The 72,089-nt window shown below is 42.7% G+C and overlaps 3 long non-coding RNA genes and 1 pseudogene across 3 annotated transcripts; 2 read left to right on the top strand and 2 right to left on the bottom strand.

Annotated features, from left to right (window-relative positions):
* Positions 1-25,134: 25,134 nt before the first annotated feature.
* Positions 25,135-25,224, bottom strand: LOC129656741 (uncharacterized; annotated as a pseudogene).
* A 4,493-nt stretch (positions 25,225-29,717) lies between these two features.
* On the top strand, positions 29,718-32,435 carry LOC129656321 (uncharacterized). Its single transcript, XR_008716325.1, has 3 exons — positions 29,718-29,893; positions 30,255-30,492; positions 30,590-32,435. It is a non-coding gene; the product is annotated as an uncharacterized LOC129656321 (long non-coding RNA).
* Positions 32,436-42,770: 10,335 nt separating this feature from the next.
* Positions 42,771-58,738, top strand: LOC129656320 (uncharacterized). The gene is made up of 4 exons (XR_008716324.1): positions 42,771-42,905; positions 52,635-52,671; positions 57,550-57,647; positions 58,560-58,738. It is a non-coding gene; the product is annotated as an uncharacterized LOC129656320 (long non-coding RNA).
* A 3,836-nt stretch (positions 58,739-62,574) lies between these two features.
* LOC129656319 (uncharacterized) lies at positions 62,575-66,917 on the bottom strand. The gene is made up of 4 exons (XR_008716323.1): positions 66,733-66,917; positions 65,639-65,780; positions 64,988-65,156; positions 62,575-62,652 (listed from the first exon to the last, which is right to left on the bottom strand). It is a non-coding gene; the product is annotated as an uncharacterized LOC129656319 (long non-coding RNA).
* Between the last annotated feature and the right edge of the window lie 5,172 nt (positions 66,918-72,089).

The raw sequence follows: 72,089 nt of genomic DNA, 5'->3' as shown, positions 1-72,089 counted from the left end.
TTGACCCATCAATCTGGCATAGTGTCAAAGCATTTGCGTCTCTGAGGACAAACTTGATATTGAAGAATTCTATTTGTTACTTACCACCATCTAACTGCTATGAACTGAAGGCTTGAATCTCCCCAAAATTTGTATGTTGAAGCCTAATCCCCATTGTGATGGTATTCAAAAGTGGGCCTTTGGGAAGTGATTAGGTCATGAGGGTGGAGCCCTCATGAATGGGAGAGATACCCGAGAGAGATGATCCCTCTCCACCACATGAGAATAAATGAGAAGACAGGCAGCCTGAACACCAGGAAGTGAGTCCCCACCAGACACTGAATCTGCTGATGCCTTCATCTTGGACTTCTAACCTCCAGAACTGAGAGAAATAAATGCATATTATTTAAGCCACCCAGGCTATGGTTATAGCAGCCTGAACTGACTTAGACACGGATCTTGGGCTATTTAATTTGCTGAAGTCTCGGGATTCTCATGTTAAAGTGGAGATGATGACGGATTCTCTCTCCGAAGGTTGCTGTGTTATTAAATGAGTAATGCTCTGTTATTAATGTCACCTCAAACAAAGGAAGCACTCAACAAGGGGTAGACCTCTGACTATTATTACGTGACTATTGAAGATTAGTGTCACACGTGCCACTGGGAAGAAAGAATAGAAAGCCATCAACACAGCCCAATGCCCTCATTTTATTGATGAGAAAACTCCAGCCCGAGTTGGAGAACAGTCTATCTAAGTCCCCACAATGAATGGGTGGTTGAGCCAGAACAAGAGTATATACTAGCTCAAGACATGCTTTTGATGTTCAGTCCAGGGCTCATCCCTCCCATCGAGTTGTGTCTGATCGCCTTCATCCATATTCTCCCCACCGAGAGCCCTGCATTGTATCTGACACATAACAGAGGTCTACTGCCCTTACCAAATACCTGTACATTAGAGGTAGGGAGACAGATTTTATGACTCACAAAGACCCTTCCAGGAAACGCATTTCCAAGAATTCAGCATCCACATCTGACCACCTCTTGTCCACTCTCTTCAGCCAGGTTCTCTTTTCAACTATCATTAATTGCTTTGGGCAGGAGTAAAACTGCTGACACAACAGCAGACAAGAACTGGTTCTCTGTGCTAGTTAAATGATTTCAATTGGGTGATTCTATTACTAAGCGATGAGACTCTCAAAATGATCACCCCTCTGTAGATATCTTTCTAGTTGGGCTTTCAGGCACATGGCAAATGTGCCTTAAAAGATGTCTGCAACTGCCCTAACCTCTCAGCTACATATACGTGTGCTCACACACACATGTACACACACACACATCCTACAGGTTTCCTGCATGTTTCTGTTTCCTTTCAAGATGATTCTCACTGCCTGATAGACAACCCTTCTAGCCTGATGCACCACCATCAGTCCTCCTTGATGCTTAGTTACATGAGTCTCTGCCAAACTGATTATAATGGACACCTCCAGGCACCACTTTAGATCTTCCTGGCCTTGCTTGTCTCTGATTCCAGCCCCTGCTCCTGCAATCAGCTGGTACAGGCTTTGGCCAGCTTTATGCAGGTATATGATGGCAGATCAGACCACACCATGCACCTCTCACCTGCCTCCCTTGAGCTTCTCTAGGAACGTTGGCCTGGGATACCGGGGGGAACATGCTCAGCACCAGTTACACGCACAAGCTTGAGATGCAGGGAAGTTAATACCCCTTGAGGCAAACTTTTGACCAATGGGTGTCAGAAATCATAAATAAATGTCTCCCTCCCACCCCTCAGAACACTGTCTGGCCACATTTCAGAGGGCTTTATGTATGGTTTTCTGGGATAAGCAGCCAGTTGCTCATGGCAGTAGCCAAGATAATGCCTCCTCTCCTACCCTGCTCCTCACCCTTAGACTTCATTGTCCTTCACTTCTGCTCTCTGGAATCATATTCCCCATCAAGTACTTGTACATAAGTCTTTGTCTTGGGTTCTGCCTTCAAGGGTTCCAGGCTAAGGTGGTTGTCTCCCACAGTGGCCTGGAAGATGGACCCTCAGGTCGGGATGTTAGGGCTGGATCACTCATCAGTCACATGGCAATAAGGACCCTCATGCTGGTGGTCAGTGGACTACTCATATGGAATATCACTTAGCCATAAAAAGGAACAGAACACTGCCGTTTGCAGAGACATGGATAGACCTAGAGACTGTCCTACAGAGTGCAGGAAGTCAGGAAGAGCAAAACAGATGTCATATACTAATGCATATATGTGGAATCTAGAAGAATGGTACAGATGAACCTATTCGCAAAGCAGAGATAAAGACAGACACAGAGAACAAACCTATGGAAACCAGTGGGAGGGTGGGACGAATTGGGAGGTCGAGACCGACATATAAACACTATGTATAAAGTGGATAACTAGTGAGAACCTGATGCATAGCCCAGGGATCTCTACCCACTGCTCTGTGATGGCCTGAATGGAAAGGAAATCTAAAAGAGAAGGGATACATGTATACATAGAACTGATTCACTTTTCTGTATAGTAGAAACTAATACAACATTGTAAAGCAACTCTAATAAAAATTTTAAAAGAAAAATAATAGACTAAACATATAGAAGCAAGAAAGGAATAATACAAATAGGAAAATTAATCAAGAAAGAAATCAATAGAGATGATTAATGATCAAAACTTCATTTCTTTGAAGAGATAAAGCACAAATATCTGATAATGTTGATCAACCAAATAAGAGACTATAAATTAAATTTTAACCTGCCCAAAGGGAATTAACTATAACAATAGAAATAATAGAGATTTTTAAATAACAAAAACAATAAATTATACAACAATAGCAAAAATTCTAAGTGAAAAAAATATTTTCAGGAAAAAATTGGACTGAAAAGAAATAGAATGCCTGGATAATGCACTAACCATGAAAGAGATTTTTAATTATTCACCAGGACTCCAGTCTAAGTAAAAGTTATGGTCAGGTTCTTAATTTTAATTAAACAAATACACTCTAGCTATTATGCTCTGAAAATGGTTTATTGCTGTTGTTCAGTCGCTCAGTTGTGTCCAACTCTTTGCGACAGGCTCCTCTGTCCATGGGATTTCCCAGGCAATAATACTGGACTGGGGTGCCACCTCCTTCTCCAAAATGGTTTATTAAGAAGTCACAAAATTGTTGGAAAGACTGAAGTAACAGACTGTGGCTGAGCTTTTGAAAGTGATCTCTAAAACTCAGCAGAACTGAGCAACCAGAAGAACTGCGGCCACTACTATGATCAGGAATTTGCTTCGAGCACTGTTGGCTTTAGTCTAACACCACCACTGCCAAAATCTATACCATAAAAACAAACGTGCAAAATTACAATTCTAAGATGAAATAAGGACTGGGGGTGCAATGTACAAAATGAGAACCATAATTAACATGGCTGTATGTTATATATGAAAATTGTTAACAGAATAAATCTGAAGACTTCTCATCACAAGGAAAAGAATTTTTTCAATTTCTTTAATTTTGTATCTATGTGATATGATGGGTGTTCACTAAACTTATGTGGTAATCATTTCATGATGTATTTAAGCTGAATCATTATGCTGTAAAACTTAAACTTGCACAAATTGTACGTCAATTACACCTCCAGTAAAGCTGAAAGGAAGGAAGAAAATACTGATATACATAAATCCATATACCAAGTTCTAACTCTGGAAAAACCAGACAGGGTCACTGACTTCTCTGGGATAGAGAATGATGAAAGAGAACTTTTTTCCTCTTCTGTGACCTTGTTTCTTTGATTTGGGGAGAGAAACAAAGGAATCCTGGAGTTGGGAGATCCAATACCACTAGAAGATTCAAAGAGTGACCAGCTCACTCTAACAGAGAGAAAGAATTTAGATAAAGGCAACTCTTTTTAGGAAGGAGGAAGCAACTTTTCTTTTGGAGGTTCCATGAGAGGTGGAGATAGTTACAAACAATAATACACATCAGCCGGTTTGATCCACAAGCAATCATCTCTATGGTGCAATTTTAGGGACCAGAAGTTTCCCTTTTCTACTGGTGTCTGAAGGGCTTCCCTTGTGGCTCAGATGGTAAAGAATTCACCTGTAATGCAGGAGATGTGGCTTTGATCCCCGGGTCGGGAAGATCCGCTGGAGAAGGGAGTGGCAACCCCCTCCGGTACTCTTGCCTGAGAAATTCCATGGACAGAGGGGCCTGGCAGGCTATGGTCCTTGGGGTCACAGAGTCAGACACGACTTGGCAACTGAGCATGCACACACACACTGGTGCCTGAAATGCCCCATATAGTAGTTCTCTTGCTTAGATTAAGCACTGCCCCTTTTGAAATGCACACCTCTCTAAAGCAGACATCGCCAACTCAAATGCCTGATGGGTTCAGGCAAGTAACTCAAGAGTGCTGGGTTGACCTGGAGCCTGCATGCCCCAGCTACAGGAAGCAACAGCTTGACAGCCCCAGCTGATGCTGCCCTAGAGGAATATGGATCCAGTTGCCTGCTCTTCTGACTTTTCAAAAGAAATTGAAAATCCAGACATTTCCACGGAACTCCAAATGTTTGAAGTTAGCAGCTAATTAAAAATGCTGGAAACATTATGAAAGCAAAGAAGAAGCATCCGTGGGCCCAGGGTAAATCTCTCTGTTTTGAAGGATTTGATCTCAGATATTTCCAAACTCTCCTTCCAATCACCCCTGTCAAGTTCTACATGGTTTATTCAAAAGTATTGATAGAGTACTTTCTACAAGTCAGAAACAAAAGTCAAACACCAGGTCTCTGCCTTCTATAGTAGTCAGAGTAGCACACAGATAAGTAAAGAAACAACTGTAAAACAGTGTGATTAGAGCTGTGCTATAAAAAGGACAAGGACTGTGGCAGAACCTGTCACCAGTGCAAGAAACCTAAGAGACGCAGGTTCGATTCCTGGGTTGGGAAAATGCCCTGGAGAAGGAAATGGCAACCTACTCCAGTATTCTTGCCTGGAAAATCCCTTGGACAGAGAAGCCTGGTGGGCTACAGTCCATGGGGTTGCAGAGTCGGACACGACTGAAGTGACTTAGCACACAAAGAGGAGAGGTACCCGAGCCAGTCTGGGGAAATCCGGGAAGGTTTCCTGAGGTAGTTAATAGGAACTGAGATTTGATTAATGGAATACGTTTGACTTGGGCCAGCAAAGCTGATCATCCTTCACCATGCTGCCAAATGCAACTCTCTAAAATATAAACATGGTCATGTCACCCTCATATGTTATTCTCCTTAAGATGTCCCATTCCTATAGAAGCCTCCAAATTTCATGATCAACACCCCATAAATAAAAAGTTATTTAGGAAGCAGTTCCACTATAAATATATTTATTCATTTATTTACAAGTTAGGTACTTGTAGTATGTTAATGTATTATGGAAATTTTGCACAAGAAGAAAATTTTCAAGGATGAAATATGTGAAGTGGAAAACTATAAAATATATTTTACATGTAAAAATCTTGGACCACAAAATAGAACAATTAGAGCAATGTAACTGTTCATTGTAAATGCTTTGTTGCTTTTTAAAATCTTTGTTTAGCACTTTTTAATATACTCATTCAAGTTGAAAATATGTTTTTTGTACGTGGTTTTAGTGACTTGACAAACTGAAGGACAAGCACCCTATTGACGTGGCAGTCAAAACGGAAGAAGTGTATTATTGGCTGCACTTTCTACATATCCGCTTCATTTTCCAGTCTCACCTACCAAGTATACAGAGGCTGTCTTAGGCATTTGGATGGCAGATTTCCATATTCCACATAGAAATCAGTTGCTTCTGCAAACAAATCAGAAGGTGTGGCATTTTTACATGTTGAACAAGTGTGTTCATAACCCTCTAGAATTCTTTATCTGGAAGATTTTTTTAGCATTTTAGAAAATTCTAAGTTTTTATAAAATGCAGATATGACAGTTTTTTGTGAGTGCCACACTGTCAAAATTTTAGGCAATAAGGTCACATAGTGGTGGAAACGTGTCCAACATCCACTTTTACACGTTCTTTCTTTTGTGGAAACCTTCTTCAAAAAACGGTTCTTTTCTCACTCGTTGTTAAAAATGTCGCTTTTGTCTCAAAAGGGCGGATTACAGATGTTTACTTTTTGAACATGTCTAATAGCAACTGCTACCTGTCATCACTGAAAAGGTCAGCAAATTTGGAAAACTTGTTTCTTCATAAAAGAAAATAATATCTCTCATCGTTAAATTCAGTGAACCAGCAGGAGACCCTCTGGGTGGCACAAGATTGCGCTCTTTCTCCTTACAGAATACTGAAAGATTCTACCACTTAAGATATTACACTCTGCCAGCCCACGTCAACTGCTCTATGGTTCATCAAGCTGAAAGTGATAAGGGGGCTGCCTTCGCAGCCTTCAGCATGGAGAAACTCCCACTCCTTCCTCAGGAGACCTCATGCACCCCAGGAGCCAAACAATTATTTGATGAGTGGATAAGGGAGAAAAATGATGTCACTCCATTTATAAAACTCTAGTGAAGCTTAGTTTCTTAGTCAGTTTCAAAATGAGACATAAAACAAAGCACAGCATGGTTCTGCTAGTTTCTTCACACTCTCCAGGGAACATCTGGTGCTTTGGAGACGACTAGCCTACAAGTATGTGGTCCTAACTGTTAGTGACCTTCCTTACTTCCCTACTCAATGCTCCCTCCATGATAATAATAACTAACATAATGAATGCTGGCTGTGGGCCAGGCACTAATCCATATCCTTGATGTGAATTAATTCATTCCCTCTCCACCGCCATTCTATGGGATAAATCCTATCAATGTTGAGGCATAAAGGGTTGAACAAGAACCCCAGGTTCCAAAGTTAGTAAGTAGCTGAGACAGGATCCAAATCCAAGCAGTTAAGGTTAGGGTGCAGAGTTTATTCACCACTGGTTTGTGGTAGCTCCTGTAATATAGAGATATGCAGAACTGTACACATCTGCCGTGATCTATGATTCTTCCAGGATTTTGCACATACTATTTGTTTTGCCTGGACCAGTCTTGCAAAGTTTAATGCTAATGGCAGAATCTCCAACAGCCTTCTCTGATCCTGCAGAGAGCAGTAGTTACTGCCTGTCTTCACTTGTGATGGCTACCTTACAACGATGGTCCTTCCTCTGGGAACTCCTCCAGTATAAAGGGAACAAACCCTGAGTCAAACTAGATCAATCAGATTGCTTCTCCTGGGATTTGAAATTTTAATGGAGTGATGTGCGGATTGGAGGAGGGAAGAGTCATTGGAAGAGAATACAGATGTTGCAGCTCTCTAAAAAGGAGTTCTTTTTTTTTTTGACATGGACTATTTTAAGTCTTTATTGACTGTGTTATAAAAATTGCTTCTGCTTTATGTTTGGGCTTTTTGGTTACAAGGCATGTGGGATCTAAGCTCCCAACCAGGGATTGATCCTGCACCCCCTGCATTGGAAGGCAAAGTCTTAACCACTGGACCACCAGGGAAGTCCCTGAAGAGGAGTTCTTAAACTCCCTTTGTTGAGTTCCCCAGAGCCATTCTGCCCTATGAGCTTGATGATCAAGTTCCTCCTTGATTTCCAAAAGATACCCCAGTATCTTTCACTGACTCCATCCAGCATCTGTTTCATTTCTTTCAATGAATAAAGCCACCTTCGTGAATCCACTGTGCTCTCATAGTGTCTTCCCACACCTCCATCAGTGCATGCATTTACCCACACTTCGGTCTTGTTTATGTGCAGGTCTGACTGTCCTGGGCAGCCTGCCGTTGTCTTGGGGGTACCGGCAGCTCTCATGTCTCTGGACTTCTGGTGGCCAGATGCATGTGACCCAAAGCAATGTCAGCAAACACTTGCCCAGTGAATATGCAGACGAGTGAGTTTCCCCAGGATGAGGCGGGCACCTTCAGGTGCTGCCCTGGTTGTGATCCATTCTCTGTCTGCTGGTATTCACAGCCAGAGTCTTGAAAATACTATCTCCGGAAAGAAAATCCAGGTTGGAATCATTAAAAGTATTAAAAAATGACCTTTACTGGCTAAAAGCATAATCCATTAATAATGTACCTTGTACTAGAGAGATAATGGGAGTCTCCCACTGGGGAATTCAAGAGGGACAGGAATTTAGGATCGATACTCCTTCTTTACAATTGCTTTATTCCCTGAGCTGCAAACAGCAGGGTACACATTGTCCTCCCATGGCTGAGGCTGGGAGGAGGCGCTCCAGAATGAGAGGACTCAAGTCAGCAAGGAAGCCCCGTCTGGGCATTTGACTCACCGTTTTCTTTAGGACAGTCCTGCAGGGACTTGGGCTCGCCCCACTTTGCTCTGACCAGGAGTCAGGAATTGTCTGCCTCTGCCCATGGGCAGTGCAGCCAGTTACTGACAGCAGCAAAGGTTGTGAGTGGAAGTGGGCATGGAGTGACTCTAGAATTTGGGGTTGTGTCTCTTTGAACGAAGCTCAGCTGGAACCCATGCCTCAGACACAGCTGAGTCCCCAACACACCCAAGGACGGAAGGAGGCTGCGTCATTCTGATTCATGGAGTCACTGAGTCCCCAAGTTGGAAAGACCTTAAAGGTCATCTTATGCTTGAGCACCTTTCGTGACAGGAGATTTACTGCTTCCTGAGGCAGCCCACTCCATCTTGGAGAGCTCTGACAGTTGGAACGCACTTCCTTACCCTGGGCCCAAAGTGAGCTCTTCTTTCCATCGGGGGGCCCACTCTAATCAGAGTGGCTCAGGGGTAGTGTTGGGGGGCAGTTTGCACCAGGTGCAGTCAGTGGAGGGAACAGTAAAACAAAACAAAAAACAGTAAAAACAACAAAATCCAGTAATAAACAGTAAAAAATAATAATAATAAAATTGACTAAAAGTTGGTCTGCATTTTATTATCACCATTCACTAGCAAGTCTAAACAATGTAAGTGGTAAAATACGCCCCTTTGACAAAGTCTTCATGGGTCAGGTTCTAAACAATTGTTATGCTACAGTTGAGCTTTAATAATAATGATATATATGCAAAAAGCTTCCATTTAGCACATTTTTATTACACATACTTTAATAAACATTGTGTTCTACATGGCACTAATTGGGAGAAGCTCTGATTATACAAATGGCCCCCAATGCAAACGAGTTTGGCTCCATGTGTTCATTTCAGGAGTAAATTCTTAGGATTTGAACTCATCCCAGCTTTCTTCAAGCACATTTCCTGTCTCCAAGCCCTGAGGCACCTCATATCCCTGTATTTAAATGGTAAATTTTTAGAAATAAGCACAGAAATGGAAAAGAAAAAAAATAACATTACTTCAATTCTGACATTCTATATGACTACTTGAAGTTTTATTTGCATTTAAAATTTAAAACAGTGAAAAAGAGTGAAAATTGCAAGGTGCAATAATTTTTGTTTGGTGAGTATAATTTTTACATCACCTGTACTGCGTTTGAATAACATCTTTAAAATTGAGATTCATCTTTTTCTTTTAATTGTTAATTGTCTTTGAACTAAATAATTAATCAGGAAGATAAAACCATAATGTTATTATTTGTTACTGCAACATGCTGTAGATATCTGTTTTCCCTTTCTCAAATGCTATGCCAACATCATAAAAAATATTCATCTATTACTTTTCTCCTTTTTTATTCTATTATATTTGTTGTAAATATTTCTTACTGGTATGGTTATATATATGAAGTTTATATTGAGCCAAGGCAGAAAATTAGGTACGTGTTACAGCAAAGCCCATCGTCAAGGAGGTTCAGCATGGAGAGAAGTACCTCCTTCATTCCAGAAGCTGTACTGATGCTACTTCTCAACACAATAGTTTCATGGGCAGCCTCAGCAGACAGAATGGTCCCAGGAGGATGCTTACCTGAGACATGGGATCCAGCCTGTGAGATCTAGAATCCATCAGGTCTGCAAGGGGGGGAGAGAGCCAACGCCGAAATGAAAGAAGGGTTCTTCTGTGCTATCCCAGTGAAGGGACCAAAACCCCAAGCCCCAGGAAGAGGGCCATACACAAATCTTCAACTGCAGACAAGTTCAGTATCAAAGAGCATGGACGCAGAGGAGCAGAACCTGGGGAAAGTCAGAGGTGACCAGAGACCAGAAGCAGACCCCTGCCTCTACAGCAAATCTATATGAGTTAAAGGAGGTCTGGGAAAAGTTGGGAAACCCTGGAAGAACAGACCAACCCCACTGAGTCTGGAACAGAACAACAGTTTGGCTTCCACCCTGGGGTCAGAGGACTAGGCTGATGGACTCCAGGTGCTCATGCCAGCCTCCTCCACCCAGTCCCTTTGGGAAGGCTCAGAGAGATGCAGTCAGATGCCCCACGGGTCCTTAAGCCCTTGACTCCATTATAACCTCATTTCTAAACCAAAATAGCTGAAAGCATCTTCTCAGGGCCACTTAGGCTAGAGGACAGAGAACTTTGGGCAGTCTGCTAGGTGGATCCTTCTCCCATTTTCCTTGAAGTGAGGTAGGTAGAGTCTGGAGCCGGTGGATCCATTCCAAGCAGCTGGATAGACTCAGGTCTGAATCAGCTTGTTCTCTCATCCTGGCCTTGGGTTGACTTCCAATCCTACCTTTGTCTTTTGACTCTAAATCTTTTTTATCTTAAGCATGAGCATTTGACTTCAGTGCAAGACCTGACATGAACTTTTGTTCAAAGCCACTTCTTTAAGCCTAGCCATGAATCCAGGCTGTGGAGGCATTTAAGGTCCCAAATAAGTCATGTTCATGCAGTCAGTGGGGGCACTGAGAAACAGCTGCATTCACCAGCTTCAGACAATGCCAAAATGTGGGCAGATGCTATCTTTTCAGCAGACCTTCATCCCGTGGCCAGGAACAGAGAACAAGTTCTATCCTCCAGGGAAAGAAAGAGAGCAGATAGAGAGCCAGATAGAGAGCCAGATAGGGCCCCTGAACCCACTCTGGAACTCAGAGGCTGATTGGAGCCCAGCCTTCAACAGGCTTAGGGCACTAGCCAAGTCTCCAGATGGAAGCCAGGGATGAGGAGGGGCAGTTCATGGGTAGGCAGTAACTTGGTGGTTCAGAGATAACCAACCCCACTACCTCCATACCCAAGGTCTAGGGCCATGAGACTAGGTTACACTCACGCTAGTAGAGACTAGGCTTTTAATGTGCAGACTTGGGCAGGGTCTTGGGGAACTGAGGCTGGGGGTGAGCACTCCTGGGGATTCTAAACAAGCAAGGAGAGGAAGAAATTGAGAGGTGCATGAACGCTCCCAAGCACCACTCCGTTCAGGACACCGACATCCCCTCTACGGAGTCTGGCATAACACACCAGCCGAACTTGGACTTCCCAGCCCTGACATTTGCACCTTTCTGGCAACATCCCTGCCATTTCCTTTGATTAAATGTGGAGAAATGAGAGCACGATGATAAACACTGATTAACTGTAGCTCCAGCAGGGGAGATATGTTTCTCTTTCCTATCTCACTGTTCCTCCGTCCCTTCCTCTCTTCTCTCTCTCTCTCTGTAAGAAGCACTGCTCTTCATCCTAACCTATGGAACAGTGGGTTAATTGGCTTATAGAGCTACTGAATATGGAACAGAGCCTTAATGGAGATTTAATCAAAGGAGACAGTTGTGTCGAGTGAGGTGTAAAAGCCATTGAAGATGAATGGAGACAGATACAATTTTCCCCCCAGAGTTATTCAGAGCAATTTTAATAAAGTGCAAGTTTAACTATGGAATAGATTGTGTGACTAAGTGTCATTTTGCTGTAGGGCACGGCAGGGCAGGTGAGAGAAGGACTTAGAAAGTCCCTTAAAGAAGGTGGCGCTTCCCTCCGCCTCAGACAATAGGCATTAGTCCACAGTTCAATGCTCCCCTCTGAGCCTACCTGTTGTGCAATGGCCCGTCTATGGGCCTCATTTCAATGATGTGTTCTGCATCCACTGTGGCTCGTGGCCTGTGACCCGGTGTTTAGAGCAGAAGATCTAGGTCATGGCTATGTTTTGAAGCCCATGTGTGAAAAAGTGTTAGTCACTCTCAGTCATCTCCGACTCTTTCCAATCCCATGTGCGGTAGCCCGCTAGTTCCTCTGTCCATGCGATTCTCCAGGCAAGGATATTGGAGTAGGTGGCCATTTACTTCTCCAGGGAGTCTTCCCGACCCAAGAATTGAACCCAGGTCTTCTGCCTTGTAGGTGAATTCTTTACCATCTGCCAGGGAAGCCCAAGGATCCAACAATTTATTAGACACCTGTAACTGGGTCTCTGCACCTTCCTCTGCATCCTCCTCTGCATCCTTCAGTTCCCAGCTTAACTGTCACTGTTTAGGAAGGCTTCCCTGGGCCCCTCAGATGCTCTTTCCTACATTTCTCTAATGACTTATATACCATGAAACCCCATATTGGGGTTGGGGGGAATTTCTATCTACCATCCCCCTAGACTGGGAGCTTCCTGAATAAATGTATATGTATCTGAAGTCCGTTGCTGGGATTATGTTAGACAAGCTATTGTGTAAATTGCTTCTTTACTCAGCAATATGGTGTGGACATCTTTCTCTATCAATTCATGTTGCTTTATAACAAGCTCTTTAATGGTTGCCATGCATTCCTTTGTATAGATGTCACATAAATTATTTAACAAATCCCATATCTTTTTCTGCTATCAGTAACATCATTGAAAGGAGCATTCTCTTACATGTATGTGTTTGAAAATTTGCCCAATGAACTCCCTGATAAATTCCTAGAAAGAATATTGTTGAGGTCAAAGTTCCAATACATATTTTCAAGCCGCCCTCCAAAAACGGTAGAGTTGCGTTAATATTCCCTTCCACAAATGTTGTCTAAAAGTATCTGTTTCCCTACACCCTTTCTGAGCACTGTCAATCATATTCATTTTTGCCAATCTGATGAGTAAAACTTGATGTCCTTGTTAAATCTGACAATTTAATAGTCCAAGAAAGGCCCTATCTGAGGAGATGAGATGACTATCCATCTTGGCGGGGCCATGAGGAGTTCTAAAAGCCCGCAGGGGTGTGAGGGTTGGGGGGGAGCTGAGACTTTTCTTGGAGAAACCACCCAAGACAAGACAGTTGGTTCCCTTAAGGAAGAGGCTATCAGCCCTAAGCCAGCAGACATAGATGTCGTCTGGCTCATGTAATATCACCCAAGGGGTCTGGGTTGATTTCCTAGGTGGCAACATTTTCTGACATATGACCAGAATCTAAGTTATTGATCTGAAAGGGCCATCTGAGTAAGCATGGAGGCTCACAGAAGTATTGCACAGCCATAAGGGCTTGAACAGCCAGATCCAAGGTAAAATCAGGAGCCAGGGAGCTGGACAGGGGACAGTTAGATTCAAGGTGCAGGCTAGCGAAGCTGTAGTCTGATGCTATGCTGGTTACCCAGAGAGCTAAATACCCCATGCAATGGGCACACAGTTGTAAGGGCAGCATGATTTAAAGCCCTACTGACTACTGAGTAAAAGTCACCTGAATGCCTTCTAGGCTGAGTCCTCACTGACTCAAAAGCTAAGGAAGTGGGGGAGGAGAAGCAGGTCTGGACTCTACTCTTGGGAACTGGATTTACTAAGCGAAGAGCAAGTAACTCTAACTTCCCCCAAAATATGCAGATCACTCCTCCTAGTCAAGTCCTTCTCTAGTCCAGAGGTGGGAATTCAGGGTGGGTACAACAGTGCTCTCTGCACAAATCAAAGATAAGGAATCCAGATTCTGAAGGGAATGAAGTTGAGCTAACGTTATTCCCACATAGACTGTCATGAAGTCCAGGCTGTGTTCCCCAGATTATCAACGATCAGAGGAAACCTCAGTGAAAACCAACAAGGGTACCAGAGTGGAGCAGTATTTGGCCTGCCGCAACCAGGTCAGCCCCAGGGGCTCAAACCAAGCTTGTTGATGCTTCATGTTGAATCCAGAAGGTGATTCCAAAACCACATCCATGAATCAAATCAAATTAAGTCCAAGCATTTCTTACATATAAGAAGTGAATGTGGGGTTTGGGAATTGAAATCAAAAGGTCAGGAGCTGAGTAAACAAAGATGCAGAACAAAAAGCAAGAAATAATTGGTGAGCTGCCAACAGTGGGTTAAGAACGTTTGCTTTCAACAAGACCAGGGTGACCAGGGCACCCTGTTAAAGGTCCCATGGGGCGTGAGGGTGTGGGCGGGCCTAAGTCAAAGACTCAGGCTCAGTGAGAAGTTTCTGTTGTTGTTGTTCAGTCGCTAAGTCTTGTATGACTCTTTGTGATCTTCTGAACTACAGCACACCAGGTTCCTGTGTCCTCCATTATCTCCCAGAATTTGCTCAAATTCATGTTCATTGAGTCGATGGTGCCATTTAACCATCTCATTCTCTCCTGCCCCCTTCTCCTTTGGATTTCAATCTTTCCCAGCATCAGAGTCTTTTCCAATGAGTAGGCTCATCGCATCAGCTGGCCAAAGTATTGGAGCTTCAGCATCAGTCCTTCCAATGAATATTGGAAGGGTTGATTTCCTTTAGGACTAACTGGTCAGAAGTTTGCTGTCATGCGTATCATCAGTTGCTGGGGCTACAAGTGGATGGTCAACTCTTGGTATAACAGAAGGGGATGAAGAGCTTCCCTGGCTGAAGTACCTCCTGCAGCGTGACCAGCTCTCCCCTTTTGTTGCAGATGTCAAAGCCAACTTGGGCCTGCTGGGATGGCAACGTTGTCACCTGTCCTGGGAAAGAGGAGTGAGATACTTCCCAGAAAATTTTTCATCTTACTACCTTTATGTGCAGACATGAACAAAATAACCACAATCTTTCCCAGAAAAGAGTGGAATCTCAAAGACCTGCCTTCCAAAAGGCAGCTGATCTACATGGAAAGCAAAGGCTGGGGCTTCTGAATGGAAGAGAAACAAAGAGTCACCCTCCATCCCAGGAAATCTACCTCACTTCCCACCTGGATTCACACTCCACTTGAAATGACTAGAGGCTGAATCCCACAGATTCTGCATCTTACTCTTGCCCAACCCCCTCCCCCACAACTTCTTTATTTTATATCAAAATTGATAATGAATCCAGATCATTCCCCAAATTTTCTTTCAGTACAATAAACTAGACATGGCTTAGCATCCATAGACACATAGCTTTCAACCCCACCACTGCCCTGGCCAATCATTGGCTACCAACTAAGCTGACAGACAGATTGTACAATGGTTAAGAGCATGGATATTTTCAGCTGAGCTGCCTGGGTTCAAATCCTAGCTCTGCCACATATGTGGCTACAGACAAGCCACCTGTCTAGCTTCCTTTCCTGTGTTTCCATTTGCTTAAATTCTATCATCTTTTAAACAGTACCTTACATGCAGTAAATGTCACACAACTGTTAGCATTAGCTATTATATAGTTCCCTAACATCCTCCGGCCAAGGACTAAGACCCAGATTGGGTAACTAGGAAAAAGCAGAAGACTTTTGGGTATATCTAAGTTATCTATTTTGATGAAAAAATAATTTATTCACTTTTCGGTACTGATAATGGTAGTGCCTGTGATCTGCTGAATGCCTACCATCTGCCAAGGGCTGTGTAATCCCATTTAACCCCCATAACAACCATTCGAAATCCATGTTATTATCCCCACTTGACAGATGTAGAAACTGAGGCTCCGAGAGGTTAACCAGCTGGCCTGAGGTCACATAGCAGTAAGGCAGGGAATTCAGGTTTCAATTCATGTCTGGCTGACTCTGAATTGGCACCTACTTTTTTCTTTCAGGTAATAGTTCAATATAATACGAGGAGGGTACAAGCAAAAAGCTAACTCAGTCTGAGATTGTTTCAACATTGTAGTAGCTTCTATTCTTTATTTTTTTTAAGATTTTTTGATGTAGACCATTTATAAAGTCTTTATTGAATTTGTTACAATGCTGCATCTGTTCTATGTTTTGGTTTCTTGGCCCCAAGGCATGTGGTATCTAAGCTCCCCCACCAGGAATTGAACCCACTCCCTCTGTTTTGGAAGGAAAGTCATAACCACTGGACCACCAGGAAGTCTCTATTCTTTGTTTATGATTGTCTGTTTCCTCTCTGTCCTTGTCGAGCTTCCCGGTAGGCAGGCCTACTTCTTTGACTTTAGACTGAGTCATGTGACTTTCTTTGCCCACTAATGTTCCAGCAGATCTGACTTATCCCACATTGGAGCAGAACCTTTCCATGGGCTTGCAGGTTCACCTCTTCCTCCCTTGAGCTTCTGCCCTGGGCCATGAGAGCATCATGCTGCGGGTGGGGGCTACCCCTTCAGGCAAGGTCCCAGAGTAAGAGAAGACCCATGGAACTGAGAGTTTCACAGGTGGTGCAGTGGTAAGTAAAGAACTGGCCTGCCAATGCAGGAGACACAAGAAATGTGGGTTCAGTCCCTGGGTCGAGAAGATCCCCTGGAGTAGGAAATGGCCACCAACTCCAATATTCTTGCCTGGAAAATTCCATGGACAGAAGAGCCTGGTGGGCTACAGTCCATGGGGTCACAAAGAGTTGGACACGACTGAGCACCTGTGCACACACATGCAGCTGAGTCAAGCCCAGTGGAGCCCCAAAGCATCCAGCATAGCTTCTGGTGACCAGCAGCACTCATATAATGTGAGCGGGGAGTGAATGCTTGCTCGTATAAGCCACTGAAATTTGGCAAGAGGGAGTGAAGGCTGTTGCCACAGCAAGAACTGGCTAATTCAGACAGTCCCCAGGCAGGAAGATAGACCAAGCAAGCTCCATTCTGATGGAATAGGCAAAGGAGAGGAAATTCCAAGCTCCCTGCTTTGCAAAATATTAATCCACTTGGTTATAAAGAGGGCTTTATACCAGCCAGTTGCATTTTTGCCCGTAACTGGCGATTTAAATATGTTCTCCAAATTAAGATGAAAATAAGGAAGCCACAGAGGACTCAGGGACATAAGGGAGGAAGGAGAAAGTGACCGAGGTCTTTTGAATTTCCCGTGGGAAAAGACAGTGGCGGCTCCAACAGACGCAGAGAACAAGCCCTGGAGGAAGGTGGGCCCGCAGAAAGGGCTTTCCTGCGGGAGGCTGAAGGAGGAGCCAGAAGAGCCTGCACAGCCCTGTGGCTTCCACAGTGTCCTAGAAGCTTATGGGGGAAGCAGGACTGTCCATGTGACATGTACGGAGTGAAGCTCCTGGTTACCCAGCAAGACTGGGAACAAGCATTGATCTCCTAAATTCTGGCTGGGATCTCTTTCAGCAAAACAAAGTGTTGATCACAACTTGGTCCTTAGCTGGGGGCTAGCCCAAGTCAGGTTTATGGAGATTTCTGTGCACAGTTGGGTGCTGGGGGTAATGTTTTGTTTTCTGTTTTTTGTTTTTGTTTTGTTTTGTTTTGCTGTATTGTACCTGAATGTGTTGAGTAGACTGGAGGGTGGGGTTGTGGTGTTAGTGAAGGTGACCACTGCCCAGTCCCACTCTCAAGCCTGCCCTTGAGCTCTTGATAACCCTTCATGTTCCTGCCCTCGGCCTTTCTAGGGACAGCTGATTGGGGCCTTTGAGGATGCAGGGGGGTTCCAGGGTCTCTGTGAGGAGGAGACAAGGGAGATCTTGAAGCCACTCCATCAAGCCTCTCTTGTTGGTCCTAGGCCAGCCGAGAGCCAGGAAAAGGCTGCAACAAGGCTGAGGGGTTCCCATGGCAACAGCAGGCAGCTCTGCTCTTTAGGCTTCGAGTTGGTGGAGGAGGAGGTGGAGAAGGAGTAGGAGATGAAAGAGGTGATGAAAGAATAGGAAGGGGGCAGGGAGAGATCATGGGGGGACAAGGAGGGGAGAGGGGACAGAAGAGAAGAGAAAGGACAAGTCAGAGGAGGTTACGAAGGGGAGGAGGGGAGGAAAAGGAATAGGGGAGGAAGAAGAGGAGGCATCCGGAGAGGAAGAGAAGGAAGGAAGGGGTGGGAGGATGAGGAGGCAGAATGAATGAAAGAAAGACCAAGACTGCTGCCACAGCATTCCCTGCTTCATGCCCTGGAGCCACGGCTGCCCGCCACCTCAGACACCAGGAACACCCCCCTCCACTCCGCCAACACACACACACACACACACACCCTGCTCATCTCATAGGACATGGTGTCAATGGACAGAACACAGCTACAAAGGCCTGGACTTGAGCCCAGTTCTTCCCTCTGAAAGTTGTGAGGTGGGACAGTGAGAGGTTTCCAGAACAAGTTTCAGCATCTCAAAGGCCCTGCCTTTGGCCACTTGAGGGCAAATTATTTACTAATTTCTCTAAATTTCAGTCTTCACGTCTTAAAAAATAATTGGAAATAATGGCTGCCTTGCAAAGTTGTGAAAACTAAGTAACAGCCTCAAGATGGTGCCTGGCACGTGGTAGGCATTTAATAAATAAGTTTTTATTATTTTTGTGGGTGACTCAGTCATCATTCAACATCTCTGAACCTTCATTTCCTCATCCATAAACTAGAGATCATACCCACCTCAGAGGGCTTTTTTTAATGTATTTTAATGTACTGTAAAGACAGGGATCAAGACCATCCCCATGGAAAAGAAATGCAAAACAGCAAAATGGCTGTCTGGGGAGGCCTTACAAATAGCTGTAAAAAGAAGAGAAGCAAAAAGCAAAGGAGAAAAGGAAAGATATAAGCATCTGAATGCAGAGTTCCAAAGAATAGCAAGAAGAGATAAGAAAGCCTTCCTCAATGATCAATGCAAAGAAATAGAGGAAAACAACAGAATGGGAAAGACTAGAGAACTCTTCAAGAAAATTAGAGATACCAAGGGAACATTTCATGCAAAATGGGCTCAATAAAGGACAGAAATGGTTTGGACCTAACAGAAGCAGAAGATATTAAGAAGAGGTAGCAAGAATCACAGAAGAACTCTACAAAAAAGACCTTCATGACCCAGATAATCATGATGGTGTGATCACTCACCTAGAGCCAGACATCCTGGAATGTGAAGTCAAGTGGGCCTTTGAAAGCATCACTATGAACAAAGCTAGTGGAGGTAATGGAATTCCAGTTAGGCTATTCCAAATCCTGAAAAATGATGCTGTGAAAGTGCTGCACTCAATATGTCGGCAAATTTGGAAAACTCAGCAGTGGCCACAGGACTGGAAAAGGTCAGTTTTCATTCTAATCCCAAAGAAAGGCAATGCCAAAGAATGTTCAAACTACTGCACAATTGCACTCATCTCACACGCTAGTAAAATAATGCTCAAAATTCTCCAAGCCAGGCTTCAGCAATATGTGAACCATGAACTTCCAGATGTTCAAGCTGGCTTTAGAAAAGGCAGAGGAACCAGAGATCAAATTGCCAACATCCGCTGGATCATGGAAAAAGCAAGAGAGTTCCAGACAAACATCTATTTCTGCTTTATTGACTATGCCAAAGCCTTTGACTGTGTGGATCACAATAAAGTGTGGAAAATTCTGAAAGAGATGGGAATACCAGACCCCCTGGCCTGCCTCTTGAGAAATCTATATGCAGGTCAGGAAGCAACAGTTAGAACTGGACAAGGAACAACAGACTGGTTCCAAATAGGAAAAGGAGTACGTCAAGGCTGTATATTGTCACCCTGCTTATTTAACTTATATGTAGAGTACATCATGAGAAACGCTGGACTGGAAGAAATACAAGCTGGAATCAAGATTGCCGGGAGAAATATCAATAACCCCAGATATGCAGATGACACCACCCTTATGGCAGAAAGTGAAGAGGAACTAAAAAGGCTCTTGATGAAAGTGAAAGTGGAGAGTGAAAAAGTTGGCTTAAAGCTCAACATTCAGAAAATGAAGATCACTTCATGCCAAATAGATGGAGAAACAGTGGAAACAGTGTCAGACTTTACTTTTTGGGGCTCCAAAATGACTGCAGATGGTGACTGTAGCCATGAAATTAAAAGACGCTTACTCCTTGGAAGGAAAGTTATGACCAACCTAGATAGCATATTCAAAAGCAGAGACATTACTTTGCCAACAAAGGTCTATCTAGTCAAGGCTATGGTTTTTCCATTGGTCATGTATGGATGCAAGAGTTGGACTGTGAAGAAAGCTGAGCGCCGAAGAATTGATGCTTTTGAACTGTGGTGTTGGAGAAGACTCTTGAGAGTCCTTTGGACTGCATGGAGATCCAACCAGTCCATTCTAAAGGAGATCAGTCCTGGGTGTTCATTGGAAGGACTGATGTGAAAGCTGAAACTCCAGTACTTTGGCCACCTCATGCAAAGAGTTGACTCATTGAAAAAGACTCTGATGCTGGGAGGGATTGGGGGCAGGAGGAGAAGTGGATGACAGAGGATGAGATGGCTGGATGGCATCACCGACTCAATGGACGTGAGTTTGGGTGGACTCCGGGAGTTGGTGATGGACAGGGAGGCCTGGCATGCTGGGATTCATGGGGTCACAAAGAGTCGGACACGACTGAGTGACTGAACTGAACTGAACTGTAAAGGCTCAATGAATGCTGGTTATTAAAATTATCTTCTTAATAACAAGAGTAAGCATTATATAATCCCCAGTCCTTTTTTCATAGCACCATCTCCATTTTCACTTCATCTAACACTTGAAATATCTGTGTTCAGTAGACAGGGCAGTATCATGTCCCTTATTGTACCTGCTGTTTCTCTGTAAGCCCTGTGCAAAGTGCCTTACAGCTATCACCTCATCGAATTCTAAAAACAGCCCTTCAACGTATCATCCTCATTTTACAGTTGAGAAAACCAAGGCACCAAAGGGTAAAGGAATTTACCTGCCACTTGCTAGTCATTGTCAGAACTTGGACTTAAATGCAGAATGGCAGGTGGAAGTAACACAACTAATTTGAAACAACCTATTTAACCCAGCGTGTTTGCCCCAAACCAACTTCTAAATTGTGCTGTGACTGTACAGAACAGAGTAGAGGTAAGAAATGTTAGATCTGAGACTTAAGGCATCTCATCCACATGAGAAAATTCCTAGGACATACCTGGCAGGACCCGGTCACTGGGAGGCTCCGTGGGACCTCCAACTGCTTGCTCCAGAGCCTGGAGTAGAGTGAGATTCTCCAAAGAGCAGGCACTGAAGTTACCAAACAAGGCCAGACCAGAGGTCTCCTGGCCCTCATAGGGCCTCACCCAGGACCACAGAAGGAAGAAGCGGGGATTCTTCCCCTCATTTGATTTTTAAGAGGGGGCAGATGAAGGGTATTTCACTTCCATTCTGATAAAATTTAAAATATCTTTGTGTTTGTTTCAAGAGATGTGTGTGTGTGTGTGTGTGTGTGTGTGTGTGTGTGTGTTTGTAAGAGAGAGGAGAGAGGAGAGGAGGAGAGGAGAAAGAGAAAGGAAAGGAGAGCAGGATAAACAGAAGTAGAGACACAAATAAACCACAGAAAGAAACAGAAAGACAGATGTCAAAAGACATGACAAGAGAGAAAAGCGATGCCGGAGGAAGAGGAGCAGAAAAGGGGTGGTGGGCAGATAAACAGACTGTGACAGAAAAGCACCCAAAAGAAATAAGCAGGGAGCAGACAAACAGGTAAAAAGGCAGACACTAAAGGAAAGAGAGCAAGTCAGAGAAGAAATCTGCCTTTCCTTCTTGTCAAAAGAGAAGCACGTGTGCTCCATAACATACACGTGACATGCAGTTATGAAAATACACTGCTTTTCAAAAGCTCGGAGGAAAGAAACCTCTCTCTCCCCCTCCCTCCTTTCCTCCTTCCTCCTCTTCTCTCTCTCCCTCTCTGTCTCTTGGTCTAGCTTTGTGTGTATCTCTCTGCCTCTGTCTCTCTCCTTTTCTCTCACTTAACTACTCCTCTGAGGGAGGGAGGGCTGAATCAGCTCTCCACATCCCAAAAAGGCTACACTCAGCTAGAATTTGTGACAAAGGTGTTTTAAATCAGAGCTAAAATTTGGCAGCACAAATGTTCTAGAACTCCTCATATCATTGTGAAAAATAAAGAAACCTTAATTTCATATTCTGGGAATTAGGATCATCCCATCTCATGTCTCAAAGAAATAGGTTTTTTTATTGTCACAAATCATCCCTATAGTCACTAACCCTTTAAAATATTGGTGTATTTTGACTCTGATGGTCCTGCTTCTGGTAGGACCCCAGTGTCTGCCCAATAGGCATTAGTTATGTGCCTAGTAGGGGCAGAACCAGTGCCCTGGGTAAATAGTAAGTCTTGCCTTGGCTGTAAGCTATGTATTAATAATTGTATTGCACACAAGAGTTGGATCAATATCCCAGTGCTTCCAGATAATTCACACCAAGGTGATGTTGCCGTGGCCCTCAACTGTCCCCAAGGTCAGCCTGAGTGGTGAGCTTTCCCAGAGTACAGTGAAGCTTGGACTCAGGGCACCTTTATATCTGTCCATCTGTCTTGATGCCTTTGGTCAACAGTAAAAACAGGCATACTCTGAAGCCTTGGCATAAGCTCTGAAACTGTGCCAAGTTCTGCCAGGGCTAATGAAACCATGGGAGATGGAGAGGGGACAGAGTTTGTGGAAGTAGCTTTTCTCTGCCTTGACACTTTACAGAGAGCTTTCTCTCAGTAGCGTCACTGAAGGAGTCTCACCCACCATGGTGCTGATAGTCCCTTTATGCATAACTTCCTATCCCCTTCTGCCTAAGGATGTTCTCTGGAAACTAGAAAGTGAGTGCTTGAGAGGTGACATTCCAGAAGTGACCTTCAAACAATAAGGCAGTTACTGAATACATAATCCAACTTCTTCAGCCCTCAGTTGGAAAATTCTGTTATGTTCTACTGAGCTTCAGCTATTTACACTGGTAACCCACTCAAGGTAACTCACCTTTCACTGGTTTTACTCTCTCCATCATTTCACTCTCCCAACTCCTTCACTGTTTTATTAATAATTTAGATCAACAACCAAATACATTTATTGTGTCTAAATCCTTGTTTTGGAGAGGTTCAAACTAAGACACCCTTGCATTGGCTAATTTAGCCCTCACGACAACCGCCTAGAGGCAAGTATCATTGCTCACAGCACTAGAATCCATTCCGCTTTGCCAAAGACTATGCTAGGCGCTAGGAGTACATGGTCCCTGCCTTCATGGAATGCGTATTCCATGAGGACTGAAAGAAAATGCTAAACAAATAATCACAATAAGTATAAGGTTATGGTTGTGGCAAGTGCTACTAGTGAGAAGTACCTGGGCTCTAAGAATGTAAAATAGGCATATATGAGCTAGTCAAGGAAGTCATCCTTGAAGAAGCGACATTTCATTTGAGATCAGAAGGAGGAGTAGAATCTAACTATGGAAGATGGAAAGGAAAAACAGTTCAATAAGAACAACTTGAATAAATGATGAAGCTGAGGCAAACAGAAATTGAGGTCACACACATATGAACTGGTTGGCAGAGGGTTTGATTTCAGACCTATCTGACTCCAGCGTTAGAGTCAACAGTTGGAATGGAGTTGGGTGTAGGAGCCAGGGGTGACTTGTTACTCTAATTATTCATATTATGAAAGGATTAACTACAAGCTTCCTTTACATAGAAAACTCCCATAGCGCATTTAACAATTAGCACAATCACAAAAGAGAGAATTATAAATTTACGTAAATGTATCTGTTGGGTATAAAGGGGAAGTGTCTGAAAGTGTACAAAGTGGATGTTCTGAAATCAATGAGATTAGGGATCTTCCCAAGCTAATTTCATCGCACCTAGCACCATGGCAGCAGCAGCCACTGCAGGAAATCCTGGAGAGGGGAGTAGGGTTTTCCTGAGTGACTGACAGATGGGAAGGAAATGATCTCTATATGTCCAGGCTCATAGGCCTCCTTTCCGTTTCAAAGCAGAAACCCAAAGAGTGTCATACCAAGGAAAAACAGCACTCTAGAATGAGGGAGGTCGTTCTTATTTCTGGTTAGTATGGAAATGTATGTAAAAGATCTATAGCTCCATGGTAACAAGGAAAAAATTGAACAAAAAATAAACTATGAAACTATCAAAGAGCAGTAAATGCAAAGAAGTCTTGATGCACTGAATTCCAGAGAGGAATGAGCCTTTCACAGGTAAGCAAGAAAGTAATGGTGGTTTCCATACCTGAAGGCATGGACCTTGTCTTAATCTAAGTGGATAGAGAATCAAGTCTTCCAGAGACAGAATTTTCAGGGATGACTAAAAGTCAGCCAAGGGTGATAAAGCAGAAAATATTGGAATCTAGGAAGAGACTCATAAACATAAAGATAAATTACTTGGTCCCACTTGGGAATTTTGCTGAGTAATCAGCACAAGAAACACAGCTGGAAAGTAGAGAAGCCTTTGTAGTCTTGTGGTTCTTAAACTCTGAAGACTTGTTGAAGTTTAATCAAAAAGTGATTCAAATTTATTTGAACTTGAATCCCAGCTACCTTTCCAGTGAAATTCTGAAATATCAAATAGATCAGCCCCTTGGGAGGTCAAGGAGACAAATGAAAGGCATATATACATGGTCGAAATTTGAAACAATCTATTGCTGACTCATGTTGAGGTTTGACAACAAAATTCTGTAAAGCAATTTTCCTTCAATTAACAAATTAACAAAATTTTGAAAAGTGAACTCAATCTAATTAAAGTTGTATCCCAGCCCAAGCTCAGTTCCATTTATGGTGAAATCAGAATTTTATTGACAGAGGAGAAAAACTTGCACACTCTACAATACATACATATATACACTTGCACATATACATACACATAAAAATTGTATTTCAATATCTCTGTTTTTGTGTGTAATATTTGGCACAAAATTTTAAAAATTACAAGACATGAAAAAAGGAGGAAAATATGATAAATAATCAAGAGAAAAACTGTCAATAGAAGCAGACTCATGGAAGACCAGTATGTTGGAATTGGTAATCATGGAGTTTAAATAACTGTTATAAAGTTAAAGAATTTTCAGGGAATAAAATAAACATAGTGCATGAATAAAAGCAGAAAATCAAAAAGAAATTGAAATTCTAGAATTTTAAAAAGAACCCAATAGAAAGTATAGACCTGAAATTTTATTTATTTGAAATTAAAAATTAATCTTATGGGTTTAACAGCAGATGGGATAAAAAGGAAGAACGAAATAGTAAATTTAGCATCAAGTCAGTATTAAAAAAATACCACAAACTAGTGAACATAACAAAAAAGAAGCAAAGTCATAGTTATAGAGAACAAACTAATGTTTACCAGTGGGAAGAGGAAAAGCAGGTATAGGCAATATAGGGGAGGGGATAAAAAGGTACAAACTGTTGTGTATAAAATAAGCTATAAGAACAGATACTACACTTGATCTTAGCCAAAATGCTGAAAAGTAATTAGCCTCCAATTAAAATAAATATATTAATTTCAAATATATATATATATAGCTAATATTCTATAATAACTACAAATAAATATAACCTTTAAAATTTTGAATCTCTATATTTTAATCTGTAACAATAGTATTACACATCAACTATATTCCAATCTTTTCAAAAATATTTTAGAGATATAAAATCAAGTCCATAGAAATTACCCAAATGGAAACAGAGAGAGAAAAAGAATGAATTGAACATCAGTCACCCATAGACTAATATAAAATGATCCAACATACATATAAACAGAGTCCCAGAAGCAGAAGTGAGAAGAGATAAAATAAATATGTAAATACACAATAACTAAATTTTCTTTCGGATTTGTTTTAAAGAAGTCAGCCCAAAGATCCAAAAATCTCAACAAACTCCAAATAGAAGAACTATTTTAAAAAGCGCATATGTATACCTAAATATATCACAAGCCAAAAAGAAAAGAAAATTCATTAGAGCAGCCAGGGAAAAGACACACATACACACACACATTTATGCATGCACTCACAGGACTTCCACACAGCCAGACTGAAATATTTCGAATTGCTTATCCGCACCTGCCTCCCCAAGCTCGCCAGGCCTTCGAATATGCTACCTTCTGTGTTTACCGTACCAAAACCTTAAAAGTCTGACACACTTCTAAACTTCCTGCAAAACTCAGTCACAGGGTCATACTACAATAGAGGTGTGTCATTATTTGGGCTGACTAGGTCACTGACAGAGAAGGCAATGGCACCCCACTCCAGTACTCTTGCCTGGAAAATCCCATGGGCAGAGGAGCCTGGTAGGCTGCAGTCCATGGGGTCGCGAAGAGTCGGACACAACTGAGCGACTTCACTTTCACTTTCCACTTTCATGCATTGGAGAAGGAAATGGCAACCCACTCCAGTGTTCTTGCCTAGAGAATCCCAGGGACAGAGGAGCCTAGTGGGATGCCATCTATGGGGTCACACAGAGTAGGACACAACTGAAGCTACTTAGCAGCAGCAGCAGCAGCAGGTCACTGAACGTCTTTTTTTTTTTATTTGGAGAGTTATTCATCTTCCAAATCCCCTAATAGAAGCCATATTTTTCTCAGCCTTCCTTGCAGCTAGGACACAAGTATATGACTTTGGTTTCACCTGTCAGACTCATCTTCACTAAGCGTTGAGTAAGAAACTTGTGACTTGTAGAACAGGGTACTGTGGAATCTAACATCAGCAGTAACATCTGGTTTTCAAAGAGATCAACAGCAAGGAGTCTCATGGTCGCATCTAACGCCTTGCATCAGCAGAGTTGGTCTTGGGCTGCCCGGTCCATGCCCAGACAGGCCACCATGATGTCACTACTGAACTAGTTCTACAATATGATTTTGAGTGTTGCTCTTGAATGCAGTCACCCCTGGAAGTTCTCCAAGCTTTCTAACATACTCTCTTGAATTTCTTTTCTGTTTAACTTGCCAGGATTGGTTTTTGTTGTTTGCAATGAAGAGCTCTGACTGACACACCTGGCCTACCCTGAAATCTCCAAAACTTCTTTTTTTTGTTATCTCCCACCAGCCACGCCATCTATACTCACACAAGCAGAAAAGCTGCTCCCAGTTCTTAGCTCCCATAACACCCTGTGCTGTACCACCTCTAGTGATCTCATCCACTCTTTACTACCTGGTTCTGATTCATTAGAAAAGGTTTTTCTCAGCCTGTAGAAAGAAAGGAAACCAGAGGCTCTAAATAGTTGAGAGATTTGTCCAAGGTCATCTTGCTAACATCTGACAGTGCTGGAACAAATTAAACTAATGGTTAAAATTGGGGCATGCCTACATGTCAGGCACTGTGATCAGTGTTTTGCATAATACAGTGAATAGTCACCACAACTCTGTGAAATGGGTTTTACATTACTTCGTTTTTCTCGTTTATTTATTTGGATGCCCCAGGTCTTAGTTGTGGCACACAGGATCTTTTGTTGTGGCATGTGGGATCTAGTTCCCTGACTGGGGAACAAACTCTATTTTTTCAGCTGATGACAATAGTAATAATAATAACTCAAGAGAAGTGACATCATTTTCAAGGGCACACAACCAGGAGCACTGAAGTCAGGATCCAAACTGAGGGAGTCTTAACTCCAAGCTCATGCTCTTAACAATTGTCTCTGTGTGCCTCAGGCTCTCTGACTTAGCATCACGCTATTGCCTCCGTCAGTTTTGCACGAAAGACTAAAGTACCTACTTACTTTCATAATGTTAACTTTACTCTGTGCCTGTTGGATCATCCCATGCCTTTTGCTAAAAGCTGATTAGGATCATGCTTTTTTAGTTTTCCAGTGGACAGGAGATACTTGCTCCCAATCATCACAATCCTTTAGCAATCAAAGACCTCCACTTTCAAAAAGATCAGAACTAGTACCCAGAATGGAACCCACAACCATCAGACAAGCTGCTTGCTTCATGGAACTGGACTCTGCAACACATGATATTTATTCATTATTTGATTTCCTTAATTTATTAATTCATTCATTAAATATTCATGAAGAACCCATCATGTGCCAGACATGGTGTGGCATTTCTAGGTCTGTATAATCTGTTAGACACTATCAGAGCAGTTTCCAAAACCCATGAGCTTTTCACGCATTCGTGGAAATATTTGAGAGCTGAAAATAATTAATATCATCTCAATAATACAAAGATTGCAAAATTAAATCAACAAGCATCTACTTGAAAGTCTACAAAGTATAGCCTTATGTCAACCTGTCAACTGCCTTTCAACACAACTCTTACATGGTCATTAAAAAATCATATTTAATGTGGCAGTGGCATAATATATTTGATTTTAAACAAAACAGACCTCTAAAACTAACAGTATCTTAAACCTATGAAGGTCAGGAAACAACTCCGAGGTGCTAGGAAACAAAGATGCGTAAGACTTAATTTCTGGCTTCAAGGGAGACTAACCTTATGTTTTGTTTGTTTACTTGTCTATTTTTGTGTTCTAATCATGAGTTCCCTGAAGGCAAGGATTTTGTCCTCTGTTTTCTTGTTAAACTTTATATTCATTGAACCTACAACAGGGCTACATTTAGAATAGTATCTAACATGTTGGCTATACAAATACAATCAAGTTAGTGCTGTGATCTATACTCTAAATTTTAAACAACCCACAAAGACATTGAAGTCATTTTCTTACATCCTCTTGCAAGTCCACAGAAACACACACACACACACACACAAATGCCCACTAACTTCCATGGGTGGAAGGAAAGGACAAAACCAACATTAGTAAGTGGCTACAAAGCACCAGCTATCCAGCCACTGTGCTAGGTACTTTTATGCATCAAATATGCAGCATGTAAATATTCCCCCGCAGTGGGCATTGCAGATTAACTAGGAATCTGCAAGCAGTTTTTCTTGACCTGCCTATGCTTTTCCCAACTTCTGTTTGTGATCCCTTTTAAATATCCTCTTGCATGCCAAGTACAAGACGCATGGTCATAAAGGAGAGTGAGAATTTCAGGCAGATTATAAAACCAGCAGGCAGTAGTCACCAGAAGAGGGGCTAAATTTCTTGAAATTCAATCTGCTGCTCACATAAATGAAATGTTTATCTCTTCCACACTTATCATCAGTTCATTCGGATTCCTGGACCAATCTTTCACTTCAGGGAGCTTTAATGGCTTTCATTTATGCGAGCTCAAGCCTGCCACTTCTGAACTGGCTGTCCACCACCAGGCACCCTTAGCTTTCCTCATTCTTATGGAGCCGAAATATTTCCATGGTCCAGAGAAATCACACTGTGGGGAGCTGCATTCCTCTCGTGTCAGCATTCCACGGACTGAAAGTGATTATTTCAGAGGGATGGACTTAAAGCTGCTTAATGCCCAGGAGAAGATAAAGAGGAATGTGAAGGTCTTGGGGACATGGGAAAAGGGTCTATAAGGCCTGAGTCCATCTGCACCATTCCAGATTTGACCCACATAACACCACAGAATTAGTTCAAGAAATACAGTTTTAAGAAACAGTTGTTTAGCATTACATAAACATGAATTTAAGTGTACTACTGAGGGCTTTTGCTTCCTTGACTTGAAGTTTAATTTTTTAAATTTAGCACTCATTGGCACTAATTATGATGCCAGGCACTGTGTTAAAGAGATTTCTGTTCATTATCTCGATTGAGCCCATCGACATGCCTATGCAGGAGGTAGGAATATCCCCATTTACTAATTAGAAAACTAAGGCTCAGGAAAGTAAGGTGACTTGCCCAAAGTCACACATCTTGTAAATTAATGGATGGGAACCCAGTTTGTCTTTTTCCAATGACTTGCTTTTAACACTTAAGAAATATTATTGAGCCCCCTTGTAGGGCCAGCGGGAACAACAGACACGTAAACTCGTATGTTCCAGAGAGTGTGTATAACTCCTGTAGAGGAGATATAAAGAGGGTTCTGAGGCAGAACGAGGGGAGATTGGAGGGAAGAGACAGAGGAGCTTCACAGAGGAGGGAGCAGCTGATCTGGACTTAATGCTGGGGTTTGAGTTTTCCAGTCACAGGAAAAGGAAATGGCATTAAAGGGAGAGGGCAGACAATGTGCAGTCAATCTGAACATGGGGAAAGGAACTGGAATGTTTGGAGAAGGGATGAGGTTGGGCATGAAGATGGCTTAGATCCAAGGTAAGTGAGGAAGTCTCATAGGCAGGAGGCGGGAGAGCTAAACAGAGTAGTTTGATTACTTCTATTAAAAAGGGATTCACTCACAGCTTCCTTTGAAGACAGAGCCTTCCCAAGGAATGCTAAATCGTGGTGATTTAGCATAAGGAGAGGTGGTAGGGGAGGGGACAGTGGCTGGTAGAGGAGAGATGAAAGAGGAAGGACCAGTAAGGAAGCCAGAGTCCAGGTGACTAATAGTAAGTCCTGAACTAAGGCACTAAGGTAGCTACCACGGAGACAGAAGGATGGGAAAGCTTTGGGAAGTGGTACTTAAATGGCAGTGTATTTTTCTTTTAATTGCCTGGGAAACGATCTAAAATTACAGATTCTGAGACCACCCCCAAGACAATAGAATTCCCTTTATCTGGAGTAGGACCCTGAAACCTGCATTTTAACAAGAATCCCAGGAGATTCTGATGCAAGAATGTGTGGATGTGAGCTACTTGTAGCAAGCGTGGTGATGGATTGGGTGTGAGGGTGATGGAAAGGGAAGAGTCGCGTTTATGTCACCCTTTCCTGACATTGTTCCCCACTTCTCCTGACCACTGCCTGATTGTCTTCTGGTAAGTGCCATTTCCCCACTCTCTACCCATGTGGTTTGCGTAGAGCCCCATGTGACCAGGGCTGTGCTAATCAGTTCCTCACTCCTTACTCATTCAGGGATTGGCAGGTGACCCAATCAGAGCCAATTCTGCATCTGCTGGGAAAAAAAGCGAGTAATATTTGTCAGTGGCCTTGAACCTGGCAGGGAAGATGCTACAGCTGCTTCACCCAGGTAGAGCCTGAGAATAACGCCAAGAGAAGACAGATGCGAGAAACGGAGAGAAACAAAATTCTATTGTTGTTGTTTGGGTCCTGAATTCGGCCATGTCTAAAGCCACTATACCCCTAAACTTTTCATTGCACACACCTATCACTTATCTGCTGTTGTTGTGTTCTACTTACACCATACTGTGTTCAGTTTTCTATCACGAACAAAAGAAAAACACTGCTGCTCACTTTAAGAAAATCTGATATATAAAAACCTTACCTTACAAATCAGATAAATGAAGAGCTGATTACTTCTATTAAAAAGGGATTCACTCACAGCTTCTTTTGAAGAGAGAGCCTCCCCAAGGTATGAAGCGTAGAATTTGATTTATTAAATTTGATTTACACATGACCTTTTCAGGAGGACAATCTTAAATGCAAAGTAAGAGCTGCTCTGCCAGGATAATTGCTCTCAAAGCCACTCCAGTGTGACTTTCAGGGGCCAGTGAGGGTGGTTCCCCCAAGCACTGGCTTTCTGCCTTACCTTTGGGGTCCAAATTGGATTTCACAGCTCCATGGTTCCCACAGCTGTAAAACCAAACCCACCTACATCAGGACCCAATCTAACAATCACACAAGTCTGATCTGATGTACAAGTTGTTCCCAAGTATAACCTGATGGTATTTGTATTGTTCTTCTTAGACTCCCAGTAGAAAAACTCAAAACATGGTTCCTTAATGTATTAATTAATATATTCATTATTCTTTATCAGCAGCACATATGGAGAGGCTTCCTGTTAAGGCATGTGTTTCTCATATTGACAGTGAATGCACCACTGGGGTTTCTAATTCTATAAGCAGATGATCCCCTGCTGTCAGGGAGAAAAGAAATTCTGCAAAGCCCCAGCTCAGTGTTTAGAGCAAAGTTAAAGATGTTTTCAGCATCTACAGGGGCCACTTCTTAAGCCAGGGATTGGCCTCACTCTTCTCTGCACACTCACGGCCCAGCACACGGTAGAGAATGATTGCACGGCTCTGCATTGGATGATTCAAGGATTAGATCACTATCTGGAGACATCTGAAAAGGAGACAGAGTCAGTTTCTAACGGGGGGAATGTCATTCCTCTCTGGAAACTCCTTTGTTCTGAAACTCAGAGTGTTAGGATGAACAGCCCATCCCTCACCTGGGTTAGAAGTGACATCCCTGAGTCTGCAGCATAAAACTCCCTTCCAGATCCAGAAGTGCAATTTTCAGTTCCAGTTTTGAAATTATTCCCACTTTATTTCAGGAATTTTGTAAATGCCTTTATTTCCAACCTAGCAAGCCTTTTTATTTCCTCCTGAAATCCTTTATAGGAAGCAACTAAGCCTGATTTTTCTTTCCAGCCCAGGGCAGGTTCCTGGTTCCCTTTCCTGGTTCCCAAGTTCTCATTTTTCGCTCTAGCTTCTCCTGCTCCTACTGTAAGCCAGTCAGGTCTCACTCCCCCTCCCTCTCTTTTTGCTCTCTTGCTTCACCTTTGGAAAGAGCAGAGGGCTAAGCTAATCATACTCCTCAGTTCACAGCACATACCACCAGCATTTGCCTGTTTCAGGTTCTGTTGTTGCTAAATTTTGTTTCATTACTTTTCCCCTTTAACCTCTCTCATCAATTCCATGTCCCACAACCACTTACTGTACTGTGTTTGGTAAATGCCCTTGGTAATAAATGTGTCCATGAAAAATCTGTAATAGTGCTTCATGAATTAATTTAAGTGTATTTATGCTGTTTCCTTTTTTTTTTATCACTCTGGTTTATAGTTCTACTCATGTTGCTGTGTATATACCCATTTTATTGTTCTCACTTCTACACTATATTCCAAAAATGCATCTTCTATTTATTAATTTTTTTAGTGATGAGTATCTTTATTACCTAAAACTCCCTGCCACCACCAACAATGTCACTATGAAAATCTTTGTCCATGTTCCAAGTTGAACCTGTACCTGAAGTTTTCCAGGTGTATATACAAAAATGAGATTGCCACGTCACAGGGCATAATCACATTTAGCTCTGTTAAAACAACTCTAGAACTAGAACAGCTGCACCAGAATTGAAATCCTTTCTTTTGTTTCTCTTCCAATCATATACTAATGCTAAGTATCTTCATATACAATTCTCAATATTTACACTATTTTTCTTAAGTTTTTGTGATATACTTTGAGATAGATAGGGCAACTACATTCAGGGGAAATGAGGCTGCAATGCTGGGCTTAGTGATGTTTATACTAGAAATCAATAAGCTAGAAATTCAGTTCAGTCTATGTCCCAACATAATGTCCCAAACCCCTGAGATCAACCCTGGGGTTTGAGGGGCATCATGTATGCATGTGAGAGTTGGACTGTGAAGAAGGCTGAGCGCCGAAGAATTGATGCTTTTGAACTGTGGTGTTGGAGAAGACTCTTGAGAGTCCCTTGGACTGCAAGGAGATCCAACCAGTCCATTCTGAAGATCAGCCCTGGGATTTCTTTGGAAGGAATGATGCTAAAGCTGAAACTCCAGTACTTTGGCCACCTCATGCGAAGAGTTGACTCATTGGAAAAGACTCTGATGCTGGGAGGGATTGGGGGCAGGAGGGGAAGGGGACGACAGAGGAGGAGATGGTTGGATGGCATCACTGACTCGATGGACATGAGTCTCAGTGAACTCCAGGAGTTGGTGATGGACAGGGAGGCCTGGTGTGCTGCAATTCATGGGGTCGCAAAGAGTCGGACACGACTGAGCGACCGATCTGATCTGATCTGAGGAGGTAGAAAGGTCCATCTCTAGACCAGTGGTTTGCAACTCTAGGTTGTACAGTAGAATTACTTGAGGTGTATTTAAGAAATACTAATACAACGGCCAAGACATAGAAGCAACTTAAATGTCCAACAACAGATGAATGGATAAAGATGTGGCATACACACACACACACACACACACATACACACAATGGTCTATTACTCAGCCATAAAAAAGAATGACAAAATAACATCACTTGCAGCAACTAGATGGACCTAGAGATCATCATACTAAGTGAAGCAAATAAGAAAGAAAAAGACAAATGGCATATGACATCACTAATATGTGGAATCTAAAATATTCTATAACTGCTTACTTACAAAATGGAAAGAGACTCACAGACATAGAAAACAAACTTATAGTTACCAAAGGGGAAATAAGGTGGTGGAAGGATAAGCTAGGAGTTTGGGATTAGCAGAATATATAAAATAGATAAACAACAAGGTCCTACTGGATAGCACAGGAAACTATTATGTTCAATACCCTGTAATAAACCATAATGGAAAAGAATATGAAAAAGAACACACACACATATATAATATATATTATATATATAACCGAATCCCTTTGCTGTACACCAAGAAAGAGCACAACACTGTAAGTCAACAACATTTCAACTAAAAAATTTAAAAATTAATTTAAATTTTAAAAAGAAATGCCTCACTCAAGACCAGTTAAATTGTGTTCTCTGGGGTGGGACCTGCACAGGCATTTTAAGAGTTCCTGAGGTGTTTTGAGTATGCAGCCAGGACTAACAATCTTACCCAGGACTAATGACTGGGCTCAGGAGAGGAGCATCTATATTTTATCACTGGGCACATGGGTGTGATGATTTAGACACCTGATGGCAAAGAGGAAGTCCTGGAGGAAAAATACATAGAGACAGGATGAGAAAGGTGACTGTAACTACCACCATCCACTATTTACAAGAAGGATAACCCGACAGGAACCTGAAATCATGAGCTCTCAGCCTAGAGGGAACTGAATTACAAAGAATATTTTAATTCAGGTCTAATAATTAGAAACTCAAAACTTCCAAATGATGGAATAATTACAGAAATATGTGAAGCCCTAAGGCCATTAACAAGACTGCTACGGATCATTACCCAGGCCTAGTGAGTGCCCAGCTGACAAACCTGGTCCCCTGATGCCCTGTCCAAAGTGCTGAAGTCCACCATGTTCATTGCTGGCTCCTCTCTTGTCTGTAGGAAGCAGATTCCCAGGAGCACCCAGCACTGAACCAGCAAGCCCCCTGCAGAGTCAATTTCTCTCTGCAGTCTATAGGTAAATCCCTTACCACACTGATGTTCTCAAGCCACCAAGGAAGTTTAATCTCTAAACTAGCAGCAATGATGCTGACTCTGATTCTCTCCTGCAAGCCTGGTTTTCCTTCCAAATACATCTCAAAATAATCATAGTGTCCAATGATAAAAGCTGACTCTATTGCAAGGAGGAGAATATTTTAGAAGGGAGATTTTTTTAATTTATTTTTTTAATTGAAGGATAATTGCTTTACAGAATTTGTTGTTTTCTGTCAAACCTCAACATGAATCAGCCATAGGTATACATATACCCCCTCCTTTTTGAACCTCCCTCCCATCTCTTGTCCCATCCTACCCCTCTAGATTGATATAGAGCCCCTGTTTGGGTTTCCTGAGCCATACAGCAAATTCCCATTGGCTATCTATTTTATATATGGTAATGTAAGTTTCCATGTTACTCTTTCCATACATCTCACCCTCTCCTCCCCTCTCCCCATGTCCATAAGTCTATTCTCTATGTTTCTAGAAAGGAGATTATTAACATTGGCGTATCTACCATGATCAAGACAAGGTGCTAAGGAGTTTATACCTTTTATCATGCTTACAATTTACAAAAGCCCTGGTAATCTCTATTTTATGTATATAGTACCAAAAGCTCAGAGAGGTTAGGTGAGTTATCCAAGACAAATTATCTAAAAGAGAGGCACAGACATTATTCAAACCATATGTTCTCTGATTCCAAACCCCAAACTTAGTCTACATTGAGGAACATATAACTTGTTTCCAATTTATGCCCAGCCATAGTTTCCCCTGTGTTCCCTGAGTACATTCTACAGTTTTTATTATTCAGTAGATTCTTCTTGGTCCCTAATCTAAATCCTTCCCAGGATAATTTTAATATCCCAGGAAGATGGAAATGATCCAATGAGCATTATATATATATATATATATATATATATATATATATACAAATCTATGAACTGGTCAATTCAATTGAGAAGGGAAACCTCAGTCTACTACAGGTTGATCAAAACATTTAATTCCACTGATTTGGGCTATAAAACCTCATTCACTGAAGGCAGGCCTCTCCAGGAAAAGGAAATGCCTGGCTGTATGTTAAGGTGAATCTCTGAGTCCCTTTGTGAGCAAAGAAGGTATGGTTTTTCTCAGGGACTCCTCATGAACCCACGCTGTTGTTTGAATCTCAATAATGAAGAAATTTCAAGGCATTTGTGATTCTTTAAAGCAATAGCTCTTCAAGTGTCCCTGGTTCAGCAGAATCAGCATGGGAATTTGGTAACTATGTAAATTTCCAGGCCCCCTTCAGACTTACTGGACCAAAAACTCTTGGGGTGGATCCCTTTAATCTGTATTTTAACAGACCACACAAACACACACACACACACACACACACACACACATCTGAAAAAAAAACCTCCTTTTAAAACTGCTGTTCAAAAAACAAATGGTAAGTGTGAATGTGTACATATGTTTTAGCTGTGGAAGTTCAGGAAATTAGTTGCTTTGTCTGATTAGAGCCATCTAAAGACAAATAGAAAGCATACTATCATTGCGTTACATTTCTGCTTGAAAACCACACATGGTTAGCCATGCCCACTGTATTTAACCTGAATGCTTTGGCCTGGTTTTCCAAGCAATTTTGCCTGGCTGTATACCATCTATCTAGCTTTAACCCTTTCTCCTTCCCCTCAGGTACTGTGTTCTCTAGATTGAGATGTAAATATTTGGGTGGGGAGGGGTTGACAGAGAGAAGTGAAAGCAAAATATTATTTTTCTGAAGATTTTTTGTTTGTCAAGAAATAACACATTTCCTCCCAATTTTTTTACTCCTTTATAAGCTCTTACATCCCTAAATATACAAAACATGATCATTTTCTGAGCAGACAAAGTCATACATAATGCATTTTTATTGGCACCTTGAATAAAGACATGGCAGACATGAATATCAAGTGTGCAGATGAAAAAGCTGAGAAGAGCACTCACAATGGGTGAACAGGGAGCAAGAGAGCACCTGGCTGCTCTTGCAAAGCCAAAAAAGATTCAGCTGGAGCAACTGCACTCCATAGTCCTGGGAAGACTTGCAGATGCAGTCACTAAACCACTGTTCATTTTCTATGAGATATCAAGGAGAATAGGCGAGATGCCGATGACTGCAGATGGAGAAAAGTAGTTGATTTAGAAAAGGAGGAAAAGGTGAATTCTTCAAACAACCCACTAGTGAGAAGTTTTATGAATATTTTGGAGATATAGCAAAAAGCCTGGGAATCATTGTGGATTTACTAAACATAGGAACCAGCGATGTTTGGCTTGAAAGAGACTTAGTATGTAAGTTGGTCCTTAAATAGCTGTAGATCTGTTATATGAAGACAAACTTTATGCCGTGTGTCTACCTAGGGCTGCTGCTGCTGCTGCTGCTAAGTCGCTTCAGTCATGTCCGACTCTGTGTGACCCCATAGATGGAAGCCCACCAGGCTCCTCCATCCCTAGGATTCTCCAGGCAATGAGAGACCTCAGAGATCTCTGGTGACCTCAGAGATCACTAAGTTTTTTCATTCACCCATAGGTAGACATCAAAGCTGAGAGAGGTAATGTGACTTCAAACTGAAGTTTAGGGCTCCTGACTCCCGTCTCTTTTCATCATACTGAGCCACTCATAAAGAAGAAGTCATGAAAGATGAAACTCGTTTCCTATTTCACCAGAATCTACAAACTGGCTGAAGCTCTATAAAACCTGTAAATTTTATATAGATGTAAGTTATTATTATCATTCACAATATCGGGTTGCATTCTTAACTTCTTCCCACTCAACAGCTTTATGAAATGTCTGAAGAACTGCATTGATTTTCTGACAGTAAGTCATTGGGACAGACGATGAGTGTATTGGGGCAGCTTGAAAAATGAAGCACATCAGCTAACGTGATGAAATCTAACCAGATCAAGGTTAAGTCAGGCCTTAACACGCAAAGCCAATGGGCTATCATCCAAAGTTATGAGAAAGTGGGTTAAGTTATCTTAGAAGCTAATCTAAGTCCAGAGCTGCCAAAGATTAGTCTTCAGTTGTAATATTATGAAAATAGTATCAATGTAACAAGTGAGGCAATTGTCCCACTCCTGAGCCCAGTGCCCACCATGCCTCACTGTGGTTTTATATTCTGTTCTAGTCAGTACACTTCATCTAATGGGCACTTCTGCTCCAGTGAAGAGCAGCTGAAGAAACTAGAGCCACTGACTTGAATAAGAGAAGGCTACAAAGCGCTCTCACTCTTACCTGAGGAGTAAAAAGACCCTGTCTTAATCAGCTCAGCCGCCATTAAAAAAAAAAAAAAAAACACAGGCTGGGTGGCTTAAACAATGAAAATCTATTTTCTCACAGTTCTGGAGTCTAGAAATCCAAGATCAAGGTACCAGCAGGCTTGGTGTCTCCACTCCTTGGTTTGTGGATGGCCATCTCCTTGCTGTCTTCTCACAGGGGCTTTTTGTCTATGCATGCACTCCTGGTTTCTCTTCCTGTTTTTATAAGGAGACAACTCCTATCTGATTAGGGTCCTACCCTTCTGATCTTATTTAATGTTAAGAACCTCCTTAAAGACCCTATCGCCAAGTGTACTCATGGTGGTGTTAGGGTTTCAACATATGAATTTAGAGAGGGGATGTTATTCAGTTCGTTACTGACTGTTAAGTGGGAAAGAATTTTAGGCTCACTCTGGGATGTTCCAGAGAGCAAAACAAGGCCCATTAAATAACCAATTCGGGGCAATTTGTACTCAGAATAAGGAATATGTTTCTAGTAATTAGTCTTCTAAAATTTAAATGGCCTTCCTTGTGTGAGAGTGAGTTCTCGATCATTCAGTATTTTAGAAGGCACCATTCAGTTTCATGAATGCCTTAAGTAAATAATAATAATAATATGAAGGAGAAAAAGTTGCTTCAGATTTTTGGAAGCTGTTAAAAGAAATCAAGTATTGCACATAGCTCACTAACATCACACTTTTCTAAATCCCACACTCAAAACTTTTAAAATCTGATTCAGTGTTTGCAACTATTTCAGGAGTATCCTCACTCTCCCACAGAAATGCCCTACTTTTCCCATTACCACACATTTGTCAGCACTCTTCCCTCTTGCATCTATCAATCCTAATCCTGCCATGGCCCAGCTACAGTCTGTGAAAACTGCAAGCAAGGCTAGTATTTCCCCTCTCTGATTATCCACTGCTCATCCAACACTATTAATGTAGTCAGTTCTAACAGAAGTGAGTACTCTCAGAGACTGACGACAAGGAACCAGGATCTCTAAATCTTGCTGACTCTGCCAGATGTTTGTTAAGATGAAGCTCCAACTCCTCCAACAGGTACCTAATGCTGCCATAGGTTGGCGAGGGAAGCAAACGAAGGTTAGAAATCACCAAAATCATGGTCTTTGTTAATGACTCTGGACCTCATTTTGACCTTCTGATAAGTTCAGTTGGACCAAGGGCTGGTATAAGAAGCTATTTTTCTTACATAGGAGCAGCCTTTGGGCACCTGTACTAAAATAAATGAATGGTCTGATTTCACTAATAGACTCAGCAGGCACTTACTGTGCCGTGAGTGATTTTAAGTACTGAAGGTATAGCAGTGAACATGAGAGATCATGTCACCACTCTAAAACTCGCAATCTAGTAGGAAGAAGACAGTCAGGAAAACAATAGCACGATCTATATCAGATAGTAAAAAAGATGCTATGCAGAAAGGCAAAATAGAATGATGAGATAGAAACCAGATACCTAATTTATATTTAATGGATCTCTCTAAGTTGTTGACATTTAGACTAAAGTCAGAATGGAAGATGGAACTTGTCATGATAAGACAGGTGAACTCGTTCCAGGCAGAGGGAAGAGATATACAAATGCCCTTAAGTGGGAACCAGTTTGTCAATCTTGAGGAACAGAAATCAGACCAGTATGGAGAAAGCACAATGGAAAAGGAGAGAGATAAGTCACTCAGAAAGATAAGCAAAGTTCAAGTCACATGAAAATTTTGAAACCAAAATGTCAAATGTTGTTCTCATGCCATGGGAAGACAGAATTTTTAAAAGAAGGACTGACATGATCAAACGTGTGCTTTAAAGTTTTAAGTTACCTGTGGCGGATTCATGTTGATATATGGCAAAACCAATACAATATTGTAAAGTTAAAAAATAAAATAAAGTAAAGTTTTAAGTCTGACTACCATGGAGACTAGTTATGAGATGCTTGCAGAATCCAGGCAAGAAATGACAGAGGCTTGGAACAATGGGAGATAATGGAAATGGAGAGAAATAGATGAAAGGTAAAGTCTGCAGAACTTGTTTAGTAGTTGGATTTAGGGATAAAAGAAAGGAGTTAAGAATAACACTTCAATTTGGGACACAAACAACTGAGAGATATGCTGCCATTTTCTGATATAAGAAAGAAGAGAAAAGAAGAGAAAAGGTTTTAGGAGAATAACAGGAGTTCTATCTGAGGAAGTTTAGTTTGAAATGTCTTTGTTAGACAGCTATTTGGATAGGCAGGCAGTTGGATACAGGGATTTGGAGTTCTTGCAAAAGTACAGCACTCCAAGTAAAGATTTATAGGTCATAAGCATTTAGGTAAAATTTAAATCTAGAACTGAATGGGCTCACCTAGAGAGAGTATGTAAATATAAAAATGAAGAAACATATGTCTCTGATGTTCCAACATTAAAAAGCAGAATAAAGAACTAACCAAAGAAATCAAGGTATCATGGAAGGCAGCAAAAGAAAGTGATTCAAGGAAGAGAGATGATCAACTGTGTTAAATGTTGCTTAGAGGAAAAGATAAAAAGAACAAATAATGACCACTGAATTTTATTAATGACCTTTTCAAGCCCCATTGCAGTTGAGTGGTGAGGCAGCTGGGAGGTGCAGGTTGAAAGGAAGAGAAAATGAGGAATGGAGGCAGTGGTCATAATCAGCTCCTTCAGAGAAGCTTTCTGTAAAAGGAAACAGATAAATGGAGTATAGCTGGGAGAGACTGAGGTCAAATGATGGTTTTATAAATAACAGATGAGATGGAGAGGGAGAAAATCTACTCAAAGAGAGGAAAATACTCTGAATGTTATATCTCATCCTATATTTGAATCCTAATCTTGACTGTGTTCCTCACAGTCTAACTACTTAGGTAGACTCATGGAAAAGAAAGCTTTCTTGGTCTTTCTTGGTGGCTCAGTGGTGAAGAATCCATTTGCCAAAGCAGGAGACACAGGTTTGATCCCTGATCTGGGAAGATCCCACATGCCCTGGAGGAACTGAGACCCATGCCACAACTATTGAGCCTGTGCTCTAGAGCCTGGGGGCCGAACCTACTTAACCCATGTGCTGCAGCTGCTGAAGCCCACTCACCCTAGAGCCTGTGCTCCGCAACAAGAGAAGCCATTGGAATAAGAAATCCGTGCACTGCAACTAGAAAGTAAGCCCTGCTCGCTAGTTCAGAAAAGCCCTTGCAGCAACGAAGACCCAGTACAACCAAAAATAAACAAAGAAATTCTTAAAAAAAGAAATTTCCCAGTATGGGCACACATTTTTAAACAGGAGGCAGCTCCAAGTCCATCTTAGTGTACAATCTCCACAGGATAAATACTCAAAGGCAAGCCAAAGGGAGGTTATATACCCATTTGGTATGTGCTATAGATGCAACTGTTTTTAAACTTTATCCACTCTTATGAACAGCTACCCATGTATCCCCCTCCTACAGGTTCCCGAGTTTCCTATTCCACTAAATATCCTGGCTTTACTTTGGTTGAAGTGCAAGAACTATAGAAAAGCCTTGAGTTCTCCTTTAGAGGTCAGACAATGATGTGCCTTCTTGTATAGTTGCCACTCCTTCACATAAATACTCCTTAGGTGCCAATAAATGCTAGTCAGTGTGCAATGGGCTGGGGATATGGCTGTGAGCAAGAAAAAATAGCAACTCTTAGCATCCAGCACTTCTTTCATTCTAATGGGGAATACAACATGGAAACAAATAATTGTGCAAATAAATATTTATTATAATTAAGAGAAACTAGAGGAACAAGAACCAGATATTTTAAAACTATATAACAGGTAAAAAACAAATGAAACTTTTGTTTAAATTTTTTGATTAAAATAATTTATGGCTGTGCAGTATAGCTTACAAAGGATTGCCTCTCTCGTGAAATTATTAAACCTAAAAATAAAGAATGGAGAGATGAACAATAACATAGCCCATTTTTATGGACAAGAAATCTAAGTTTCAAAGAGGTCAGGTAAAAAAATCAACTCTTTTTTATTTTTGAATATATGTTTCCCTTTGTCTATTGGCTAAATCTATCAGCCAGGAATCTAAATTACAAGGGATGAAAACTCAAAGTAATGCACATAATTGAAAAAGACCAAGAATAATAACAACATACAGTTTCCCCTTCCTCCATCATAATTTTAGCTGGACATATGCTCAACTCTCTAACTAGATGTTATTGTGTGACTAAGTTCTGACAATCAAATGTTAACAGAAGTGAGATAGGCAGCTTCTGAGTTCTGCCCATGAAAGTTTTTTCCCTGGAGTACTTATGCTTCTTTTGTATAAAAATTGCCTTCTCACCATCAACAGCTAGAAAAACAGACAAAATACATAAGACGATTTTTATAAGACATTTGACAACAGACACCACAAAATTGTGATCTCTGAGAGAAGGGAGATAAGCAAGGTTAGCATAATGGTGGCATTTACTTACTGCCTGGAAGCATTTGCTAGGATATAGCACAGGGAGGAAGAATCAAAATGAGCCCAGTGGTCCTGCTGAGCTGAGAAGATAGAACAGAGATTGGGAAAGCTGAATCAGCCAAAACTTTTAAGGCAGAGTACCAGAAAGGAGGTTGGGTTTCCTTGGTGGCTCAACAGTAAAGAATCTGCCTGCAATGCAGAAGACACAGGTTCTATCCTGGGGTCAAGAAGACTCCCTAAAGAAGGAAATGACAGCCCATTCCAGTATTCTTACCTGAGAAATCCCAAGGACAGGGGCGCTTGGCAGGCTGCAGTCCATGACTCACAAAAGAGTCAGGCACAACTTAGCGACTAAACAACAACAACATCCAAAAAGAAGCAAGCTTCACTCAGAGCTCCAGACATTGGTAAAAGGGTTCTTTTCAGTTTGGGTTTGAACACTAATCTGGGAATCTATGGATTAAGACTAATCAAGACTAGGAAAAGAACCACTAGTAATCAACAGGCCAACAAATGGTCAGAACTCACACAGGCTTGGGAATAGTTTACATTTCCAAAAGCCAGAGAGGAAAAACCATGGATAGCATCCTCAGAAGTTTCAGGTCTTCACTGTGAGATTGAATTAGTCCTAGAGTAAAGCTATTCTGGACTTTCAACAATAAAGCTTAAAGGCAGACCTCAAAAAAATCAAACAGGTCCTCAATAACTTAAATTTGCATCAGAAAAAATCTAAAAGCTTTTAAAGGAAAATAGCAAAATCTAGCACTCAAGAGTAGTATAGCCAACATCCAGAATCCAGTCAAGAATTACCAGGCATGTAAATAACAAATAAGTATAACTCAAAACAATTATTATAAATTATAAAGCTTATAATAGCATGTGCTCAGAGATGTAAAGGGAAAAATGCACACAAAAGGAGAAATAGAAGATATAAAAGAGATTCAAACAGAACTTCCACAGATGAAAAATTTAGGATTTGAAATTAAAAAATAAAATAAATAGGATTAAAAGCAAATGAGACTGCAAAAGAAAAAAAAAAATCAGTGTACTTGAAGATACCAGTAAAAAAAACTACCTCAAAAGAAGCAAAGAAAGAAAAAAAAGACTAAAAAAACCCTTAGGTGAGTAGCCAACAGCAAACAGCCTAACATTCTAGACTCAGTTAAAAAAAAAAAAATGAGGAGGGACAAAAAATACATAAGGAAATAATAGTCTTTTTTTTTCAATTTGACAAAAAAATTCTATAGATAAAGAAGGTTAGTGAACACCAACAATTATGAAGAAAATAGTTCCAAAATACACGCGTTCCCCATCCTGAACCCCCCTCCCACTTCCCTCCCCATACCATCCCTCTGGGTCATCCCAGTGCACCAGCCCCAAGCTTCCTGTATCCTGCATCGAACATGTACTGGCGATTCATGGCGGATGCATGTTGATGTATGGCAAAACCAATACAATATTGTAAAGTAAAAAATAATAATAATAATAAAAAAATTTTTAAAATAAAATAGTACCCAAATACATAATAATCAAATTACTTACATGAGAAAGAGAAAATCTTAAACTCAGCTACAGGAGGAAAAAAGATACTATGTGTATAGGACCAAAGATAAGAGTAACAACCAGCTTCTCAATAGAAAGATACAAGCGGCAAGACAGCGGAACATATTTAACATACTGAATCAATATGTCACTGTACCCAGTGAAAACAGCTTCCAAAAATGAAGGTAAAACAAATATTTTTTCAGGCATGTCAATATTGTTTAGTCACTAAGTCACACCCACCTCTTTTGTGACCCCATGGACTGTAGCCCACCGGTCTCCTCTTTCCATGAGATTTCTCAGGCAATACTGGAGTAGGTTCCTGTTTCCTTCTCCAGGGGATCTTCCTGACCCATGGATCGAACCTGCATCTCCTGCATTGCAGGCAGATTCTTTATCACTGAGCCATCAGGGAAGCCTTTTCAGGCAAACACAGTATAAAAATTCATCAACATATGAGCACTACAAAAAAATACTAAAGAAAGTGCTTCAGACAGAAGGAAAGTAACAGAAGTAAATCTGGATCGACACAAAGGAATGGAGAGCCCAGAGATGGAAAATATACAGCTAAATATAAAATATTTATTTTATTATTTAATACTTATTATTTTTACTTTTTAGTTACTTTAAAAGATAACTGTTTAAAGCAAAAAATAAAAATGAATTTCTGGTTCATAGCACACATAGAATATATAACGGCTGTGGCACAAAAGCCAAGAGTTCTTATACTATACGTGAAGTGACATAATATCGTAAATTAGCTTGTGATCAGTTCAGTTCAGTCACTCAGTCACGTATGACTCTTTGCAACCCCATGGACTGCAGCACGCCAGGCCTCCCTGTCCATCACCAACTCCCAGAGTTTATTCAAACTCACGTCCATTGAGTCGGTGAGGCCATCCAACCATCTCATCCTCTATCGTCCCCTTCTCCTCCTGCATTCAATCTTTCCCAGCATCAGGGTCTTGTCAAATGAGTCAGCTATTCGCATCAGGTGGCCAAAGTATTGGAGTTTCAGCTTCAGCATCAATCCTTCCAATGAATATTCAGGACTGATTTCCTTTAGGAAGGGCTGGCTGGATCTCCTTGCTGTCCAAGGGACTCTCAAGAGTCTTCTCCAATACCACAGTTCAAAAGCATCAATTTTTCAGCACTCAGCTTTCTTTATAGTCCAACTCTCACATCAACACATGACTACTGGAAAAACCATAGCTTTGACTAGATGGACCTTTGTTGGCAAAGTAATATCTCTGCTTTTTAATCTGCTGTCTAGGTTGGTCATAACTTTTCTTCCAAGGAGCAAGTGTCTTTTAATTTCATGGCTGCAGTCACCATCTGCAGTGATTTTGGAGCCCAAAAAGATAAAGTCTGCCACTATTTCCACTGTTTCCCCATCTATCTGTCATGAAGTGATGGGACCAGATGTCATGAGCTTAGTTTTCTGAATGTTGAGCTTTAAGCCAGCTTTTTGATTCTCTTCTTTTGCTTTCATCAAGAGGCTCTTTAGTTCTTGTTCACTTGTGATAGGTAAATATATACACTCTTGAAGCAATCAGTAAAACAAAATAAAACACAGACATATACTAATAAGTCAAAATTAGAAATAAAATAGAATTATAAAAAATATTTTATCTAAAAGCAAGCAGGAAAAGAATAATGGAGAGCAAAAAATAGATGGGATATATAGAAAGCAAATAGCAAAATGGCAGGTTTAAATCCAACTATATTGACAATTATATTAAATTTAAATGGCCTAAGCAGAGATTGTCAGCTTAAATAGAAAAGACCCAATAATATGCTACCTAAGACAAACTCACTTTAATTGTAAAGACAAAGATAGGTTGGAAATTAAAGATGGAAAAAATTAGACTTGAAAACTAATCAGTAGAAATCTTGGGTGGCTATATTAATAGAAGATAAAACTAATTCAAAGCAATGAATACTCCAGGGACAAAAGGTGACAATTCATAGTAACAAAGGGACCAATTCATTAATACAATATAATATTGAATGTTCATGCAACAATTTGTTGCATTTTTGCTCCAAAATACATGATGCAAACAGATAAAACTGAAAGGAGAAAAAAAACAAATCCATAGTTACAGTCAGAGATTTCAGCTCACCAACCTGAGTCATTGAAAGAATAAGACCACATAAAAAGCATAAAGATTTAAACCTCATCATCAACAATTTTACTTAGTTGATGTTTATAGAATACTCGAACAGCTACATACACCTTCTTCTCAAATTAACAATGAATATTCAAACTATGGACCACAGACTTCTACTCAAGTGTTCACAGAAGCTTTGTTAATGACAGACAGAAACTGTAAATGGCCCAGATGATTATCAACTGGTAAAAGGAAAAATAACTTACAGTAGATGTTTACAATGGACTATTGCTCAGCAATAAAAAGAGACAAACGATGAATGATACATGCAATAATATGTCTGAGTCTCAAAAGCGTTATGCTAAATCAAAGAAGCCAAACAAAAAGAATATGTATCAGGTGATTCCATTTATATGAAATTTTGGAAAACGCAAAATTATAAAGAATGTTTTTGTTTAGTCGCTAAGTCATGTCTGACTTTTTTGCAACCCCATGGACCTTAGCCTGCCAGGCTCCTCCATCCATGGGACAGAGAATAGGTTGTTGTTACTCAGGACTGGGGTTGGGGAATGGGATTGACTGTAAAGAATGGAAATATTCTATATCTTGATTGTAATGGTGGTTACATAACAGTGTACATCTGTCATCTTAGATTTGTACACTTAAAGCAGGTTAATTGTATTGGGTGTAAATTGAAGACAGGATGAGAAGGGATGATAGAAGATGAGATGGTTGGATGGCATCACCGACTCAATGGACATGAGTTTGAGCAAGCTCTGAGAGTTGATGATAGACAGGGAAGCCTGGCGTGCTGCAGTCCATGGGGTTGCAAAGAATCGGACATGACTGAGCGACTGAACTGAACTGAAACATTTTTAAACGTTCCCCTGCCCCTTTTCCCTTTCCAACCAGGGAGAAGACAAATACTGGAGCAGCTGCCTTGGGCCTAGGGAGAGAATCCAGGAATTGAGGATGGCAGAGCCATCCTGTCATCCCTGGGTCACTTATCTCTCAGCTATGACCTGAGAAGGGAATGTATTTTGTTGACACCATTGCACATGTCAGCCTCTTTATTATAGCAGCTTAGTCTGCATTCTAATGAATATGCCAGCTCAGGTTCAGTATAGCTGGTTTCAGAGGCTCCACAATGCCAGAACTTGAGCTCTGTCTCCAGCCTGACTCTGGTCTTCCCCACGCATTGACTCTTTTCTCAGGATCCATCTGGAGGCAAACTGCTCACGCAGCCCCAGATTCCCACTCCCTCATGGTTCACCAGTCATAAATCCAGTACCCCCTTCTGAGAGTTCCATCCAAGCCTCCTTATATCTCATTGGCTCTGCATGGGTCACATGACCATCCCTAGGCCAGTCCCTATGGCCAGTGAACACAGTACAATTAGCCAGGTGTGAGTCAAACCCTCTATCTAAAGTGTCGGGGGATAAAGCACCACAGAGAGTGCCATATGGAGAGGGACGACTGAGTTTTCAAGGAAATCTGGGGTGTAGATATGAAGGAAAGGTAGCCGCTGGAGAGCCAAAGTAACAGATGGTCCTGTCAGAGAGTGAGTAAATGAACAAATGACTTACCCACTGTCACCCAGCAAGAAAGTGACAGGTGTTTGAGACTTGCCTCCTGCAGCAGATCATAAACAAAGGCTACATTTTTGTTTCTTTTATATCACACTGCAATACCTGGCACAGAGCAGGCCCACAGCAGCCATTCCATCAATAACTCCTGACTTGACATTTTGTCTTGATTTGTTTGCCCTCAGTTGGAGTCAAAAGCACCATGGCTAAGGAGAGATTACCAAGGAAAACACACGATAGAAGGAAAGACCAGGGTTTGACTGTGGATGTGTCTGTGGAGGAGGAACACTGCAGTGCCGGTTACTAACGACCTTTACAAACTACCTAAGGCTGAGACCGTCCTCCAACTTCACCTGCCTAATGCAAATCAGAGCCTTATTCCTCCAGATTGACATCCTGCTCCAGTAGTTCAAAGCTGTGTGGCCTTGAACAAGTCACTTAACCTCTCTGAGTCTCAGATTTGTCACCCATAAAATGTGAATAGGGACTTCCCTGCCGGCCCAGTTAAGACTCTGCACTTCCAATGCAGAGGGCACAGGTTTGATCCCTGGTCAGGGAACTAAGATCCTCCATGCCATGCAACACAGCCAAAAAATAATTCAAAAAAAGAAAAATAAAAAAAGTGAACAATGCTGCTTCGAAGGATTATTGTGAGACTAAAATTTGATGATGTGTATAAGAGCACTTTATAAGCTACAACTGCAGCTTGAGGAACAATTGCTGCCCAGCTGCTCCTGTGCGCACATACCATGCATCTCATTTCATCATTTTCCTCTTCTCCAGACTTTCCGTCTGGGATTTCTCAAAGTCTCCTCAGATTTGATCTCCGATGCTCTATCGGATCTATAGAATGGAGAAAATGCCCCTCTTTAGAAAACACTTGGTCTGTTTGCCGTGCCCAGCCTGTTTGCAACATACTAAAATGCTTTCAGTTCAGTCGCTCAGTCGTGTCTGACTCTTTGCGACCCCATGAATTGCAGCATGCCAGGCCTCCCTGTCCATCACCAACTCCCGGAGTTCACTCAAACTCATGTCCATCAAGTCGGTGATGCCATCCAGCCATCTCGTCCTCTGTTGTCCCCTTCTCCTCCTGCCCCCAATCCCTCCCAGCATCAGAGTCTTTTCCAATGAGTCAACTCTTCACATGAGGTGGCCAAAGGATTGGAGTTTCAGCCTCAGCATCAGTCCTTCCAATGAACACCCAGGACTGATCTCCTTTAGGATGGACTGGTTGGATCTCCTTGCAGTCCAAGGGACTCTCAAGAGTCTTCTCCAACACCACAGTTCAAAAGCATCAATTCTTCAGTGCTCAGCTTTCTTCACAGTCCAACTCTCACATCCATACATGACCACTGGAAAAACCATAGCCTTGACTAGATGGACCTTTGTTGGCAAAGTCATGTCTTTGCTTTTGAATATGCTACCTAGGTTGGTCATAACTTTCCTTCCAAGGAGTAATGCTTTAGTACATTGCAAAAAGTTACAGGGCAAGAGAGTGGTGATGGAGGGACAGGACCCCAGGCTCAGCCTCTGGTGACCAGATTCAGAAGGAATCTACACAGACCGTGCTGCCTTGTTCGCTGAGAGCCCCAGCTGAGATGTGAGATGGGCATCCTTCCTAGATGTGCTGTGCACAGCGGCTTCCCAGGATGAGAGCCCTAGGGGAGGGCTTCTGAGAGCACTCTGGTCAAGTTAAGGGCCGAAATTCAGTTGCACAACCTTGGGGCTGGGATTTAAGAAACTTGTGGCCCATCTGTCAGGATCTTTTGCTGAAAGGCCTTGTTGTTTGGGCATCATTGAAATTGTGCCCGGGAGGCTTGGTCGTAAAACACCAGGCTCTGTAAACAGGAGCTGGAGAGACAACCTTGAGTCTGTGTAACCAGGAGCATTCACTGAGATACAGAAGCACGGAGATGCAGAGCACTCCCCTGCTCACTCCCACCACTGCACACACACATAAGCTCACACCTGGGCATGCACAGTCCCATAAACCCTTTCACTGCACACACATGTGCTCTTACTCCCAGAAGCATGTATTTTTACTCTACCCCACTAGTCACACATGATATACACTCACCTGCACTCATGAAAGCATCCTCATCACACACTCAAACACACCCATGCACACACTCACAAAACCAATTGCCTACTCAGAGGTTCACAATAAGCCTCAGAGTTCACCCACCTCAAAATACACAAGTAGTCATACAATTCACCTGTGGTCACACAGACATGTTCCAACACATGTGGTCAAGTATGCACCACACACACTTAGACACACGTGCGCTGGAAATCCTACATTTGGAGACTGAGGGCTCTTCTTTGCCTATCCCAGTCCTCAGTTCTTTTGGTGACTTATGTTTTCAATCGAAATCTTGGTTCAAAATGGGTCTCCACTGAGCATGTTATCTGAGGGTTCCCAGCCATATGCTAGCTATAAAAATTCTGCCCATGTGTCAGATTCTGGCATGAATGAAATGCAGCCCACACGTGTATACATTGCAGCAAGAGCCAGAAGGTAGTTCTCACTGTGGGATGGATGGGAACCTCAGAGAGAGCCCTGGCACCTGGCCAGGAAGGGCATTCTGGTTAGGCACAGCTTCAGGAACCCCCCTGAGGCTGTCCTCTGTGCTTTGCCTGCTAGGAGGCCCGGCATCCAGGCAGAGTGGAGTTCCTTCTACAGGCAGGACGGACTCAGCCGGGACCACTGGGGCCTGAGCCCCCACCTCTGGGAAAGGCCGCAAAACTAAGTTCCCTCCAGGTCAGGGAGGAGATGATTAGAATGGAGCACAGAAAGTGAAAGGCTTTGGCTTGGACCATTTGGCCCCAGCAACAGGCAGAGCTTTGCTGATAGACTAAAACAGGAAAAAGGAAGCATCAATGCTTTGCTGAGAACACAGAAGGGGCAGAGAGGTGAAATGTGCAAAGGCAATCCTCCTAGGATAAAGAGTGAGTCCAGCCATGTGAGATAAAGCTTAGAGCCAGACAGCAAACCCAGGCTCTGCCCCTCACTCGCTGTATGATCTTGGTCAAGTGATTTAACCTCTCTGTGCCTACGTGTTCTCGTTTGTAAAAAGGACTTAATAACAGTGCACTCAGAATAGGGCTGTTATAAGGATTAAATAAGCGATAAGAAATAATGGATAACTTTCTACAGGTAAGGCACTTTGAACAGAGCCTGGCATCTAGCAAGAGCTGATATTTAGTTTCCCATCGCTTCTGTAACAAATGGTCACACTTAGTGGTTTAAAACAACAGAAATTTATTCTCTTTCACTGTTCCAGAGGTCTGAAGTATGAAACAAGTCTTACAAGGCTAAGATTAAGGTGTTGCCTGTACTTCTTCACCCTGGAGGCTCCAGGGACCAATCCATGCCTTCCTCACCAGTTTCTAGAAGCTGCTTGCATTTCTTGCCTCATGCCTCATCACTCCAGTTTCTATTTCTGTTGTTACATAACCTTTTCTCTCTTGGATGCTCCTGCCTGCTTATTATAAAGATTTTCATGAGTAGATTGTGCCCACCCAAATAATCTCCGCACTCAAGATCCTTAAATTATTCACATCTACCAAATCCCTTTTGCTGTAATAAGGTAGCATATTCACAGATTCTGCGGATTGGCAACTGGACATCCTTGATGATGAAGGGGGCATTATTCAGTCTACCACAGTACTCAGGAATGTGAGTGATTAAGACAAAGTCCTCCCAGCTACCTTGCCCAAAGTCACCAAGGTGGTAGCCCAGATCTCTCTGATCTCAAGTCCACTAAGCTAGTGGGCTTCAAACTTGAGTATCATCAGAATCCCTCAGAAGGCATGGTTGTTGGGCCCACCCCCAAAGTCTCTGATTCTGGGGTGGTGCCTGAGAATTTGCATATCTAACAGATCCCTAGGTGATGCTGAAGCTGCCATACAAAGTTGCATGTTCCATACTTTGAGAAGCATCATGCTACAGCATGCTGCCCACCTTGAGGAGTGAGTTCCCCATCTTTGCAAACATTCAAGCAGAATCAACATAGGAGACAGATGGGCAGAGTCCACCAAACACTCTCTACAGAGTTTTCCCAACAATGGGCTCTGAGTCTGGGCGCTTGGTGGGAAGGGTGCCCAGAATCTTACTGGGACAGATGAGCTAGCTTGCCTATTAATTGAACGCCCATTTGAGCTCAGGCCTCTCTACCCTCTTTGGAGGCAGCCTAATATTATAAAAAGAGCATGGGCTCTGGGGTCTGACCACCTGGATTCCAGACCCCTTGCTCCCTGACTCACAACAAAATCATTCGACCTTCCAGAACTCAAGTTCTCTCCTCTGTAAGACGAAAACCTCAATGCCTGCTTCCCAGGGTGGTTGTATGGATTAGAAAAAAATAATGATGCAATACAACTTACACAGTATCTGGCACATGGCACCAGCCTTAAAAAAAACATTTAGGTCCTCTCACCTTGAAAGAAAGAAATGGCATGGTCGGTCATATCATAGGGAATAAGGCCCCACATATAGCAGGGCAGAGGATGTAGAACACAGGAGAAAGAATATACCAAGGCGAACAAAAGGGACACTGACAGAGAAAGCCCAAAATCTATTGGAGGAGAAGATGTTTGAAAGGAGGGACCCCCTTAGCCTCTGGTGGCACTTTCAAATTCTTTTCAGTTGGCATGTTCAAGTGGCCAGATCTAACCCCAGGCCTTCTCCTTAGATTTCTCCTTCCTCTCTTAAAAAAGCATCACTGTTTCCATCTTTAGCCTTGGGATGGGTGGATGTGGAACTATTATTTATTAACAGGCTATATGTTCCAGGCTCCATATTAGACGCTTTACATGTGGTTTACATGTAAACCACTCACCCGACTATGCTTCAGATGGCTCCGAAAACCTCATCTCCCTTCCCTCCCTGTTCCAGGGACTCCTGCTCATCCCAGCAGCCTTTAACCTTCCAGGTATGAGACCCCTGGGACAAACGTCCTCAGCTTCCTTCCTTTGTGCCCCTCTCTCCATGTGCTGCATTTTCTATTTAGATTCTTGCAGGGTTGCAGGAAGCTGGGTGTTGGCGATGGTGGTGAGGAGGGTGGAGGGGTGTTAGTGAGTCTATAGCCATTCATCAACCACCTTCAAAGAGATGTCTCCCCTTTTGCTGCTTATTATTATGATTATTTTCCAGGCTGCATTGCTCACAATGGTTATTGCCTCCAACTCCAGAGGGCCACATCAGCTGCCACTGACTTTTATTCCCACCAATAAAAATGTAAGCTCCACAACGAAAAAACCGCGGGCTAAAGAGACAAAGCCCATAAACTCGAATTTTAAATGTGGAAAGATGATGCTAGTAATTCTCCGGGTGCCATCTCCCACATCCCCTCTGCACCCATTGCCCTGTGTATGATTCTCCTCCAAAGACAGTCCCTCTGAGCTCAGAAGAGACCCTCAGTAGGTGAGTGGGAAGGGTAACAAATTGGGAAGAACTAGGATGAGCTTGCAGTGGTTTCCCCAGTCTCCTCCCCCAACCAATATACACAGACCTAGGTAAACCTCCTCTGGTACCAAAAAAAAAAAAGTCAAATAAAAACCATCTTGCTCTCTGGATATAATGTCTTTGTGCGTTTTCTGTGTGTACAGATGTTTTCCACTAATTTCCTATTTATTGTCCTCCATGGGGAGTCTGGCCCCTTCCTAAAGCAGGATGAGTTCCTCCAGCGGCTGGAGGTGAGAAGAGCAGCTGTCAGGCTGGGAGTGGGGGTTGAAGAGGCAGAGACCATCTCCAGGCAGGGGGTGACTTCCCTGGATACAATTCCTAATGACTCACCTTCTGTATCCCCTAACCCCCAATCCAGCTCCTCCCATTACCCAATATTATTCTCATCACAGCCTTTATCCTTATAACAATGTCTTGACTTGCTGCTGCTGCCTGTCTCCTCTGCTAGAGTTTAAGCTCCATAAGGGCAGAGACCTTGTTTGATTTGTTTAGACTTGATGTTCTTGGCATGTCATAGGCACTATTAAGTGTTGTTGTTGGACGTCCCAAATGACTCAGACTATAAAGAATCTTCCTGCAATGCAGGAGACCTGGGTTTGATCCCTGGGTTGGGAAGATCCCCTGGAGAAGGGAATGGCTATCCACTCCAGTATTCTTGCCTGGAGAATTCTACAGATAGAGGAGCCTGGTGGGCTACAGTCCGTGGGGTCGCAAAGAATCGGACACGACTGAGCCACTAATACTTTTGTTGCTAGCAGTAGTCATAGCAGTATATCCACCTGTCTCTACACTAGAACAGTGCCTGCCCTAGAGCAGGTCCTGAAGAAGCACTGCTTGAACACGGGAATAAACAGAGAAGGAAGGCCCCCTCAGGTTTGCTGGAGGAAGGGAGGAAGCACTTGCACCTCTCCAGGGCCATAGAATGAACCCAGGTGACCTAGAGGAGGAAGAATGACTCACTGACTTTACCCCTTGGCATGAGAGGCCCCAAGCCTCTTTCAAAATCTTATTTCTGAGCCCAAGAGCCACAGTGATTTAGAAATCAGAAGGACCTCTAAGTATCAGACAGTCAAACTCCCTGACTCCAGCCTAACACCCTGACAGTGTGTCCTGATTCATGGCTGCCCAGTCTCCTCTCTCATGTCTGCAGGATGGGGAGATCCCCCTCACACAGAACCTCCCACTCATCTACTTAAGGTCCTAAGAAAGAATGAAAGTGAAGTCGCTCAGTCGTGTCCAACTCTTTGCGATCCCATGGACTGCAGCCTACCAGGTTCCTCCATCCATGGGGTTTTCCAGGCAAGAATTCTGGAGTGGGTTGCCATTTCCTTCTCCAGGAGATCTTCCCAACCCAGGGACTGAACCCAGATCTCCCACACTGTAGGCAGACGCTTTATTGTCTGAGCCACCAGGGAAGTCCTAAGCCCAGTGCAAAAACCTGGGCTAGCCCTGGGTGCTCAGAGATGAAATCAGTCAACCTGTCCCTTCTGGGCTTGCTCTGGCTTGCTCTCCCATCCAGCGATGAAATGGGCAGCTCCCTTGAAGAGTCCTCTTGAGTCCTAATGTGTTTCTTCCGTGAAGGTTAAATATTTCCATGCACGCATGCTCGGTGGCTCAGTCATGTCTGACTCTTTGTGACCCTATGGACTGTAGCCCGCCAGGCTCCTCCACTCAGGATTCTCCAGGCAAGAATGCTGGAGTGGGTTGCCAAGCCCTCCTCCAGGGGTCTACAGGAATATCACCTTCCTTTCTCTATTCACTAGGCTTGTTTTAATGTTCCTCTGAGACTAATTGAAATTATCAAAGGCGACTGATGAGATGAAGAAAATAAAAGAGCAGTTCTTGGAGAAAACTCCTCATTATGGGATTGCCTTATGAAGAAGTGTAGAAAGAACTGAAAGGGAGCAGTCAGAAGGTGGGTGGAGAGTACACTTTCTCAGATACAAGATGGGAGAACTTCCTAAAGCTGCAGGTGGTAAATAACGACATAGATCCTGCAAGGAAGTCAAGAGAATGGGATAAGATCGTGGACTTTGGCTAATGATTATCTCATCATAACCTTCAAGGGAGATTTTCCATGATGTGGAAGGGCCAGAGTGGGACTGCAAGGTGCAGAGGAGAAAAATGAGGAGTAGAGACACAGAGGCAAGGGGTGTAGACAACACCTCCAAGCTCCAAGGGCAGCACATGGTTGCTGGGAGCAGAGGTAGCCAGGGACTAAGGCAAGAGCTCAGACACTGTGGCACACATCGCGGTTTATGTGTTCAGATTCTTCTTTCTTTTCGGACCCACGTACCCTCTTCTTGAGCCCAGAGTCTCTGCTCAGCCAGTCAGAACCCTTCTCTGGGGTTTCTCAAGTTAGAACCAAGGGAATAGAGGCTTTTCCTCTCAGTGTTGAAACCTGGGTTTGTGAGTCCAAGAGTGGCCAACGGTCCCTGTGGTGGTCCCTGGTGGAGAAAGCCCACGTGGGAGAATCCAGGTGACACTGAGAGAAACAGAAGTCTTGTCCTTCTGTGAGTGAGCGTGTGAGTGCCTGACACTCGACTCTGCCCGTTTGCTTGCCCTGACATGTGATAACTGGAGTCAATACAGCCCGTTGGATTCTAGACTAAATCAAATTGGGTTTCTGTCATTTTCTACCGGAAGAATTCTCATCTCATGACTAGAGACCAAAGGGCAGGTTCACAATGAGTCTGGTACCCAAGATGCTTGAAGCTAAAGTCATTCACATACAGACCCAGGGCAGCCCTCGGGGGCCACTTGTCCCTCTTGAGTCTGATGTCCCAGCCTGGCAACTAGAGCTGGTCATGCCTAGCATCTGTCCCAGCTCTGATAACGGAGCTGGCCTGGTGGCCTGTGGAGAAGGTTATTCATTTGCTTCATAAGCAGGAGGGCCTGAGGCACATCATGGCAGGGCCCGAGCTTGCCTTTCTTTCCTGTTTCACATTATATTTCACCCTGGCAAGAGTGATTCTTCTTGGCCAGGAAATTGATTTTAAATCACCCTTCTTGCTGCTGACAGCCCCATGAAACCCTCCCTCCCTGGGGCCTTTGTCCTCTCTCTCTCTCTCTGAAAAGCCCACTTCTCAGTCCCATCCTCCAGCACCCCATCTACACACACACACAAACACACACACACAGCTCTTCTCCATTATGGGGGTTTTATTTTTCCCCAATTGCATTTAGTGATGCACTTTTATAACCAACTCCATCTGTGGCACTGAGACCAGTCTGGAGTGATGGGCCCCTGGGAGAGGAAACCAGGAAGCCGGCTGGAGGAAATGTGCACTTTCATTCTTGGCACCTGCCTAGAGGGAGTGAGCTGGCATCAGGCAAAAGGCGGCAGACTGGTTCTTGCAGAAGGAACTTGAGAAGGGGATGGAAATTCTGATGCTGAAGCCATGAGCTCTATAGACCACATCCTCAGCTAAGACCAGACACCAGGCAGGGAGGAGAAAACACAGAGAAGTGGGACCAGGTCGGGAGGAGAAAACACAGAGAAGTGGGAGAATGAAGAGGGTGCGATGCTGCTGCCGGCACTCCTCCTGGGCCCTTGCCTCTCAGTGCAGGTTGCCTCTGTGTGTTACTGTCCCAGCACTTGGTTGCAGGGGACATGCCTTGGAAATGTCCAAGCACAAGCTTTGGAGTCTGAAAGGTTTTTGTCTCCCAGCCAGCTCTGCCACTTAATAGCTGTATGGGCTTCTCTGATGGGGGTCTGCCAGCCTTTTCTTAAAAAGCCAGATTGTACTAGCAATATTTTAGGGTTTGCAAGCCATGAGGTCTCTCACAACAGCTCAGAAGTTCTGCCATTGTAGAACCAGAGCTGCTAGGGACCATATGTAAATGAAGGGGCGTGGCTGTGTCCTAATAAAACTTTATTTACAAAAACAGGCAGCCTGCCTTCAGGGCATAACTGGCTCCTCCCTCCCGTTGTCCTCCCAGTCCAGGTGCAACTCACAAAATTCTGATTACAGCCACAGGGGCTCAGCCCAGTTGCTCAAAGGAAAACTGCAAAATTGCCAGAAAGGAAGACTCTCTGCTATTCACTTGATACACATGGAACAGCCTAATGGTCAAAACCATGGGCTAGCTTCAAGCCTGGCTTTGTCGCCTATAATCTTGGTAAAGTTGCTTACCTGTTCTGTGCCTCGGCATCATCATCTGTAAAATGAAAGTGCTGAACAGTGGGTGGGTGTGAAGACTTGACTATTCACCTCCTGTGCTAAAACAGTGTCTGGAAGGTAACATAAGCCTTATTATCAAGGAGTCTGGTGAGACTGCGAGATGGGTAACACAAAGAGGTTTCCATGTGATGGCAGAGGAAGTCTTCTTTATCTACCTTTAGGAGGGCTTCCCAATGAAGGTGATGCTGAAGCGGAGGCACTGACAACAAGTAGGATTGACTCAAGAGAAGAAGATGGAAGTATGTTTGAGCATCTCATTGTAAGTGAGAAAAACTAAGTCATATTTAAGGACTCATAAGGAGGGTTGGGGGTTTCCTGGTTGCAAAGCAACCAGGGAGAGACCAGGCTGGAGAGAGAAGTAGGGGCCAGATCATGCAAGACTGTGAATGCTATGCGGCAGAATGTGGGTTTTATCTTCATGACACTGGAGGCTATTGAAAGGTTTTAACTGGAGATTTGTACCGAGATGTGTGCTCACTGTTGCTGCAGTCTAGAGGATGCATTGAGAAGGATGCGAATAGAGGCACAGGACCACCAGGAAGCCCTTGCGTTAGATTAGGGCAGGGACGAGGTGGCTGCCCTAAGGCGGGAGCCCTGGGAGGAAAGAAGAGGCACAGGAAGGAGTCGTTAAAGAGAAGCATCCAGATAGGGATCCTGTTGGACATAGGGAATAGTAAAGAGGGAGGAGGCTGGAGTGACTCCCAGGTTTTGACCTAACTAAAATCATGACCAGCAGAAGCAGCTGACATGACCACTGCCTTTACAATCTGACACAGCAGAGCTTTATCACAGACTGATTTGGAGCCAGAAATCAAAAACCATCATCTCTTCAAGATTCTGACCGCAGTCCTTTGGGATATGTACTAAGAACCGAGATTGCTGGATCATAGGGTAGTTCTATTTCTAGTTGGAAGAAACCTCCATACTCTTTTCATAGCCGCTGTACCATTTTGCATGCCCACCAAAAGTGTACAAGTGTTCCAATTTCTCCACAGCCTTGCCAACACTTGTTATATTTTGATTTTTTAAATAACAGAGATCCTAACAAGCGTGAGTGATATCTCATTGTGGTTTTCAGTTACATTTCTCTGATGATTACCAATCTTCAGCACCTTTTCATGTACCTGTAGTTCCTTTGAATGATTTCTTTGCACTCTTGTGTTCAATGCAGCTTTCTACACAGTAGCCAAGGTGTGGAAATGACCCAGTGTCCATCACCAGACAAACAGCTAAAGAAAAGATACATCCAGTGGAATATTGCTGCTGCTGCTGCTGCTAAGTTGCTTCAGTTGTGTTCAACTCTGTGCGACCCCATAGACGGCAGCCCACCAGGCTCCCCCATCCCTGGGATTCTCCAGGCAAGAACACTGGAGTGGGTTGCCATTTCCTTCTCCAGTACTTAACCTTAAAAAAAAGGCGAATGGTACCACCTGTGATAACATAAATGGACCTTGCAGACACTATGCTAAGTGGAATAAATCAATCACAGAAAGGAAATATTATAAGCCAGTTTCACATGCATGGGGAACTTAGAGTAGCCAAACTTACAGAAGCAGAAAATAGATTGGTGGTTGACAGAGTGGGGAGGGGAGGAGGGGGAAATGGGAAGTTGCTCATTGAGTATAGTGTTTCAGTTAGAGAAGATGAAGAAGTTTGTAGAGGTCTGCTGTATAATGTAGAGCCCGTAGCTAACAATGTGGTATTGTATACTTAAAAAGTAAAAAGGATAGATCTCAAGTTAACTGTTCTTATCACAAAAAAAGCAAAGGGGCACATGGAAGCTTTTGGAGGTAATGAGTGTGATTATTAATTTGATTGTGATTTTGGTATCATAGGTATACGCATATGTCCAAATTTATCAAGTCGTGTTACATTAAATATAAGTAGTTTTTTGTATGTCAATTATACTTCAATAAAGGTGTTTAAACACACACACACACACACACACACACACACACACACTTGAGGAACTTCCCTGGTGGTCCAGTGGTTAAGAATCCACCTGCCAATCAGGGGACATGAGTTCAATCCTTGGTCCAAGAAGATCCCACATGCAGGGCAACTAAACCCATACGCCGCAACTACTGAGCCCATTGGCTCCAGAGCCTGTGCTCTGCAACAGCAGAAGCCGCTGCTACGAGAAGCATATGCCCACTGAAACTGGAGAGCCGCCCTCGCTGCCGGCAGCGAGAGAAAGCCTGTGCACGGCAACCAGAGCCCATGAGCAACCACGAAGACCTAGTGCAGCCATAAATTACATAAATAAATAAAATTACTTTTATAAAAACTTGAAGTAGTAACGAGCCTGTCAGAGGTCATTTCATCCATGCCTCTGCCTCTGGACCCATCTGCATTCAACCCATCTGAACAGTCAGCCGTGAGTGCAATGATGGACAGATGCTCCTTGAGCACACAGGTGGGTTCTGCTCTCAAGAAGGAAGCTGCTCCCACGTGGAGGTGAAGGTCCTGAGAACCTGGAGAGTCAGAGCTTTTAACCGATAGGCACACTGGTTCCCCCACTTCCTTTTTCTTTCCTTTTAAAATTAGCCAGTGGGTCAGTTTCCTTGCTATAGAGGGAGGGAGGGTCTGGCAGACAGCCACCCCAACCACATCACAGTTAAGGCTCCACAGCCTTAGCCACGACAGATGCAATTTATCTACAGCCAAGGCAAAGAGGCAAAGAAATGCCTTTTCTTCCCTTCCTTGCTGTTACAGGCCATTTATCACCTTCATTATTTTTATAGCAGTGTGGAGTGCTCGGCTTTCTCCTCTGCCCCCCAGGAAATGTGAACAAATGACGAATCTGGAACCCATGCTATCAAGGAAGGCATCAAAGCACAGAGGGGTAATTAAGAATGGAATGTCAAGTGCCCACCCCTTTGCCCTCTCTTGTTCTTATTTTAACTCCCTCCCATGCCCCAGAATTCCCTAGGAAGGACCTGAGACTTTATCTGAGTTGTGGACTGGAATGCAAGAGTTGCTCTAAAGCACCTGAAGCATCAGTGGACTTTTGAAAAGGGTGGTTGTTGTAATCTTATGCCAGGTGACCTCTGATTTAAGCTAACAGAAAAAGCAAAACTGAGTCAGGGAGAAAGTTGGTGTGAGGTCTGTAGGACTTCAAGTTTTGATGGAAAGGTGGGAAGATGGAGAAAGAAAGTAGAACATACTCTCATTTGGGTGAAAGTTAGTGTTGTTCAACTCAAAGCAGGAGTGAGTGCAATGAGAGATTCTGTTTGCCTTGCCACAGTGGGGAAGGTGTGGAGAATGGAGTTTTGGTGTTATATGAACCTGAATTTGAATCTCTACTTTTCCAGTACCTCTAAAATGTATAAACTGGGAATAATTATATCCATATTATACGGTTATTGTTTTTATTTCAATTAAAATACCAGCATTATTTTTCATTGTTCAAATTGTTCCAGCTTTAGCCACTGGGAGCTTCATCAGGTTGGCTTCTGTCTGCTTTCAACAAGCCTCCAAATGTTCTAAGCTCATCTTGTGTTTTCCATTCCTCACTTCTGCAATCAACCACTTCTAGGACTCCTAGTTCCTTTTAATGGGGAGAGGTATTTAGAGACCAAGATATGAGCATTACCTGTGCTTACTGTCACTGAAGTGTCATTGTTTACAGGCCCTCTTATCAGAGCTAGGAAATATATGCACCTGTACCAACCACTGCGTATACGCACATTGATACTTCTGTATCAATCTATATCATGGCTTTGCAAGAAGAAAATGAGGTAGTAAACTTAAGAGAATGTTGTATCTTTGTGACTTTTCTGTTCACTTGAAACTAAACATTTTTTAAAAGTATTTAAAGAGTCTAGAGGAGAAGGCAATGGCACCCCACTCCAGTACTCTTGCCTGGAAAATCCCATGGGCGGAGGAGCCTGGTGGGCTGCAATCCGTGGGGTTGTGAAGAGTCGGACACGACTGAGTGACTTCACTTTCACTTTTCACTTTCATGCATTGGAGAAGGAAATGGCAACCCACTGCAGTGTTCTTGCCTGGAGAATTCCAGGGACAGGGGAACCTGGTGGGCTGCCGTCTGTGGGGTCGCACAGAGTCGGACACGACTGAAGTGACTTAGCAGCAAAGAGTCTAGAATTTAATAGGCATGCAATAGCTTCCAATTCCCTTTCCATCCCTCCACTTCCTGGACTTGACTGCTCTTCCTACCTCAAGAATGTGGAATGAAAATATCTCCTCCACAGGATTGTTGCAAAACATACTGGATGTGTTTCAGGAGGTGAAACTTACATGTAGCTATGGCAGCGACTAGTAGCAGGAACCCCTCTGGCCAAGTTCTTTGAGCAATTAGCTGGCTCTACCCAAAGTCTGAAGCAGAGTCTTTTATAATATGGAGGGGGATGTGGTTTAGGCTCCCCTAGAAGCAGACTCTGAGACAGGATTCAAGTGCTAATAACTTACCTGGGGGCACCAGGAATGCTTTATGGAAATGGGAAATGATCCAGAGAGAGGAAGGCAGCCAAAATGTCTGCATTAATAAGCCAGCTCCCGCAGTGGGGGACCGCAGCTTAATCCCATGAGGAAACTCCAGGGAATGCTGTGAAACACGTGCCTCGGATTTATCCTCACACCCCCAGCAAAGTAACTGGGGGATTTTTACAGAGGAATCCACATTCATCATTGGCGGAAGGCTGCTCCCAGGGTTGCTGCTTCCCCAGCACATGCAGTGTGGCCTCCTATTTCTAAAGAAAGCCCCAGGACAGCACTGCAGATATTGTACATGCATCTTAGCTCCATGCACCAGACCCCAGTAGCCATGCTAGGCCCAAATTCAGTCCACTTGTCCCCATTTCCTCAACTCTTCCAGCTCTCCTGAGCTTCCTTGAGAGAACCATGTAAAGGGGAAGAGAATTATGACCTCTCCCGAGGTTTTGGCTCAGAATGAAAAAATTTGTCAAGGAAGAGCCAGTTTCATCTAACCAAATATTCAATAAACTGTGACAAGGTAGCCAGGCCTACAAATTTCCTCAAAGTGATATAAAAATGTATTTATATATAGAGCTAAGTGGCATTTCTCTTATATATGAATATGTAAATTCCTGGGTTTGTAAGTTTCTGTGGTTGAGAATGAGAATGAGACAGTGAGTACAGAGCCATGAATTCATAAAAATGTTTTAAAGGAGCTCTTTCCAACCTTTTGGTGTGTTATGTTATTAAGGTACAGTAGACTTGCAAAGTATCTTGTAAATTTAAAAGTTTAATGCATCATTTGCAGAAGTTTTCCACTGAGTTTGCTGTAAAAAAAAAAAGAGGGGGGGGACAGTGATAAGAAAACAATGTCATCCCAACCTTTCCCCTTGAGAAGAGCTGTATGCTTGGCTTCCGCAGCCAGAGCCTCCATCCTTCCCTGCATCCTGAGGACCCAGAGCTTCTTGCATGGGCAGGCTTGCCATGTGCAGACGCAGGTTGTACCCAGGGCAAACACACCCGGCTTAGGGTTGACAGAGCACTGAAATCTCACCCACACTCCCCTCACCAAGCCAAGCACCCCCATGGAGGGCTGCATCTGGCAAGAAGAGGTATCTTTTATTAATCTGCACAAAAGCGCCATGTGGTCAGCAGCATTCATCTGTGCAATATGTATGATGTGCAAGCACCAGTGACAAGGAGTTATTGATTTAAGCATCACAAGAACAGGATGCAGAGAGAAGAAAGACTTGTTCAGAGTTTCCTGTGGTTGCCATAACAAAGTGTCACAGATAGGGTGGCTTCAACAACATTCACTTATTTCCTCACAGTTCTGGAGGCTGCAAGTCCAGGATCATGGTGTCCACAAGGTTAGCTCCTTCTGAGGTTCTCTCATGAGCCTATGTATGACTGTCTTCTCCCTGGGCCTTCATATGGTCTTGCTTCTATACATGTCTGTGTCTTTGTCTCCTCTTCTTATAAGGACATCAGTCATATGTATTTGGGCCCACCCTAATGACCTCATTTTAACTTATTCACTCCTTTAAAGACTATCTCCAAATATAGGCACATTCTCAGGTCCTGGGGAGTTGAGACTTCAACATATGGATTCAAGAGGGGGAACACAATTCAGCCCATCACACAGAGCAACATAGAAAGTCATTGATGATGCCAGAAATAGAACTTGATATTTGCTGACTTCCTTTGTATGAAGCTCTGGGGCTTATTCCAAAGCCATCGTGTCCCTGTCAACCCTCATTTTTGACAGAGGTGTAAATGGAATTGCAGACACTAAGAAAAAAAAAGCAGTTCTGCCTCACTCCTGTTCCTGCTTAGCAAGTCACGCTGCCACCCCTAAACGGAGCCAGGATCTCCTGTGACACCCACATAATACCCACCTCCGCTGGTTCCTTCAGCAGAAGGGAATGTCATTCCAGAGCCAAGAGCTCACAGATGCCTGTGAGACATCCACTCCCCTCCGTTGAGCAGTCACCTCCCACCTGATCTACACAAAGAATTTGTTTTTGTTGTTCAGTCACCAAGTCACGTCCAACTCTTTGCAACCCCATGAAACTGCAGCACACCAGGCTTCCCTGTCCTTTGCTGTCTCCTGGAGTTTGCTCAGATTCGCGTCCATTGAATCAGTGATGCTATCTAGCCATCTCATCTTCTGCTACCCCCTTCTCCTTTGTCTTCAGTCTTTCCCAGCATCAGGGTCTTTTTTCTAATGAGTCAGCTCTTCACATCACATGGCCACAGTGTTGGAGCTTCAGTATCAGTCCTTCCAATGAATATTCAGGGTTGATTCCCTTTAGGATTGACTGGTTTGATCTCCTTGCTGTCCAAGGGGCTCTCAAGAGTCTTCTCCAGCACCACAGTTTGAAAGCATCCATTCTTCGGCATTCAACCTTCTTTAGGGTCCAACTCGCACATCTGTACACGACTACTGGAAAAACCATATTTTTGACTATACAGACTTTTGTTGGCAAAGTGATGTCTCTGCTTTTTAACATGCTGTCTAGGTTTGTCATAGCTCTCCTTCCAAGGAGCAAGCATCTTTTCACTTCATGGCTGCAGTCACTGTCCACAGTGATTTGAGAGCTCAAGAAAATAAAATCTGTCACTGCTTCCACTTTTCCCCCTTTTATTTGCCATGAAGTGATGGGACTGTCACTTCATAGCTTCACTGAGTTATGCAAGCCCCTTCGCCATGACGAGGCTATGGCCCATGAAGGGGACACGCAGAATGCGTTTCCACGAACCTAGCTTCCAGACACATTTGGGTCATTTCTGCACAATGAAGACATCACACAGTGAAGCCCTTTCCATGTCAAACTTCTGCAGGAAAGAGGCTGTGCTCACCTCCATTCAGCGCTCTGGATGATCTATGTCAATAGAACCTCCTAAACTTGTGCAATGCACACCCAGTGTGACTGTACTGGGCAGCCATGCCACAGCATCACACCCCTGACTCCATAAGTTATTTCTAGCTGTTCCCTCCTTTCCCCTCTTCTCAACCTCTTGTCCCTTCTTAGTCCTCTGTTATGTTAAAGCTGATTTTCCCTCAAAATCAATGAGCCAAGGGACCACATTGTAACCTGTTGCCCAGATTTCCCCCAGTTACAACCACACACCCTTGCACAGTCACCTCCCACATTGTACCTGGGTGTTTGATAGAATACTGCAGAAATGATGGCACGTCACGTCCAAGATCAGGTTATAAAGACACAGTGGCTTCTGTCTTGATCATTTTCTCTGTCTTGCTCTCTTGTATCTCTCCATGTCATAAGAAATCTTGCAGTAAGATCCACTAACAAGGAACTGAAGCTTCCTGCCAACATATACATGAGTGAGCTCAGAAACAGACGCCCTCCCCCAGACCCAGGCGATCTTCAGATAACTGCAACCCTGGCTCACCCACAGCTAAGCTGCTCCTGGATTTCTGATCCACAGAAATCATGAGATAATAAATGTTTGTTGTTTTCAAACTGATAAGTCTGGGGTCCCTGGATACACTGCAACAGATAATGAAGGTAGGCAAAGCACGTGTTGGGTCAGATCAAGTCAGCCCCTCACACTCACAGAATCACCTCCACTGAGCTGGGTTCGGATGTTCTTTCCCAAATTTTTTCAGAAGGGGTTATAAGAAACAGCCATGTAGAATGTGCCACCAATATTGCGGCACACCTGAACAGTTTACTGCTTCATTAACTTTGTGCTGCTCTTTGTAAGGGGCATGTGAGAAGTACTTTAAAACAGGATTTTCCTTCATTTAAGTATTCATTATGGGAACTCCTGCAGTTACGAGTTTACCTTGAGAAGCAAAAATCTCCACTTATAATGTTAGTCCTCTCTCTTTAATATTCATCCCACATTCACACAAGGGTCCATCCCTTCCTCTTCTATCAACATCTTTGTTGTTCAACCTTTCCCTGGTTGACAGAGGATCAATACCCTAGGAACACAATGGAAAGTGATTGCAAAGTATAATTGCAAATATTACAGAGAAAGGAGGCAGGATTTCATAAAGTCTACGAGATCAAGGTTGAGGAACTGCTGCTTCATGTGCAAAGGGTTTGAGGAATGCGTATTGGGGAGCGTTAGAGCAGTTAACAGCTGAAGAGAGGAAAACAGCCAGCACGATGATACCATGAAGACTTTGAAAAGATCGGTTTGAATATCAAAGGAATAAGAGAGGCTCTCTAGAAAATTGATAAAGTCCTCAAAGAGTTTTTGCAAAAAAAAAAAAACACTTTTATGATCATGCTGCAAAAGTCAAACATGAATTTGAGAAAGGTATTCCATTCTACCATATACTTTTGTTGGGAAAATTCCACCAAAAAGGTCAGCCCTTGCTTTACTATGTTCATTCAACCAGCAGACTGGTAGTTGCATCTGCAAATCCAATTTTGTTAAGTGTACAATAAAATAAACTTGTTTTTAATGATTTTTGCTTTCACTTTTTAAGGAGCAGTGCAACAAAGCTCTGTTATAAATATTAACTATGAGATGTTTATCCCATCTTTAAAGCCAATTTAAAGTAGCCCTTTTCTACTTCCAAGTATACCAAGGTATCAAAGACTAAAGCTAGCAGAGGGGAAAAAAAAAAACCATTCTTCTCCTAAGGAACTGGACTGTGGCCTCCTTCTGATATCTGAGCTCTGTACCTTTCAGATTTGACTTTTTGCCCAGACTTCTGGGAAGCTAAGTATAGTTCTGCTCCCAATTCCAGGGTGTGGGTTTTTCCCACATCACCAAGCCATTCTGGAATACCAGTGGTCTGTCCTACGATTCCACTGAGTTTTGACACTATCTACCGAGTGGTAGCAGCAGATTCCCCAGGTTAAGGGCTCAGTCCGACAAAACTGCCCCCAACCCTGATGCCAATCACGAGTCCAGGTTGTTACCTCTGCTTCCAACTGATGAGTTATAGGTTGGAGGTTTCATCAACCCCCTCGTTGCATGCGTGCTAAGTTCCTTCAGTCGTGTCCAACTCTTTATGACCCTATGCACCATAGCCCGCCAGGTTCTTCTGGGATTCTCAGGGCAAGAATAGTGGAGTGGGTTTGCCATGCCCTCATCCAGGGGATCTTCCCAACCCAGGGATTGAACCTGAGTCTCTTGCATCTCCTGGATTGGCAGGCAGGTTCTTACCATCAGTGCCACCTGGGAAGGCCGACCTCCCTCGCTGGGTTCAATCAATTTGCTAGAGTGGCTCACAGAACTCAGAGAAGCATTTTACTTACTAGGTTACTGATTTATTATAAAAGTCTGCTACTCGGGAACAGCCAGATGGAAGAGATCCACAGGGCAAAGTACATGGGAAGGGGCACAGAGTTTCCATGCCCTCTCTGAGCACACCACTCTCAGAGCATCAACACAATTCACCAACCTGGAAGCTCTCCAAACCTGCCCTTTGCGTTTTTACAGAGACTTCATTACAGAAGCATAATTGATTAAATCATTGGCCATTGGTGATTGATACCACCTCCAGCCCCTCTCTCCTTCCAGAGGTCAGGTGAGTAGGGCTAAAACTTTCAACATTCTAATCACGTTGTTGATTTTCTAATCAACCAATGAATCCTATCCTTCCATGCAGTCCAATTCACCTCATTAACATAACAAAAGAGCACTTAGGAAATTCCAAAGGTTTTAGGAGCTCTGTTCCAGAAATGGAGACAAAGACCAAATAAATATTTCTTATTACAAATCACAATACGACACTAAGTCAAACTCTGCGGCTCTCACGTTTTGTTGTTGTTCAGTCACTAAGTTGTGTCTGACTCTGCGACCTCGTGGACTGTAGCATGCCAGGCTTCTCTGTCCTTCACTAGCTCCTGGAGTTTGCTCAGACTTTATGCTTGGTCCCAAATTTTCTTGGTATCCATCCTTCACTAAAAAACAATTGAATATGTATGTTGTAGACAAGTGTCTCAGATCTTTTGTAGAATGAGGCAGCACATTAATTATGAACAAGTTCTGAAGCTGCCCCTTGGAAGATCAGCACAGAGTTTCATCACCCTTCTCAGCCTCTTTATTGTCGTTGACAGGGTTAGTCCCATGCTGCTTCCCCCAGCCTCCTTTCTTATTTTTTCTAACACATGGTACTCTGGTTAATTTTCTTGCTACATTTCTGCCCTTTCCTTCTGGCTTCCCTTTTTTCAATATAGAAATTTCCCTTCCTGGAACATTTGCTCTCATTTCATATGTGTCCAGACAGTGTCCAGAAAGCTGTGCATGCTAAGTCACTTTAGTCGTGTCCAACTCTGTGTGACCCTATGGAGTGTAACCCCCCAGGCTCCTCCATCCATGGGATTCTCCAGGCAAGAATACTGGAGTGGGTTGCTATGCCCTCCTCCAGGGGATCTTCCCGATGCAGGGATCAAACCCACATCCCCTGCATTTCAGGAGGACTCTTTACCTCTTTACCGCTAGGCCACCAGGGAAGTCCTGTCTAGAAAGCTGCAATGGTCCAAAAGCCATATTGTCCAAGTCAACAAAGTTTATCTTAAGACCACTCTGGAGTTACTTATTCTGATGTCCACTCTCTCGGCTCACCAGACACACACTCATTTTATTTTTTAGCCTATATTTAAGGTAGGCAAAAGCAAAAGAACAATGTAATGAATACCTGTGTGCCCTATCCAGCTTAAGCAATAAAACATGGCTACAGAGATAATGCCTCCTACCTCTAGCTCATTTTCAATTATTAAAAGAAGCAGGCAGAAGGGTTGTATTTGAAGGCAGCCTGGGAATTGTTGCAATCACAAATAATGAACATAGGGACCATAATTTCTGGTTTACGTGTACTCCCACAGGTATTTAATCATCCTTACATTCTGATGAGGTGTCTATTGTTCTTTCCATTTAGAGATGAGTGAAAAGGTTAAGTTGATGAGTTGGTGATGGGCAAGGAAACCTGGTGTGCTGCTGTCTATAGGGTCACAAAGAGTCAGACATGACTGAGCGACTGAACTGAAAAAAGTTAAGAGATTATCCAATGTAATAGATGCAGTAGGAAGACAGGGACCACAGAGCAGATGCTTGGGTTTGAATCCTGACTCCAACATGTGCTAAGAGTGTAATGCAGGCCCAATTACTTAAATGTTCTGTGACTCTAGATTTCTCATCTCTAAAATGGGGGTAATAATATTACTTACTTCATGAGGTTTTCCTAAAGATTAAATTTATGCTTAGAAGGAGAGCCTGGCACATTATAAGTGATATGAGATGCTGCTGCTGTCCCTGCTACCATTATTTCTAGGATTATTATTATTACCTGAATTGCCAAGAAAGGAGAGCTGTATTCTCCTACATAATTCTCTATCTCCAAGAGTCTCAAATGCCTATAGCCAATAGGCAGCTATAGCCAATCAGCTTCTACTGCAGATTTAGCTACACCCCAGGCTCAGAACCCAGTCATCTGGTACTTAAGTAGCCCATAGCCTGCTGTTCGAGATTCATCTTGTCAGTCTTGGTGTTTGGCTCCTTTCTGATCTTGTGCCCTATGGACACTGGGGATCTGTCCTATGCCTCAGCATCCATTTTCCCAAGACTACAAGGAATGGAGGTACACGGGGTGTCTTGCAACCAGACCTTCCTAAAGCAAAACGCCTGCTGAGAGTACTCTCTCTGGCACATCCTTGCCTGGCTGGTGGGACCCCCTTGAGCTTCTGCTCATACCACCATCACGTGAAGCCCCTCCCCCAGTGAACATGACGGGTCTCTGGAACTGAGACCTCCCTGGTCTTTATCAGCCCACCAATAACTAGGTCTTCTTCCGACTAGAGGCAGTCAGTTTGGGAATGTCACTTCTTCATTTCTACCAACTTCCACTTTCCCTTTTAACTACATAATTCGATTTTTTTAAAAATCAACGGCTTCTTGCTAATCAACCTCCTGCCTTGGCATTTGCCCACTAAGCTTATAAAGCAATCCAAAGCACTGGGCTAGGTTAGGCCTTCGCACAAATGCAATTGCACTTTTATTGCTGCCATAATTTTGAGTTGCTGAGTAATGAGATTGATTTCTCAGAGAAATGAAAGGCAAATATGTGGCCACTCAGCAACCAGCTTCTATTTCTTTATAATTTGGTGCTGCTAAGGACTGTGTCTTATTTTTCTTCCTTTCTGGTCATGGCAACCTCAATAGTCAAGAACTGCTGGGTCGGGTTTCAACCCAAGCAAGCTATGCCTGGTCCTATTTATTATTTTAAAGATTTACGTGGAGGGGCAAAATTTCCTGAAATGTGCAGGAGGAGCTTGGCAGACTCCCTGTCCAGCAAAATAACTATTTAATTGGTGAAAATTATTTATTAAAAAGTATTTAAATTCTCTAGAAATTGTCCTAAGGGTGTACAGCAATGGGAGAAGCATTCATTCCAGGAAATCCACTACACCTCAGTAAGAACAGTGGGAGCCTATGGCATTTGAGCCACACCTCACTCCATTGCTCCCTACCCCCAGCCGCACATTACAGAAGCTCTGACCCAAGTCACTGTGGCAGAGAAGAAGCCTCTCTCTCCTTCCAGCTGCCAGCGGAACTTCTGTTTCATCTTCGCAGGGGCAGGCTACTGGTTTTTCTCATCCCTCTCCCCAGCCCCAGGTTGCAGAAATTCTATTCTGGGTGATTCTGCAAAGAGGACAGTTCACAAAAATAGAAGAAGAAAATAGAAGACTTGGACAATGCTATCAACCAACTAGGACTAAAAGACGTCTATAAACCACTCGGCCTAATGGCGGAAGGACACACATTCTACTTACACACACACGGAGCACTCTCTAGGATAGGCCTTATTCTATGAACGAAACAAGCCTAAATAAGGAATCAAATTAGAAATCAATATCAGAAGGAAACATGGGAACTTTACAAATATGTGGAGATTAAACAAAATACCACTATTTAACCAATGGGGCACAAAAAGGAATTATAAGGAAAATTAGACAATACCTTGAGATGAATGAAAACAAATATACAACATATCAAAACTTATGGAATGTATGAAAATAGTGCTCTGAGGGAAATTTACAGCTGTAACACCTATTTTTTAAAAAATAAGAAAGAATGCAAATCAATAACCTAGTCTTTCAACTAGGAAAATAAGAGTAAGCTAAATCCCTTTTTAAAAGCAGAAGGAAAGAAATAATAAAGATTAGAGCAGGGGAAAAAATGAAATAAAGAATAGAAAAACAGTGTAGAAAATAAAAACCAAAATTTGGTTCTTTAAAAAGACTAACAAAATTGGCAAACCTTTAGCTAGAGTGACCAAGAAAAAAGGAGAGGATACTTAATACTAAAATGAGAACATCACTACTGACCTTATAGAAATAGAAAGAATTATGCTTCCCTGGTGGCTCAGAGGTTAAAGCATCTGCCTGGAATGTGGGAGACCCGGGTTCGATCCCTGGGTCAGGAAGATCCCCTGGAGAAGGAAATGGCACCCCACTCCAGTACTCTTGCCTGGAGAATCCCATGGAGGGAGGAGCCTGGTAGGCTACAGCCCACGGGGTTGCGAAGAGTCGGACACTACTGAACAACTAAAACCAACCATGAATAACTGTATACTAACATATCAGATAAAATAGATGAAATAGGAACTTCTTAGAAAAACACAAATTACCAAAACTGATCCAGGAAGACATAGAAAATCTGAATATACTTGCAACAAGTAAAGAAATTGAATTAGTAATTTTAAAACTTCCCACAAGCAAAAGCCCAGGCCCAAATAATACATCAGTAAATTCTACCAAAACTCAATACCAATCCTTCATAAAATCTTCCAAAAAATAGAAGAATATTTTTCAATTCATTCTATGAGGTCATTACTAATCTGATATCAAAACAAAACAAAAACACCACTAGAAAATTATATACCAATAAAACTTAAACAATATATTTGGACAAATAGGTAACAAAATACTAGCAAACTGATTACAACAACATGTGAAACATATTATATGCAATAAACAAATGAGATTTATCCCAGGAAAGCAAATTGGTTTAATGTCTGAAAATCAATTCATAATTATTTGAATAATGTACCACATTAATAGAATAAATGAAAAAAAGATAATTTCAAAAGATGCAGAAAAATCATTTGACAGAATCCAATATCTTTTCAATAAGGTATTGAAACTACCGTACAATTGAACTCGTATCAGCGCTAGCAAAGTAATGCTTAAAATTCTCCAAGCCAGGCTTCAGTAGTATGTGAACCAGGAACTTCCAGATATTCAAGCTGGATTTAGAAAAGGCAGAGGAACCA

The sequence above is a fragment of the Bubalus kerabau genome, chromosome 6, assembly GCF_029407905.1.
Source record: "Bubalus kerabau isolate K-KA32 ecotype Philippines breed swamp buffalo chromosome 6, PCC_UOA_SB_1v2, whole genome shotgun sequence".
Taxonomy (NCBI): domain Eukaryota; kingdom Metazoa; phylum Chordata; class Mammalia; order Artiodactyla; family Bovidae; genus Bubalus; species Bubalus kerabau.
The sequence above is the reverse complement of the archived record's forward strand: the minus strand, read 5'-3'. Positions and strand labels throughout refer to the sequence as shown.